We start from the raw sequence: 72,089 nt of genomic DNA, 5'->3' as shown, positions 1-72,089 counted from the left end.
TTTAGCAGAGAGTTCAATTAGAATTGCAAGAAATGACTACCTCAAGTATTATTCCATCTGAGCTGCTGTGTAACCTTGTTTGACTTTAATTATTTTTCAACACTTTGGCTAAGAGATAACAAAATTAATTATACCTTTTTTACAGTGATGGAGCAAAAGTATTTTGGAGTTTAAGTTCTTGGTGAGGAATGGGCTGTGATTGTTCTAGCATGATCTGTAAAAGGTTTTTGCCACAAAGTGCTTTATAGTTGCTATTCAAGCAACATTTGGTGACTGGACTTTTCTTGGCTGATTTTTGCAGGTGGTGTGGGGACTGCTGCAACGCAACTGTGTAAAATAGTTAAAGATGTGACTATTTTTGGAACTGCTTCGGCAGCTAAACATGAAGTCATCAAAGAACAGGGTGTGACTCATCCAATCGACTACTCTACCTTGGACTATGCTGATGAAGTTAGAAAGATTTCCCCAAATGGTAATTGCATGAAAAGAGAAGCAAAACTAATTTCAATCGCAAGAAAGTAACAATTAAAGTTGAAGGATGTCCACACCAGTCATGTCTGTTTTTCAACAATAACTATAATTTGTGTATCCTCACCAGAAGGGCCATTAAAGTAACTATTGGGCAGCACAATAGCTATAAGTCTTGCAGCAAAGTGGTTTACCTCTACATCTCCATAGCACATTCCCCATTTACTTTATTTAAAATTCCAGTTAGCATCATTCCATTGATTTTTATATTTGCATGATTTAAATTATGCTTCAGATGTTGACTAGCATTTTATCATGAAAGTGCTGAAGTTTTCACTGTTCTATACTTGTGTTTTTCTTTCCAGGTGTTGACATTGTTTTGGATCCCCTGGGTGGAAGTGACACAACTAAAGGCTTTAATCTGCTCAAACCAATGGGAAAAATCGTATTATATGGTAAACATTATTGTAATACTGAATTGTTGGAATTGCTCTAATCATTAGTATTGTTATAAGCGTGACATTGTACATGTAGTTAATCATACAACACCAGGTTATAATCCAACAGGTTTATTTGGAAGCACTAGCTTTCTGAGCGCTGCTCCTTCATCAGGTGTTTGTGGAGCAGGACCATAAGATGCAATTGTCTTTCATCTTTTAGAATGGTTTTGGTTCGTTAATATGTAAATCCCAGAACTCCTTTTAAGTCACATTCGAGCTAACTTCAGGTTTTCTAACAAATTGTCATCTCCATTCAGAAAAGGCATTAAAGATGTGAGGTTAAAGTCTGTCCCAATCTAGAGTCAGACTGGCTCTATTTCTAAAGTTGGACTTGCAGAATGGTACATGGATTGACTGTAGGTTATGCATTTTTTTGAACAGAATAAAATATAATTCTGCAAATACAGATTCACCACATACACTCGTGTGCAGGGGGAGAGAGAGCTTGGTAAAGTGAGTGTAATGGGGTATGAGCCTGAGGGTGCATGCGTGGGTGTGAATGTGGGTGTGTGTGCGCATGCATGGGAGAGAGCTTGTATATGTTAGTGTGAGTATGTGGGAGTGTATAGTGCAGTGGGGTTAACTGTAGTGTGACATGGACCCAAGGTCCCAGTTGAGGCCATCCCAAAGTCTGCCTTGGAGGATGGTCACCTGAAGGTTTGTGGCTGAAAATCCCTGACCACTGGTGTGCTCCCCAACTGGGGCACACATTTGCGTTCAGGGATTTTCGGCCTTGGACTTTTGGGTGACCATCCTCCAAGGCAGACTTCTGGACAAGCAACAACACAAAGTGGCCAAGCAGAGGCTAATAGCCAAATTTGGTTCACATGGGGATAGTCTCAACCGGGACCTTGCGTTCATGCCACACTATGGGTGACCCCACTGCACCATACACTCTCTTGCACGTGCACACGCATGCACGCACACTTCCACATACACTCACACTAACACAGATCCTCTCTCCTATGCACAAACCTGTGTTTGCAGAATTTGTATTTTACTTTGCTCAAAAAATGCATAACCTTACAGTCAATCCATGTAAGAGTCTCTAAGTCCAACTTTAGAAATAGAGCCAATCTGACTCAAGATTGGGACACAGACTTTAACCTCACATCTTTAATGCATTGACTGAGCTGAGATGACCTATTTTGTTAGAAAACCTGAAGTTATCTTGAGAATGTGACTTAAAAGGAGTTTCTGGGGTTTAGATATTAATGAACCAAAAGTAGCAAAACTATTCTCAAAGATTTAAAAACTTGATCGAAGTTTGTTTAATATATTTCAGCTGCATGACACTGTAACCTTTTGCTATTAATTGTGTCTTATGGTCCTGCTCCACAACCACCTGATGAAGGAGCAGCGTTTCAAAAGCTAGTGCTTCCAAATAGACCTGTTGGGCTAGAACGTGATATTGTGATTTTTAACTCTGTCCATCCCAGTCCAACACCGGCTCCTCCAAATCACTATACATGTAATAATGGTTTTCTTTTATTTGTTTTCATTGCTGCTAACTAATTGAACTAACCTGGTTTCCCTGAAGCAGATAACAGCAGTAATGGCCTTCTCCTCCCCTGGGAATCACTGCTGTCCACAAAGTAAGGAATTTTAAAACAAAAATGTTGACTTAGTGTCAATGCGTCCAAATCAGGATGGTGAGATTTTGGAGCTAATGCTGACCTGCATAATCAGAGACTTCTTTAATAATTTTGCAGTGTAACTGCCTGTCTTTTGTTGGTGTCGTTTTGCTTGCTTTCACCCGTTGAGCTAAGTGTGTTATGTGGGCCAGGTATCCCATATGGGAAAATTGGAGTTGGAGGCCCTATTTGTTAGCATATCAAACTTCACCTAAGTGTGCACACCACAGGCTCAACCAACATGCTTTAGAATGGTTGTATCATTCTTTGCACTCCAGGTTATTCAGCAAATGATCTCCAGTTCTTGAGTTTTACAATAAGGAACTGATTCGGTTATGGCGAGTGCCTTGCCTTTTGCGAATACCTGAAGGACATGCTCTTACAGCTTGCTTACTTAATATCACTCTGGCGTTGAACTTAATGTACTGCATTGCTCATTTTGTGTGATAAACAGAACTTCTTTTTTTGACTTGACAGCACAATCTGACCACACTTGATACTTCCCCCTTTATGCTGATATTTTTGCAAATGTTCTGATGAGTGAAAAATGAAAGGCTTTGACAGAATGCCACTTTCAATAAAATTCAAGTCTGTACTACCATGTGATTTAATTCCTGGGATAATTTGGATTTTTAATGTCAATGCAGCATCTTTTGTCACGGTCACTTTTTTGCCAAATTTGGCAAGTTCTGATTCCATAGGTACAATGACAGGAATTCAAACCTTGTGTCATCAATTCAATATAGTAACCATGACGATACTGTACATCTAGGAGTTGATGATTTGAATCAAGCTTCCAGAATAAAAATGATAAAAAGCTCTGCAGTAGTTCACGAGATGGTTTTCTCTTGCATGAAATTGCATGTAGATTGTTGAATTACAAGACAAACCTCTATTATCCAACTGACACGGGCAGAGAGTATTTTTGTTCAGATAATCCAAAATTTGGATAATCTAGGTTGTCCTGTAATTATTTCTGCACCTAAATATGGGATTGGTATTCTTAACATTTCTCTCTCGTAAATTCACTAAATTATTAATGTCTATCTCTCTCCTACAGCCTGACCAGGTTTTGATATTTTATACCTTCACCCTGTTTAGAATATTTTTCTGTCTACCCCACTAAATTATACAACCCCCATCTTCCCAAATCCAGTAACCATTGATTCCCAGTCCTTTCCGCTGTAATCCTGTTTTTGAGGCTTGAAAATTGTCTCCCCTCGAGGTGGAGAAAGAGACTGAGGGTGGGTCTGTCAGAAGAGGAACACAGCTTTTATAACTCTCAGGCAGAGTTTTACTGTTGCTCTGGAGCTCAGGATCCCAATATGTTAGTTTGTGATCCCACTTGGGCTCTTGCCATAATCTGTGTAGCAGAGATGTATATAAAATTCAAATTACATTTGCCTTTTGTGTGGGGCTGCAATTTTTGGTGTTAGTTTTTGATTTTTGTTTTTTTTTTCCCCCATAAAGTATTGTACCCATCTTTTTTTTTTGTACTAGTCTTCTACTGATTGGGGCACTGCTTGTAAATGCTGAATAAGTTGAACCACATTTGAAAATCTAGCTTAAACTTATGACATTATAGGTTTATCTAACCACCTAAATGGAGCAGGTTTATTACTGCCTGGTCTGGAGTCTTTTGATCCTAACTCAATTCAGTTTGTGGATGGAATCCACTGAAAAGCCTGCATTCCCAATATTCTTCGGTGACAGGGACTGGCTTTTGTATAGTAGGAGCAGGATTTCCTTAAAGCCTCCAACTGTGGAGCTTCTAGATACAGCACCAATCATGCCTGTGGTGTATTAAGTATAACGCTTCATTTCAGCAATGATCATAAATGTTAAAGTAGCAAAAATGTTGATTTTTATCACCTTGGGTCAATAGCAGTGATGTAAAGCAATGTTTTGATGTGTAAAGCATTGGAATTTTTTTAATTGCTCATTTGGCTGTTAATTAAGTCTGATACCCAACAGCTCTGTCTTAATGGAAATAGAGAAACTGGTTTTTGGAGAGAACTTCAGAGTTTGGGGTCCTTGACAACTGAAGACACACATCTGCCAACTGTGAAGACATTCATATTGGGAATATTTTTAGAGGCCAGAATTGGCAGAGTGTTAGAAGTTCTGAAGACTGGAGGAGTTCTGAGAATAGGGAGAGGTGAGGCTGTTGACTCCTAATTCTGGATGACTCTTTTTTTTCCAGTTCAAAGGTAGACTGTGACAGATTCTGGGTGACACCAAAGGCCACCTTGTGGTGACACCCCCCCCGCCCCACCCCCATGTTCAGAGATTCATTACATACAAGTGTATTTTATACCTTGTATTAGTCACACCCAAACAGAGGTCTTAACATGACATGACTTTGCTATTATGTTGTTAAAACAGGTATTTCTCAATCTTAAAATGACCAGTGATTGCTACCTGCCTGTCTTCCTGTGACAGATATCGAATTGTTCACAGGAGCTTGTTACTGTTATTCACAATCTTCTGTTAATGGGAAAGGAGGTCGATAATAGGATTTAGTATTGTCCTTATTGTTGGTCTTCACATACCCTAGGTGAATAGGTAAAGAAGTGTGTTAATTGGAACAGGAGGCAGATAATATTTATAACCCAGGGCTGACTGTCTTATTCAGGGGAAACAAATATCTTTGCCTGGGGCTAGGAGCAGAACACATGTACGGCTCCAGATGATTTTGGCAGTTTGGAGGTAGCCAGACACCTGCTGAGATTTCCAGTCTCAGCCTGTCAAAGGACAGGTACACAATCGAACTTCTAGTGAATCTTTCTAATAGGTGATCTGTAAGCTTTGAGTTCCCAGTGCACCAAAACACTAAGCCGGTAAACTAGAATTTACTTTTACATTTGGGGGGGGGGGGGGGTGGTTCTCAAACTTCATCAAGGCTGAGGAATGAAGTGAAAATGTGAATGTTGAGATGGAGGTTTTACTTGACTGGGAACACTGTAGGCCAGTGGGCGCAGGTAAGATTTATGAATTGGACTCCATGCAGTTTTGCAACGCAAGAACTTTGATCAGAATTTTAAAAATGCATAAATACGGTTGACCATAGGTACATTTGAATAGTCCAGTCTAGTGTAATGGAGGCACAATGAGGGTTTTGAGAGCAGATGAGCAGAAACGAGGGTTTTGTTACGAAGATCAATTTAGGTCATTGTGGTGACATGCATGAATGGAAGACCACTAAGATGGTATCAGTTGAGTGGGGGTCAAACCTTTAGTAAGATCAGAGCATGAAGTGAGTCTTGGTGCCAAGATGAGCTTGGTGAAATGAGGGAGATTTGGGACAGGGTTTGATTTGGAGAAAGTTGGGCCTATTCTTTCTCCATTCCTCCACAATATCTCTCAATTAGTACAAAGTTAAAAATCACAACACCAGGTTATAGTCCAACAGGTTTAATTGGAAGCACACTAGCTTTCAGAGTGACACTCCTTCATGTGATCGTGGAGGGCTCGATCGTAACACAGAATTTATAGCAAAAATTTGCAGTGTGATGTAACTGAAATTATACCTCAAAATTGATTTTTATTGGACTATAACCTGGTGTTGTGATTTTTAACTTTGTACACCCCAGTCCAACACCAGCATCTCCAAATCATCGCAATTAGTACTTTGTATTTTGTACAGAGGAGCTTAAGTGATACTCCAAGCTGCCCAAAACATATGCAGACTAAATGGCACCATCTTGCTTTTCCACTCTGTACCCCCAAGCGGAGTATGGTGGTATTATTCACTGAATAATAAATACTTTTATGGCATTAGTTGTACTTTGTACAGTATGGGTTTCTCATCATGAAGTGTGTAGCCAAACAACACTCAATTTGTGCAGATCTGGACTCCACAGACATTGGATAATTGGCAAGTTACATGGCCTAATAAACCAGTAGCTAGAAAAGAGATTTTTGCTGAACAGGTCAAAGATGAGAGATTTATTTAATCGTTTCATAATACTACTATGCTACAGTCTTTTCTTTTTGTTAAATATGACTTTATTATAGCCATCACAGCTATTTTCTTTGGAGATTTGCCAAACTTCCTCCTAATGGCTTGCTTCACAAGTTGAGAGTTCTCTGTAGTTTTGTGGCAGGATGCCTTTTGGTAATGCAACTCCTATCAGAATGGAAGCCTTCAACTTTATTTGTGCCTGAACTTGCAATGCTAGATCTACAACTGGAACTTTCAAAGAGCAGGGAAGACTTTGCTTGCAGCAGCATAAACTTGCCCAAAATGTGTACCCTTTGTAGGGCAAAGTGTACTTTTTGCAAAACACATTGAAGCACAGCAAGAAGATCTTCATTAAACAATTGTATGTGCCATGAGTTACTTATACAATGGAGCTAATTTGTATTTTGGTAGATTTTCTAGGTTAAAATGTAAACCGACTCTTTAAGAGGGGGTTTATGGTGATGTACTGGTTTTGAGGTTAATTTTGGGCTTGAAACTTAAAATTGAGAAGTCTGTGTTACATGATAACCAAAAACTTCTGGTCATCTTTCTTTATTCTATCCTCCTAGTTACCTAGTTTAAGATGTACTGTTATTGTGTGCTAACTATGCATAACTTCTTTAAGTCAGTTCATTTAGCCCTTTTTGTTTAGTGGTTTAACACTGATCTCTGTTTCACAGCTGACATTAGATTGGAATGTGACTTGCTTTCACTGGCTCAATTTTTGGGCCCCAGTTTCCTGGACCATTCTCTAGATGCTGTATCATAACTCTTGAACCCTAAGCAGTTTAACACTTGTTGCATGATCATCAAGTCTGATATTCTCCAAATTTGGCTGAAAACCAAGTTGTGTACGAACAGCTCATTTTTGTAGATGTCTTTGAAAATTTTTGTTCATGACCATTTGATCTTTGACATCTGATCAGAATTTAATTTGATTTATTATTGTTGCATATACTGAAATACAGTGAAAAGTGGTGTTTTGCATGCTGTACAGGCAGATCATTGTAGAACAGTGTTACAGTTACAGAAAAGGTGCAAAGAGAGATCAACATAGACTTTTGAATGGACCTCAAATGTTAAACGGTGGGGAAGAAGCTGTCCCTGAATCAATTTGTACATGCATTTAAACTTCTGCCTGACAGAGGGTATAACCGGGGTGGGAGGGATCTTTAATTATGTTGGTTGCTGGTGTTGAAGGCAGTGAGAAATATAGATGGAGTCAATGGATGGAAGGTTTGTTTGCTTGCTGGACTGTGCTGTGATTGTAACTCTCAGTTTTCTTGCAGTCTTGGAAGAGCAGTTGCCATACTCTGCTGTGATACATTTAGATGACATGCTTTCTATGATGTATTTATAAACATTGGCATGTCTTTGGTCATGTCAAATTTTCTTAGTTTCCTGAGGAAGTAGAGGCACTGCTGTGCTTTCACTATGGGTGGGTCATGACAGATTGGTCGTCATGAGAATGTCTATCGGATATAAGCAGGTAGGGAAAGAGTTAAGTTCTGAATTTTGTGAAATAAGGTTTAGCTGAGCATGACTCAGATCAGATCACTTGCAGTTAACAATGGGGTGCTGGAGGAAAGGGTAATGGGTTAACAAGGTAGAAAAGCAGTCGTTATGTCAAGCCATTAACAATATTGCAAGCATTCAGTATGTGAGGTCACTTTTTAACAAGGTGAAAAGTACTACACTGTCTCTAAGCGTTTTGCTTCAACTGGGGGGAGGGGGGGAGAAAAGGGAGAGAAACAGTGATTAAAATCTCCCAGGAGCTTGACACTCTTGACCAACTCCATCTCCACACCATTGACGCAAACAGTGGCACAGTGGTTAGCACTGCTGCCTCAGTGCCAGAGACCCTTGTTCAATCCTGGCCTCCGGCAACTCTGTGTGGAGTTTGCACATTCCCCCTGTGTCTGCGTGGGTTTCCTCCCACAGTCCAAAAATGTGCAGGTTAGATGAATTGACCATGCTAAATTGCCCGTAGTGTTAGGTGAAGGGTTAAATGTAGGGGAATGGAGTCTGGGTGGGTTGCTCTTCGGATGGACGGTGTGGACTTGTTGAGTCGAAGGGCCTGTTTCCACACTAAGTAAGTAATCTAATCCAATCAGTTATTCATTGGGTAACAGCAGATAGCTTAATCTTTACTATTGATGCCTGCTGATTGGGTGACCATGGTAATCAATATGTATGTTGCCTTATCTGGATGCTGCTCCCTGTAAAATGACTATATAGTTCATTTGAGAAACTGCTGTTCCAGAGAAGACCATGAACTTGTGTCCCTGTGCACATGAGCGATCATTGTCTGTCTGTCTGTCTCTCAGGATCGTTGTCCTTTGACCATGCTGCTACACATTCAGTCTCTTTCCTGTACTGTCCTGTTGTTTACGGTCATGTCGTTTAGCAAACTTGTAAATGGAGTTGGGGCAGAATTTGGCCACGCAGTCATGTGTATAAAGGAGCACAGAAAGGGATTAAGGACGCAGTCTTGTAGGGCACTGATGTTGAATAATATAATGGAGGTGTTGTCACCTTTCCTTATTGATTTTTGGTCTATGGGTCAGGAAGTTGAGGATCCAGTTAGAGGGGAGCTGAGATCTCGGTCATGGAGTTAGATTACTATGTTTGGAATTGTGGTATAGAAGGTGGAGCTGAAGTCAATAATTCGAAGTCTGGTGCAAGTGTCCTTGTTCAGATGTTCCAGGGAGGAGTATAGGGCCAGGGAAATGGTGCCTCCCATGGGTTTGTTGTGCCAGTAGGTAAATTGTAAAGTATCCTGGTAATCTGGGAGTCTGGAATTGATGCGAACTATGACTAACCCCTTGAAGCACTTTGTAATAATGGAGGTCAGGGGCACCAGGCGGTAGTCATTGAGGTACACTGCATGATCTTTCTTTGACATCAGAATGATGGTGGTTGTCTTCAATCAGGTGGGGAATTTGGATCATAGTAAGGAGAGGTTAAAGATGTTAGCAAATACTCCTGCCAGCTGGCCCATGTGGGATCTGAGTGCACAGCCAGGGACTCTCTCCAGGCCAATCGCTTCCCTTGGGTTTACTCTCAAACTCTAGTCTTGACTTCTGCAGTGGTGACTGTGGCTGTTGGGACAGGTGACATCATTTCACTGAACTTCTGCCCAAAGCGAGTGTGCAGTGTATTGAGCTCATCCGATAGGAATATATTGTTGCCTGCGATTGTTTGACTTCACTGTATAGCCCATTTATGTCCTGCAAGCCTTGCCACAAACAACCAGTGTCTGTGTGGTTAGTTGGGGTCTCAAACTAAGCAGGCTGCCTTTTGCTGCCTCCTGGCTTTGCAGAGGGCATACCTGGATTTCCTGACCCGGTGTTGTGACTTTAGGTTATGATTGCCTGACTTGAATGCCTCTGCCTCTGACCTGGACAGCATTAGGAAGTTGAGCTCCCTCTAATTGCTTCGCTGTATGTCACTTGGTAAATTTCACATGTGACAAGCTCAAAACACTAATTGCTTTTGATTAAAACATTTACAGCTTGCATTTTTATTTCGCCAGTTGAGTTTCTTTCCATTATTGATGTATTCCACTGGATGATCATCTCTGGAATTGAAATAAACATTTTCTACTGAAAGATTGCATTGATCTTTGTCCAAATCAGCTGATTTGAATCCAAGGTTATTCTTGTGTAGGATGTAAATAAAAGCAACTTTTAAATTTTATGTAAAAAGTCACTTTAAAGTTGATGGAAAGCAATGATCAATGTTATATTCAACTTGACACTCTTTTTAAACGTCTTCTGTGCCAGACGGTGATTGAAGGTGAGTTGGCTTGGTGTTAACCTTTCATTTTAGGACGCTCTAATTTAACCTGACGACTGGAAGGAGGATCTCATTCATGTAGATTTTGCAAATTGAATGAAGTTGGAACAATTTTTTTTCCTGCAGTTGACTGGCATGAATTGACATCACACAAATAACCAATGTTGGCATTTTGGTTGGTCATCTCACTCCAATGTCCTTTAAAGATGAGAGACCTAAATATGAATTCTGTCTGGATATATACCAAGGAAGTATAATTACAATATTACAATGGGGCACAGATTTGTTTTAGTCCACCTTACAGATATATCTTACTTTATTATTGGTACTTGGCAGAAGATCGTGGCTTTTTTTTTCGCTTCTATGGTTTATTGTGGGTACGTAGTTCTGAAAGTTCTTTAATAAATGGAAGCACTAATTACTCGTGCTTTCCACTTCCAGTGAATGTTGGTGATTTCATTACCTCTTATTTATTTTGCTTTTCTCAGTCACCCTGGTTATTAGTGCGGATAGGAATTTCTAGTCAATTGTGTGCATTGACCTTTTATCAAGTCTGCTTAATAGTTGAGAAACACACAAGCCATTTGACTGCATTAAGTGGTGGTGGGAGGGTAGTGGTAGGGGTGTGGGTGGGATGTGCAGAGAGAAAAGAGTATATCAGCCTAATCTTAGCTGAGTACAGAGAGCTCGTTGTGTTTAATCCTGACCAAATCAGGAATAAAGATTCCTGACCCCACATAATAGATCCTTCATTCCTATGATAAAACCACACAAAAGTTAAACACTAAATAAAAGTGTATTTATATGATGGTGAAATGCAAAGTTGGTGACCCCAATTTACTTCATTTTAGCAGTTCCTGCAGGGTTCGGATTCTGTGCTGCGTGTCCTTATGACATGCCATGACGCATGTCTGAAGTCAATGTTTATTCCATTTCTTCTTGAAAGCTATTCAGAAATCAATTTGACCTTGCAGCCCTGGCACTTTAATGGGAATACATTGAATGTTTAAAAAATTGCAAGCAAATGAATCTAGTTTTGTAAAGAGCACCGTTTGTTCTATCCTCATAAATATGAGGAGAATGGCATGGCAGAGGAGGAGCAGAACAAGGTCTCTGACTTGTCCCACATGCCAGAAAGCTTGCTAATTTTGTGGGGACAGTACACTTACTAGTACTGGAAAAGTAGTTTTATACTGCATTTAAATACACACAAATATTTACAAATCCAGTTTGAGAGTTTCTAACTGCACTGCCACAAATGTTACTCACTGCCTATGACTGAAGTTGCATGACCTGGTCAATCCACCCCTTCACATGGAATGCTATGCTGCCTAAGTCCTGACTTTGCTACACTTTGGCCATTTCTAACCTGGAATGGGTCCAATGACAGCAAAATTTACTGAGACAGGTTTTTTGGTTTCATATGCTTGTTTCCTTCAGTTATTTGAGTGTTCTAATTGATATTTTCTTAATTAGGTGCAGCAAATCTTCTGACTGGACCAAAACGGAATCCATTAGCCATAGCAAAGTTGTGGTGGAATAAGTTCACCATTAATAGCTTGCAGCTGTTGCATTCCAACAAAGCTGTGTGCGGCTATCATCTGGGTTACCTGCAGATTGACCAGATTCAGGATGCTGTCACCAAGCTGCTTTCTCTGTACAAAGAAGGGAAAATCAAACCTCGAATAGACTCTGTGTGGTCATTTGAACAGGTAAGAAACTTCGTCAACAAACTTGGAGTTTGCCTTTGGTAACTCTCATCTCTCCCACATTTGCATTGTTACTGGTTTGTAAATAATGTTGGCGTCCACTTTTCTTTTTTTTTTTTGTTTTCTACGTGCTGGGATAGTTGCCTCTGAGCTTAATAGCAGTCAACTCAAACAGACTCCGTATTGACAGCTTGATCATTGTGAAAAATGTCTGCAATTTAGTCAAACCTGTCATTTTCAATTTATTAACTTTCTTTTTCTTATTTCAGTGTCTCTGTCCCTGACCCCTCTCCCTGGCTCTATTTTAAATAACCTTGTTAATTTTTTTGGTGAAAAGAATTGCTTGGATTAAGAAAGTTCCTCAAGATACTTGGAGTCAGAGGTGTACAGCACGGAAACAGATCCTTCGATCCAACAAGCCGAGATATCCAAAATTAATCTAGTCCCATTTTCCAGCACTTGGCCCCTATCCCTCTCAACCCTTCCCATTCATATACCCATCCAGATGCCTTTTTAAATGTTGCAATTGTACCAGCCTCACCACTTCCTCTGGCAACTCATTCCATACACGTACCACCCTCTGCCTGAAAAAGTTGCCTCTTAGGTCCCTTTTTAAATCTCTCCCTAAACCTATGCCCTCTAGTTCTGGACTCGTCCACCCCAGGGAAAAGATCTTGTCTATTTACTCTATCTTGTAGTATAATGTTTCCACCTGGGACCATGTGCAAAGCACTGCAAATGACTTTGGCATCCCCCAAGCGGAAGATGCGAGAAGTAGTTAATATTTCTTTATTCAGCAATGAGGGCATCGCTGGCCTGGAAGCATTTATTTCTACTTGAGCATCATCCAGAGACAACACTTGAACTTGGCTTGGCTGTATTATCCATAATATGAAGCCTGAAAAAAGATCCAAGTTTTATGAATTAAGAATGCCATTTCGAGTAAGAGCAGGTTGCATTTCAATCCTAATACCAGAAGGAGGGCATTCTGTCCATATCTTTTTCATTACCTGTTTGATTGTCTCTTCTCTGCTGTTAGCCATAGCTGTGTAAATCTTTTCTTTTGCCATTTAACCAGTTTTTCTTTGAATCTATTTCCACTGTCCTTTTTAGCTACAGCATTCCAAATCCCAACATGCCCTTTTCTGTCACTGGGCACCATTTCTCCTTTTTGTAAACTTTTTTTGTCAAAAACTTAATTTTAGATCAGCAAAACTCCTCAAATATCAATTCCAATGTCCTCAGTCTCTCCATTCATCTGAAGCCCCTCATCCATAATTCTGTTCTAGTAAATCTTCGTTTTTCTTGACTGCAGGTCATTCTAAGATATTTTAAGTGTCACATTTTTGAACTGTGTGGTCATTGTTGAGTGTGCTCAAGCATGGTCTGGGTTTGAGTCAGTCAGAGTCATAGAGATGTACAGCACGGGAGCAGACCCTTCGGTCCAACTTGTCCATGCCGACCAGATGACCCAACCCTATAGTCCCACCTGCCAGCACCCAGCTCCTATCCCTCAACCCTTCCCATTCATATACCCATCCAGGTGCCTTTTTAAATGTTGCAATTGTACCAGCCTCCACCACTTGCTCTGATAGCTCATTCCAAACACCTACCACCCTCTGCATGAAAACGTTGCCCCTCTTTATATCTTTTATTTCTATCCCCTCTCACCCTAAACCTATGCCCTCTAGTTCTGGACTCCCCCAACCCAGGGAAGAGACTTTGTCTATTTATCCTATCCATGTCCCTCATGATTTTATAAACCTCTATAAGGTCACACCTCAACCTCCAATGCTCCAGGGAAAACTGTCCTAGCCTATTCAACCTCTCTGTTTTTTTGGTTCAAATCCTCCGACCCTGGCAATATCCTTGTAAATCTTTTCTGAACCCTTTCGAGTTTCACAACATCTTTCTGATAGGAAGGAGACCAGAGTTGCACGCAATATTCTGATAGTGGCCTAACCAATGTCCTGTACAGCTGCAACATGACCTCCCAACTCTTGTACTCTATACTCTGACCAATAAAGGCAAGCATACAAAATATTGTCATCTTTTGTAGAGAAAAGCTTTGACAAGGAGAAGTGACAACCTTGAAATATAGGAGGGAGGAGGAGGATGTTCCTTGAGCCTGTTCTGCCATTCAAGTGGATCATGTCTGAGCAGCTATCTTAATGCCATTTTCTCTGCATATTCCCTATCTCCTTTTTTTATCAATAATATCCAGAAATCTGTTTTCTGCCTTTAAAGCTGCTCCATTATTGTGCCCTCTGTGTAGAGAATATCAAAGACGCACCAGTCTTTGAATGAAGAAATTCCTCCTGTTTTCAATCTTAAAGGACCTGCCTCTTTTTTTGTATTGGGACAGTCTCTTGGTTTGAGAGAATAAATTAAGGGATTGACTTAAAGATTTGACATTGAAGGCACGTGATAGATGGAAGGTTTATGGAAGCAACTTCTATACGTTTGTTTCCTTGTACTTCTACATATCCATGCTCGCGCTCTCGTGCACACTCTTGCATACTCTCTCGCCAACCCTTTCCTCACCACTTATTCTAAAACTTTTTTCATTACAATTTTAATATAATAAACCAATATTATTTTGTAAGCAAAGTAATCCAAAATTTGTCAAGGTTCACCTTTAGAAACTGCATTGCCAGAAAGGAACTTTTTTTTTTGGAGCAGCATTGACCTTTTCCCTGCTATTAACTTGGTTACCATGTGTTCAGATAACTGTATGGTGTTTACAACATGCTGACTACTCATGTTGTAAACCATTGGGTGCAAAGTGCTTTGGGAAGTCCTAGGAGAATTAACCCTTTGTTTTGTTTGTTTAGAACCAGAGTTAGGCTGCTGTTCCTCCTCAACCATCTTTGTAAAAGCAGCCAGTGGTCTGTGAATCCAAATGTATCTGGCTACAAGCTTACATTTTTTTATTATAAATTCCTGAAATCGAATCTTTTTGAAACTTGGATAATAAAGCCAGCAGATCTGTTGGCTTGAGGTTCTTAGTCCTGGAGGCCAAATTTAATAAATGCTGCTTGTCTGGAGTGCCTGCTAGTGAAATGCACTATTGGTTTTCTTGATGCAGCCCAGATGTGTCCCCAATTCAGGCATTGGTTTGTGCTGTTAGTTCCAGATGGGGTAGCAGTGGGTCACGATTGTGTTGGCATTTTGTCATAAGTCTAAGGAAATTTAAATATAGCCACAGTTACTGCAGTGGGTGGCACTTTGGCTCAGTAGTTAGCACACTTGCCTCACAGCATCAGCAACTGGGTTTGATTCCAACTTTGGACGACTGTCTGTCTGTGTGGAGTTTACACTTTCTTTCAGTATCTGTATGGGTTTCCTCCCAGGTGTTCTGGTTTCCTCTCAGTCCAAAGATGGGCAGGCAAGGTGGATTGGCTATCCCTAATCTTCCTGTAGTGTCCCAAGATGGATTCCATATGGATAATGTGGGGCTACCGGGGTAGGGTGGGGGGGTTGCTGGGTCTGGGTGGAATGCTGTTTGGAGGGTTGGTGTAAATTCAATAGGCCGAATGGCCTCTTTCTGTGATTCTAAAGCTTGTGATCCTGTGACTCCGCTGCATTGCAAGTAAGGGATGCTTATTCAATTCCTTTTTTTTTAAAAGGGTCAAAACTACTTCTGGTAAAGCTTTCCATAACCGTATAATACAGCAGCTTGTTAATGTCTTCTTCCCTGCTAACCCCCAACCCAAACCCCACCCCACTTTTTTTTTTTATATCCCTCTTTGATTTGTCAGTGATTCTCCAGCAAGACAGGAAAACATTGTTTCTAAATGTTAAAACCTTTATTTTCAAGATCAGCACCTTTTTTTATTGAGGGTGTGTGTTTGAGTGAGTGCCTTTCTTGTGTCATTTAATGTAAACCCTAAAATCTGAATCTGAGATCAGAAGCCCAAAGTTCCAGGACTCGCTACACAGTAATTTTTATCTTTAGATGAACTGTTGGCTTTGCATTTTAATAGGCGAAGGTTTCCAAGATTTGGTATGTGAACAGTCTTTCAGCTGAGATTTTTAAACCAAAGATTCTCCTCTTTCCATCAGAGGAAGGCCATGATGATTTTCAACCTCCTTCCCCATCTCAAGTGAGTGTTATTTTGAGGGGGGGGGGAAACTGGGTTTCCTGGTTGATTTTATCCCTCAAGTGACATTACTGAAACAGATTATCTTGTCATTAATCTCAGTGCACAAGCTGGCTGCCATGTTAACAACAGACTCCATTGACTATGCAGGGCACTATGTCCTGGGGTTGTGAAAGGTGCTATATTTCTATGCAGTACACACTTGACAGGACATCAGTCCTATTGTACTATAATTTAATGCTTTGAATGCCAGTATGGATTTGTTAACTTGGCAACTAATGTGTACACTGCAACTGGAGCATGACTGATCATAAGAGCTTTATTGACTATTTAACCAGGTCACTGCAAAACTAACAGATTTGGTCCAATAGGAAATTGTAACTTGCCCCCTGAATTGGGAGTATGCAGTAGCATCAGTTAACCACTTATCCTACTAGACTTTATCTTTTTCATGAACCCTAGACCAAACAGCTAATAACTATACCTGTAAATATTGTGCAGTATTTGACTTCCTACAGCACTAATTTTATACATGCAACTTGAAAATATTGCAATCTGCAGTAATAAAACCCGAATGAAACCAAATAGTCTAATAGGCTTCTTTGCTGAAAAGCTGTGTATTGGTCTTTCTGTGCTTTTGCGGCTTGCCATGTATTGCAGAAAGGATCACATTGGGAAAATTAACAAAGGCTGCCAAAGCAGGAGGTCTTGCATATGAAACTCAAATACTCTTAAATTTTAAGAAGCAGCTACTTAACATAATTGTAAAAGAGTAATTGGAATCCAGCAGTTCATTTGGCAGGTTTATGGCTACAACCTCCAGGAGTCTGTGAAACATTGTGCGGCAGTGATACATCTGGGTCGGGGTAGAATTTTTAATTGACTTCCAGAGTTCTTAATGTTAAAGGCAAAAGAACCCTCTGGTGCTGTTGTGATAGTGACTTCTTTTAAGTTGCGTGCAACACATCTGTTGGAGCAAAGGAGGATAAGAAATTAAATTTAAAGATCACTTTTGGGGTCTGGGTGGTGGTTACAGGAAAGTAGAATAGGTCTGATAGGGAAATTGCATGCCATATGATTTTGCATGTTATTGTCGTCGAAGTTAGGTGACATTTCTTTGTGCAAACCTGCTGGGAGGGTTGAGTGTTTTGCTGCACAGTGGTTGAGGCAGAGACTGTTAACTTTTAAAGTGGAAGAGAGAACAGGACACTTAGATTTGGATTAACGTCAACGAGTTGGGGCAATAATTCTATGACTAAAGCTTTTTCAAGGTAACATTTTGAGCATGGAAAGCAATAAAATAGTCAGTTGCAAATAGTAAATGTAGAGATGCCAAATTTGATGGTGTATTATGCAAACTGTTTGTGCCCTAATTATCACTCTTAAAGCTAGAATCTAATTAATTGGATAAGTTTTTTGGGGATTTAACTCTTTATGGGGCACTTGTTCTTAAGAGCTGAAACTTACAGCAATATTGGGCTTTTTTTTTTTTTGAGCCATCAAAATATTTGAGGAATAAATTAAATCTGACCAGTCTGAATCAACTTGAATTGAATGTTGTTACTCCCGGATCTATTGGGTCATCTGATCTTTAGTCCATCTTCCATCATCTTGTCATATGACTCTAGTTTTGTGGGTGGTGTTCATGTAGTGAAATGGAAGAGTCAAATTCAGATGGCACGTAACACTCAGTGTGGCCAGTCATTCCCACCAGCGGACTATCAAATCCACTAGAATGATGCCAGTGATGAATTGAAATTGACAGCTAACTCCAGATTAGCTGAACCAGTATAAACTCCTCCTGTTACTGTGTGGAATGACACTGCACCAGCATGAAATCATGAAGTTCTGGGCAAGACTTCATAGTGATGGAAGCAACCATTTGCCCAATGATTCCACCTTGAAATGGTGCAAGATGCTTGGTGTGGAGCAGCAAGGTGAAGCCAAACAAACCAATGACTTCGCTCGCTTATGTGAAGCTGGCCTTGATAGAATTCCAGCAGAGACACCCATGGAAACCTGCATGGAGGTGCAGGATACCAGTGCACTCTGCACTGGAACTGACAGGCAATTGTAGGCAGTGTCCTTCAGCCAAGGCAGCTGATGACCCTGCAGAGTCTACTGAATGCCTGCTCACCTGTTCTCCCTCACAAAAGCTGTGGAGGGGTTTCTGAATTTTGCAATAACATCAGAAATGTTTGTGCTGCATTGACTGTATCTTTCTTGCCTGACCACTAAACCGAAATGGGTTAGGGCAATTGTAAGGTGCGAGCAAATTGCATAACACCTTGTTTTTGCATGTTTATTGCATTACTTTTTAAAATTTGGCTTTTTTTTTCAATGAAGGGCATTTTGTAAGCAAACAAAGATCCATAGGGGCTATCCTCAAAGCTTTCCTTGAATGTGAATTTCTAAGCGGATGACCTGGGACTTGATTCTCAGGAATGTTAGTATTCTTAATAATAATCTTATTATTCATAATCTTTAACCTGGCATCCTTTTAGTTCATAGTCAGTGTGGTGCTCCTTTAGTTCATGCAGAGCACTGCCTGGAGTTTCCACTTGGCTGTGTATTTTTCATGTCAAAGGGCACTTGAGTCAATTGCGCACATCTTTTAACAACCAATTGAAAAAGAATGTAGGTTTGTTCTCCAGTCTGATTTATGCTTGTACCTATTGGATTGGTTGCTGATTCTGTGCAAATAGATGCATATTTCAAAGTCAGGAACCTGGAGATATAAACTTCCTCACTGGCTTGACCTGGTCAGTTTTAAGTTACGTTTTGATGTATTGGTTTGACGTATTGGTTACAACTGAAGTGTAAGAAAAACAAAATGGTAACTAAAGATATAAATCAATTACAAGATATAAGTGTAAACCTTCAATTTTACAGCTGGTGATAATGATGTAAGATGAAACCCTCTTGAATTCTGCACAAAATAGAGGACAGTGAAATTTCTTAAGAGTTCATGCTGTAGTCTCCCACTGTAAATGCAGCCAAATCTTCTGCTCAGTTTTGACCCCCTATGTACAGTGGGATTTCTCTGAACCATAAAACTTCCTACAGTGTGGGTGCAAGCCATTTGGCCCATCAAGACCACACCAACCTTCTGAAGAGCAGTGCACCCAGACTCCCATCCATACCCTGTCCCTGTATTTCCCCTGGCTAATCCACCTACCTGCAATGGGCCAATCCATCTAAACTGCATGTGTTTGGACCACAGGGGGAAACAGACAGGGAGAACATCTTTTGGCTTTGTGGAGGTTGCACAGATGCCTGAGACTGGAATTGAACAGAGCTCTCTGGTGCTGAGACAGCAGTGCTAACCACTGAGCCACTTATGCCATGTGGTTGGGATTGTTTGGAAAAAGTCCAAACAGTTGTTGGTTCAGAATTCGAGGGCTTGGCCATCAGGCATTGTTGTCGTTGTGGCATTCTGACTGTTTAGCTGCAAGGGGTAATGTTTAGATTCTATTCCTGCTCTGTAAAGAAAGCAGTCCCAGAATGGCATTATATATTTGTCATTTACCAATTGTACTGAAAGATGGATCTCATTCAGTTTTAGTGGCAGCAGAATCTCACTTTATGGAGCTCCATTTTCAGTTTCGTTGACAGACCTTTAAATCAAAATCTAAATTTTGAAGCTCTGATATCCTTGGACCTTTGGAGGTTAGGATAGCTATGACTGAGTGATTTCAATGAATTAAGTGAATCAAGTGAAAACCTGAGATAGCAAATCGGTCTTTTTTTGTTAGTTTTTAAAATTATTTTGAAATCCCACTACCTCACTGGGCATGCTGTCCCTACTTGAAGTTGTATTTTCACTTATTTTTTTGAGCAGCATTGAGGGGACCTGATGAGCAAAGAACAATCAGGAGGGGCTAGCAGCCAGCTGAGGTGTTTCCCCAAAATCGAGACTGATATAAAATTCAGGAATTACTGCTGCTTCCCAATCATGAGCCTGAAGACTTGCATAGGTTTGTTAATCAAACAGGTTTTTTATTTTAAAAAAAATAGATTTATTGACCAATTACTGCAATCTGGAAATGCTTAGCTATGCACCTCAGATTGAGGTTACAGTGACTAGGATGACCATGGGATAGGCTTGATTCCTTTCTTTCATGCAGTTCAGTTCTTCAGTTGTGCCACTCATTTTGGTAGCACTTTCTTTGTTGTCTGCTTAATGTTTGAAAACAAAGTGCTAGAAAAATGAACAAATCTGGTAGCATCTGAAGAGAAACTGAATTAAGGTTTTGACTCCAGTATGACTGTTTGTTCGTTCAGAGCAAATTAACAGTTATGTCAAGGCTTGTTTTAGTTTTTCGCCATGAGTTCTTTGCTGAATCTGATCGAACTGCTTTTATTAATTACCTACCCTGCCCCTATGCTGTCATCCTCACTCCATTCCAACCCCATCTTGCCTCATTGAACCGTTTCCAAAACAACTAGCCATTGCCAGGATATGCTGGAGAAACCTGCCATTCTTGTTAAAACGCTGTAGTATGCCCAGACAAGCCCTGCACTGTCCCAAGCTGTCCTGCACTGTCCCGGATGTCTGCCCCAGCATAAAACCATAGAGGAAATGTAGGCCATTCAGCCCATCAAATCTACTCTGCCATGCAGTGAGATCATAGCTGATCTGAATCCTCCTTCCAGTTGCCAGTCCTGTCCTTCTAACCCTTGTTTCTATTGCTGTCTCTCAGACTTGAGTGTACTTAACAACCCAGTCTTGATAGTAAAGAATTCCAGAGATTTGTTCCCCTCTTTTGATGGAGGAAATTATTCATCACCTCCATCCTAACTGGATACCCTCTTACTCTGAGATTGAGTTCTTCGGCCCTAAATTCTTTCGAAAGGAAAAGTGACCTCTGCATCTATCATGTCCAACTCCTGAAAATCCTTTTGTTTTAATAAGGTTTCTTCTTCTAAACTCCAATGAATACAGGACCAACCTACTAAACTGGTAAGTCAATTCCTGCGTGGCCAGGATCAGCTGAGTGAACCTTCTCTGGGCTCCTTCTTAATACCATTGTTTTTTTATTTCCTTCCTTTGATAAGGGGAGCAAAACCCATCTGTACCCCAGTTACAGTCTAAGTAATACACTGTATATGTTCAGCAAGACTTCCTTGTTGTTATACTGCACTTTGAAATGAAGGGCAACGTTCCTCTGCCAGCAATAAGACTAGCTGGCTGGAGTCACAGCCTGCTCCAGTCCATCAGCTGTGTGCATGCCCTCGCAGTATCACTTCAATTATTGTTGCCGGTGAAGTGCAGAAACCTGCTGTAAGTAGATTGCAAATGCGCCATGATGTTTCTTTATAGGCTGACCTACATCAGTGGGCACGGACTGTGGATGTGGGGTGCATGTGATCAGTGCACAAGGAGCATGCCCTACAATATTGTTGTTGGACACCGGCATGGAGACCGGTTGGAGCATGTATGCTTCAGTTGTCAGGCACCCACTGATTTCCATGTCGAGCCCTCAACTTTTAACTTGTTTGGTGCATGTGATAAAATTAGGCAGCTTACTATTGATGAGGTAAGTAGCATGACTGATGTTTAGTGAGCTATATTTCTTAATTGGCAATTTAATTGAAACCTGCTTCCCCACAAGGATGAAAAATTCAAGGTGTTGTCCTTGACACAGGTCTCGCCGAACTTTGATTTTACAAATGTACAGTAGTTGTGCTGTATCCTGAATTTTGCACATGATCCATTTCTGCTATGAATAAAGCAGAGACTGTCAGAACTGATCCTGTCTTTCTGTTGATGGTTGCTCCTGATTTGGTTGATGTTGATAAACTGTGATATTACGGACTAGATATTGGCATGTGCAAGTTTGCTCTTTATTATGGGTGTGAAGTTGGTGAAGAAGTGGATGACAAATGTACAAAAAACGGTTTTTAAAAGTTGCAAATTGTGTGGCTTAATTTTTACATGGTGTCCCTCGATTTAAATGTGCTTGAGTTGGCATACCTGGAGTGGGTGCCTGCCATTCAGAGCACAAATAGTTTGTGGCCTTGATGTGAAGGGAACTTGGCACTTGAGCAGCAGACTAAAATACAAAGTCTGTATTTATGCTGCTTTGAGAGGGGAGGTATTCTATTTTCAGTGATAGAGCATTTCAGTTTGTAGCAAATGCAGGAATGTTCTAGCTGGAGTGTCAAACCCAATGGTGCTGAAAGTTAAATGAGAGGAACAGTTTGCTAGCAGTGGTGGTGTTGCGTCCTGTCACCTCAGGTGCTGGGAAAAGAACTGCATACCTGACTCCCTGGGCTTCACTGACCAGACAGTTTGGCTGTGTTTTTGTTTGAGCTTGGCAAATGTTTAAACTGCGACAAAAGTCAAATTAAAGTCATTGGGCTGGTGCAGCTCCCATTTAAATTGAATTCCTCATTCTATGTAAAATGCAAGCTTTTGTGTTTAACATTGTGGTTCTCACATTTAACTGTTTATTTCTGCTCTGCAATAGCTCGTTTACATCTGCAATGTTGGACAAGTTTGAAAAATCTAACAGTTGAGTAGGATCGATGGTGTTTGAAAAGTAATTCAATAACCCTTGTCCCTTTTTTTGTTTTACATTCTGTGTACAATTATTAAGATTTGAACTTTCCAGCCTCATTCCCTTTATTTAACTTGTTTTCTAACAAGGTTAAAGCATTCCAGTTTTAATTGTGAACTGGTTTAACTTGGTATGAATTGGATACTCTTTAGCGTGTTGTGTTTTTTTTTTAGCCATTCTCATTTTTGGTTTCTTAGAAACAAAATCCATTTCTCCTCTGTACCTAGTGCTTCAGGTGATTCTGCTTTTCTCCTTTCTAGCTTTAATTAGCATTGTCGTATTTATTGAATAAGTCAGTGTTAACAATAATTGGGATCTATCGTTGCCATCTCATCGTGCTTGCTTAGTTTCATCTGCCTCACATTACTAGTACAATAGAAGATGGTTCTGATTGTTGGAGGTTATTCCTGGGATATCACAGAAATTCCTCAGTAGCATCCTAGTCCCAACCATCTTCAGCTGCTTCACTTCCCTCTACCATCAAAAGTGGCGATGTGTAATCATCAAACAAATGTTGAGCGGATCCCATGACTCTTCAGATACTGAAGCAGTCCGTGTACATGTCCAGCAATAGTTGGACAACAGTCTGGCTTGGCGTGATAAATAGGTCAGGCAGTGACCATCTCCATTAGAGAATCAAACAAATTCCCCTTGACTTTGAATGATATGATTGCTTAAACCCCACAATCGCACGCTGAATAGTCTGCCTACAAGAGCAGGTCAAAGGCTGGGAAATCTGTGGCAAGTACCTAACTTCCAGATCAAATCCTTCTTTCTCTTGCACGAATTTGAGGTCCCCGTGTGGCAATAGCTTCCAAATCTGAAGTCCTGCATGATGCTGTGCATGAGGACTCAGCAGAAAGCCCTTCCTGAAGAAGGGCTAATGCCCGAAACGTCGATTCTCCTGTTCCCTAGATGCTGCCTGACCTGCGCTTTTCCAGCAACACATTTCCATCCATGAGGACTCAGCAGCCCCACAGTGTGAAGGCAACATTGCTCCTCACTTGGCAAAGTCCATCCACTGTCTTTACAGGAAATAAGCCAGGAGTGTGATGGAAAACTCTGCACTTGCTTTGAGTGAAGCTCAACACCATCCCACTTCCGGATGAACATGTCTGCCACCTTCAACGTTCAGTCCGTCCACCACTGGAAAATTCCAAAATGCACTCATCAAACTTCTTGGCTGTTTTTTTTTTTCTTAACCCATAGTCTCCAGCACCTAGTGCAACAAGGGCACCTATAAGTTGCCCTCAAAGCTGCAATGTTTTAACTTGGAGCTGTATCTCTGTTCCTTCACTATCACTGGGTCAAAATCCTGAGATTCTTTCCTAATAACACATGGACAGCAGTGGTTCAAGAAGGTAACTCACCACTACCTTCAATTAGGGATGGCCTTTAAGCAAATAATAATATAAATGCCTCCTGAACAAATAAATATGCTGCATCAAATGGAAATATTGATTGATTGTATCTCTTTTTAATGCAAATTGTCCTTGAACTTAAATTCAACTTTCCACAGCAAAGTTACTTTAATGACTTCTCCACTTTATACCACTGTTTGAACTCTTGGTTTCTGCTTTACTTATTGGTGAACAAGCAAATTTTATTGTTTACTGTAACTGTTCTGTTCTTGCAGCTATTTAAAATAGGTAGGGATTCAGGTTTGCTAACTAATGCTGATTTGGTATGTGAGGTGAAGATAAGATTAAAGAACTTTATTTGACATAAACAGTTTTTTTTTGAGAAGGAGAAACCAAGCAAAGGGCATGTCTGAAAGGTAGATGAGTTCAGTCAAATATGGATATGACTTCACAGTATTCAAAAGGCTTACCGATTTTAGGGTCTGTTTCTGTGTTGTATGACTTTTCGGTCCAACCAGTCCATGCCGAGCAGAATCTCAAACTAAGCTAGTCCCACCTACCTGCTCCTGGCCCATATCCCTCCAACACCCTGACCGCCCCTTGGGTCCCTTACCCCCCAGGTGTGGTGGCAATGGGGGGAAAAAGAGAAGCCTTCTCTAACATCTGCGGTGTCCCACCTTTGGCCTGACCCACGACCTCCCTCAGGGGGGGAGGGACTTGCAGGATTCTGATCCCGAAGGAACGGCAGGTACATTTGAGTTGGGGAGGGGGAGCGGAGCATGCCGGGGTGTGGCTTTCCCACGTACCTGCTGTCCCTCTGTCCTTCCAGGTAGGGGCGGAGGCGGTCGCCAGGTTTGGAAGGCACTCGTCTGAGGAGCTTTGCCAATGACGAGGCTCAGTGGTCAGTGCTGCTGCCTCACTGCACCAGGGATCAGAGTTCAATTCCAGCCTCGGCAACTGTCTGTGTGGAGTTTGCACATTCTCCCTATGTCTGCGTGGGTTTCCTTCAGGTACTCCAGTTTCTTCCTGCAGTCCCAAGGTGTGTACATGAGGGTGGGTTGGCCATGGGAAATTGTCCCGTAGTGTTCAGGGATTTGTAGGTTAGGTGCATTAGTCAGGGGAAGTGGGTCTGGGTGGGTTATTCTTGGAAGGGTCAGTGTGGATTTTTTGGGTAAAAGGGCCTGTTTCCCCACTGTAGGGAATCTGTGTCCACACTGACCCTTTGAAGAGTAACCCACCCAGGTCCATTCCCCTGGCTTCTGACTAATGCACCTCACCTGCACATCCCTGAACACTATGGGACAATTTTGCATGGCCAATCCACCCAAACCTACACATCCCTGGGCACTATGGGACAATCCATTTACCTTCCCAAATATCTTTTAAATGTTGTACCCACATCCACGACTTTTCCTCAGGAAGTTCTTCCCCACACACCACCCTCTTTTTTTTTTTAAATCTATATAAAAAAGCCCCTCGTGTCTTTTTTTATTAAATTTCTCTCCTCTCTCCTTTTTAATCATGTACCCCTTAGTCTTGGAATCCCCCATCCTAGGGAAAGGGCAACGACCATTAAATCTATCTATACCCCTCATTATTTTATAAACTTCCATAAGGTTGCCCCTCAACTTCCTAGGCTCCAGTGAAAAATGTCCTATCCAGCCTGCCTTTAACTCCAACGTTCCATACCAAGCAACATCCTGTTAAATCTCTTCTGAATCCTGTCCAGCTTAATAATATCCTTCCAATAACTGGATGAATGCTTGACTGTTTTTGGTTCCCTGATATAGTGCAGTGAAACAATTTCACTTCATCTATCTCTGATATCATTTCAATAGTTTAATATAAACTAGATTCCAGTTTATTCCATTTGCACAGCAGTTTCAGCAGTATTGAAAATGAAACATAACTGCCCCTAATCATTGCTGAAACGACTATGTCTGTTTGCAGTTTAGTGCTTTGGTTTAATACCAAACGGTGTCCTATTTCCTTCAAGTGCAAACTAAGCTCTTTTGAAAAGTGTTCAGGACTCTGGATTAATGAGTACTTCATAAACAGAAACAGACTTTGAGAAGGTTTGTCATCCTTTCTTGCGCTGCCAAAAGTTCAAATTAAACAGCTGGAGCTGTCTGTGTGCGGAAACGCAAAACATTTTCTCTGGCCATCACCGTATGCACCTCCAAAAAGGTATTGTTAAGCCTTTGCAGAACCCGATGCAAATCTGTTCAATAGCCACTGGCCTTTGGCGCTTATACGGTAATTACAAAATGTTTGTATAGTCTAATCAGTAATGAATTTATCAACACAGTGCCACAACACCTATCCCCAGAAAATAACAAGTAATGGCATTTGACTTGAATTGTAAATTGGACGAAAGTGCTCCCACCACTTCATTCCTAAATTCTGCTTTCTTGGGGTGTTGTCAATAAATCTTGAGCTTCTGGTTTCAGCAACATTGTTTTGTGTAGGGTGCCATCAGGTGGTGGCTGCATGCCTACAGCTTAAAATCGGGGGGTAACTTGGGTGGGCACTGTTTTGTGCTATGGCAAGCTCAAATTTTTCAGATGTGGTATTTCTATTGCTTTATTGAGTCTGAGTGTTTCGGTGCATGGCGTGACTCAACCAAGGGAAAAAGTAGTACTCCTCTCTCTAAATTTCCACTCTAGTCTGTACTTTTACAGTATATGGTTTGAAAATATTCATTTATTTGGAACATGTATTGGATTTTTGGACAATTTAGCAACTGAAAAAAAGTATGAATTGGGTCCAGGCTGTTTCCCTTCATGTGGAAAAAATGTTTGGATGACATTTGTGGGATGCAGTTGTTGCAACAATTGTAGTACACAGTTTTATGCTGATATTAAAGTGTCATAACCAGTCGGGTTATAAGTGTGGATGATGTTGGTGAGTAATATTTTCGGTCACGAGTATCTAGTTTCACAAGGAAAGGATTTTTTTCTTGTTTTTAAGAGTTGCAAAGTAAAATTGCACAGAGCTAATCCATTGGGCCTATTCAAAATGTTTTCTTTTAATTTGCTCACGCCCAATGAATTAGAGACTGGCAAGGTTTGATGTGCTCATCCTAAAAATTGCTTAACACTCCACTTTTATTTAAAAATGTTTCTTTGTAAATTTGGAAGAATTTGAATGATGCATGCAAGTGTCTGACCAATGTCATAGTTGTCGTTCCACTGATCATTTTGATTTAAGTCTGATCAGGGTTTTAGTCCCAACACAATTTTTAAAATGTTCCTTTTAAAGTCCCTTTTTTTTTGTAAAATAACAACAGCTTTCAGCTGAAATGGAGTAGTCAGCACTCTTTCCAAAGTGTACCCATTCTCCACACCACTTAATTGCTCCAAATGTGTGAAGGGTTCATGCAAATGAAAAGCAATCCTGGTATTTAGAGTTGAATTACTAAGCAGATGGCTGTGTGATAATTGCCACTTGGCAACTTGTGACTTTTAACACTTGATCCACCAGAAAGTCTGCCAAAATGTTGGCATTTGAGGTTGATTTTTTGTGTGCAGAAAGCACTTTTGTAATCTCTTGTGTTAAGAGTAAGCTTGCTTAGCCAGTCTTGTTTTGGATTGTCTGGTTTAATATTGTCTTTACTTTTAAACTGATCATATGGCTGCTTTCCTTTAAGATTGACTGACTATTTTGGTGATTAAAAAATATAAATTTCTTTTCCTCTGCAGATTGGAGACGCTATGAGGCAAATGCAGGAACGCAGAAACATTGGGAAAGTTATTCTGGTCCCAGAAGCAAAGAAGGCTGAAAATTAGTCTGACTCTATTTCCAATAGAAGGCAGGGAATAACATTTGTAAATTTAGCTCAAAGTGCTAACCTTTTATGACCTGAAGATGGACAGATGACTAATTTAAGCTTGAAGCAGGGAAGCAAATCTTGACTGATCCTGTAATCAGGTGCATTTTAGTTCTGGTTTGCTGCTTACAAGTTACCATCCTGTTAATGGGCCTATCACACAACCTTTATCCTCTTTGTTTTCTCTCCCTCAATCTCCAATAGTACAACACTTTTTTAAAAAAAAATTGAACATCTACAGCTGACAGCCTGACACAGTTCTGCGTTGGCACCCCTTTTTCTCAAATGACTCAAAACTACTGTGATTATAATCCATCCATGTAGATCAAAGATTCAAAATGTTGAACAATTGTGTTGAATCTTCCAAACTGAGTCACAAATTGACCTTGTTGTGGGCAGCACGGAATTGTAAAATTATTGTGAAACTTGATTGGCTTTCACTGTACATCTACACCACTGATGCCTGACTTTCAGGAACTGCTGAATGTGTGATCTGTGCAGTAAATGCACCTCCCCTTTTTGATTCAATTATTTGTCCACCCTATTGAATTCCATCTGTCCATGTAGAAAACCTTAAAGGGTTAGTACTAAATGGTTCACATTAGAGATAAGAGCTGTTTGATCAATTTGAACCTGTGGAGTGTGTTAGCTGTATGTGGGTTTTAAGGACTCCTTTTATTTCAACTATCAGTTCTAGCTGGGGCTATACACCGATCCAGGCTACTTAATTGGCAATGGTCCAGACCAGTAAATAACAAATTGTCACCCAAAAACATCACCAAGTGACATTTAGTTTTCATACAGTAACCACTAACTACTTCATTGGATTCTGATCCTACTCCATGTTTGATAATTATGACTCTTGATTTGGAACTGTTTGAGCCTTTTGATATACTGTACCACTTAATTTACAGTGCCACTCAATTTCTTCCAATAACCAGCTGAAACTAGTCTCTTGTTTCTATTATTGACCTTTTTTTTTTTAAAAAAAAAATGTTCTGGCTAGAATGATCAAAACCTGGAGTAGCTGCATATTCCCAGTTATAACTTAGCCAAAGGCAATGATTTATTTCTCTGCTGTTCAGTCTTGTAATTCATGATCGGTGACTCTTTTGTCCGAGGTCTCTCTTTGTCCCATGTACTTCTGCCTTCAACCTTTTGTACCTCTGACTCAAATGGGCAATGCTGGTTAGAGCTGATATGTCCCAAGGTGCACATCAGATATGTACAAGTCCAACCACAGTAACCATGTTTCCGTGCTCTCACTTTAACATGGTTTGTGTCTGTTTACAGCAGATCGAACTGCCATTCCCTGGATGATGAAAATTAATAGATGCCTCTAGCTTTAGTGACAGTACAGGGTGTATTGGTAAATGTTTAGGGCAAGCAGAGCTAAGTATTTAATGTGCTAAACTGAATCCAAATTCCAGAAATATAATGAATTCTGTTGACCGAATCTTGGACCGTTGCCTCCAACTCTTTAGGATCTATCCTGGAATAGCCAAATCCTGTTTGTGCGTGCACTGCGGGTTTTTTTTTTTGCATGGGAAAATCCACAGTAAAGCAAACTAAATCTGAATAGTTTATTAATGCTACATGTATCCAGAACTGACCTTTTGAAATCCTAAAAGAAAATTGACCAGAGGCAATTAGTGACTCAGTCAATAAATTACTGAGACCAATGCAAGTTGCACTCTTTTTGCTCTGTTTACATTACAAAAGAGCATAAAGTTATTTTATATAGGGCCAGCTGCTTGACCTCTTGCTAAATGTGTACTCTTGTCTATATGAACACATATATAGGAGTACATAATTGCAATAAGGATCTAACTGTGGCACCATCCCAACTGCCTCTTGTGCTTAAGGAATGAATCCACAAGTAATAACTTCAACCTGCACAATAGCCAAATTCTTGTCTTTACTTTTGGGTCTGTGCCAAGATAGCATCTGGATTTTTATAAATTCCATCTCCACCTCCTGTACAGTATGAGACTTCAGACTGGGTGTCACTAAGATTTGTCAATAAGGCTGACTCCACCTTTTTCTGCACAGGGCACTTGACTGATTTCTTTTTAACATCCAGGTCTGAATTTGGTGCTGTTTGGTAAGATAAAATGCCAAGTATTCTTTACTAAATTAAGTTTCACGGCCATTTATAATGTCTTCTATGTCAGAGGTAATCTCTGCCTATCGAGTATTCAAATACCTGCCAAACCAGAATGCAAATCCAGTGCCTTGTGAAAACTCTTAACTAGTTTTGTTCTATTCTCACTGGATAAATCAATAAAAGAACTATCTGTCTGCAGATTCCAAGATGAACTCTTTAAAATGCATTTTCAACAGCTAGTGAAATATAATTTCAGTATTATGATCTTTAATGGCCAATTTAGTTCTATCCATTTTTTAAATTTGAAGCCACATTTTGTTTGAAACTCCTCTCAAAATGTTTTTGCCCCAGGAGGTTTTATTCTTGATGTTATTACCTTTTTAAAAAAAAAGTTGGATTCTGGATCTGCAACTCTTCAAAGAATGAAGTCAAATTTGCTTTCCCAAATTCCCATGGCACATTTTAGGCTCTTTCCAAGTGGCTAAACCAAAAGAGTTGAGTTAAGCAAGTTAACAGAAGATAAGATAAATTATGTTCCAATATTAGGTTTTCCTGTAAACTGTCACATGGTTTGAGATCTCTAACGTTTGTGTCCATCATAAACCTTGCCCTCGTCTGTACAATCTTAACCACTTGCTGTTTACAATTATTTTATCAAAATTGCCACAGTCTTCAATGTGTACTAAAGACCAGAGAGAAGCCTCTTTCTGCATCGAATTGTTTCCCAGCGGTTGATGAAAGATTGGTTAGTCTCAGCTACCTCATCCTTTGTACCTATTGTACATTATAATGTGGTCAGCAACCTAGTGGTGAACAAGCTCTTACCCACCTCCCAGATCAAGAATAGCTTTGACAGAGTAAAAGCACGAAATTGCCCTAATCCTGCGGTGTCATGTTTGTGGATTCTGATGAAGAATGGGTTAAAATCTGATGGAAGAAGTAAAACAATTGGGAGTTAGTAATTGGAAGCAGAAGGTAACTGTAAGAAAATGGACTCCTCATTAAAAATGTCCTACTAATGTTTAGAGGAATCATTTGTGACTGCAAATTTTAATTGGTTAACCTCTGTTATGCTGTACCCTTTATCACATGTGGCCTTACTACTCTAGCCCTCTTCTTGTGCTATAAGTTTGTATCTTAAGAAATCGGAGTAAAAGGAGTTCAGACACGTTGCTGAGATTTTTTTTAAACGTGGTGTGAAATGGGAGGTATCTTGTTTACCAAATAAAATCTACAACCTTTGCAGAAATAACTGGGGACCAAAGAATATTTGAGCATTTGGAATCTTTGCAAATTGCCCAAGTGGACAGATGAGGTTTTCATTATTTTTATACAGGGAAATCAACTCCTAAATGTCTTGTGTTAAACTGGAGAGGGCATGTACATTTTCTTTTGTTAACCAATGGACTACTTGGAACACATTGGCAATCTATTGAATTGAGTTAAGTTAAGAATAACATCTCACTTGTGACTGAGGCAAATAGGCAGTCACTCGTGATCAGATTTGTTTGTTTATTTCACTGGCCATTTTGCTTTAACTTTCTGTTCAATCAGCTATTTCACTCCAATAGCCAAGTCCATGCAAGATTCTTCAATTCCTTCCCATTTTCTGCTTTTATTTAAGACCAGGCTCTCTGTAGGTCAAGCAATTTGTGGATCTTGTTGCACTGCAACTGAATTAACTGAAGAAGGGGTGGTGTTCAATATTGCAATCCATTTCTTTATTTTATTGCTACTCACCAAATTCCACTGATCCACTTAGCCAAATAGGCTCAAAGTTAGTTCCAGGTTTGTGCTGAGCCAACTCAACTATAGATTTAGAATCAGCTTATCGTCCTGCTGAAACATGGCAGTACACTCTGGAAAGGCAATGGGCCATGACGCTGCACCCAAACTTAATTTTTCCCCCTTCATTTCTTTTCCTCAAAGCAATTTTCATGAATTATAGACAAAGGGAACTGAAAAAAAAAACTTGATATTCCACTCATCTGTCCACTGAAGTAGTTTGAAACTTTGTGTACACAATGCCTTATTCAAAGCTGAGCCTGAGCAACAGCTCAAATGTCTTGAAGCTTACTAAAAATGTGCCAATTTCTTGAGGAAAACTAGGGGACCGGTTGATTCTGAATGTGATTTGAATGACGTGATGGAATTTGAGAGATCCATTTCTGTGGTTAAGCTTGATGTCCGTTAAAGGAAGGGACTAATGTTCCGAATAAAACTTTGTCCATTGTCAGGATTTAAAAGGGCCAAATCTGCCTTCATGTGGCTTATTATGTAACCCTGCGACCTTTGATTTACAGTTGCAAGTCCCTTTTTGATTAGGGTCTGGATGTATATACCTGGCTGCTTGGCATTCCAATTCCAATAACACCTAAACTGCAAAGACACATCAACACTGTAAAGTCACTATAGTGATCTGAACACTCTGCTTGATTAGGGAATCGAGTTGTATCTGGTTCTTGATACCATTTCAGATATGCATTTGCATGATTCTTCAGTGTGCATGTATATGGAGGTAATTTGTATGTGAAGCAGAATTTCTGATTTTTGTACTGATTTGATGCATCAGAGTGGCTTACTCAGCAACTTGGCAATACAGTTCTGATTAGTGTGCAACTGAAGGCATGTATAGTCCTGAATGGACAAATTTTAATGTGAAAGCTGTGGCCTTCTGCTTAACTTGTCTAAGTGAACTCCTTTTGTTGACCATGATGTGGAGGTGTTGGATTGGGTTGGACAGGATCAAACATCACATGACACCAGGCTATAATCCAACAGTTTTATTTGAAAACACTAACTTTTGGAGCCTCGCTCCTCCTCCAGGTGCTAGCACCTCTACAATGCAAACATCATGTATACATCCTGTTTATTTCTTCATTTAAACTAGATCCTCCACTTTTTCTCAGCATAGAGCTTGTTTCATTATTCACTACCTTTTTCCAAGCTGGTAACTACTAGTATATCTAACAGATTATGGCTTCATTAATGAGTTTATATGACTGTGTGTCTATGATCCCTTCATACAGTTTTACCAGTGTAACTGCAACTCTCTCTCCTATTTTTGTGCACACTTAGAAGGTATTTTTGCCCCATGGAATTCAATCATTTTTGTTTTTCTTTATCTAGGACAATCAGAAGTCCAGGTGCTGAATCAAGATGTTATACAATACTGCCTAGTACGCTATGCTGTAAATTGGAATAGGAAAAAGTCCATAAAGTTCTGACTTTTTGTACATTCTAATTCTGATTTGGTTTCTAAAGCCTAGCACTTAAGAAGATTAAAGTGGATTAGCATTTATGACAAATGTTTAACACCAAGAATAATGTATTTGAATCTGCTCAGTTAGTCGTAATGGGGGATTTTATTGCTGTGCATTAAAATAATGTTAGCTGGCCAACTCAAGTCTCAAAAGGAACTTGCAACTGGAAATTCACTGAAGGCACAAACTGTCCTTTTCTCAAATAGGTCAACGTTAACTGCGCTCGATTTTATTCAGTGTTTTAATCTCGTACTAAAAGCTGCTTTTTGTATGTGTGTGAAACAACAGTTAAAACTGTGCAGTTGCTGTTTAGATGGATCCTATGAAATGTAATGCTGTTTAATGCCAGGTGTTACCATATGCCTTAAATGTTTAATAAAATGCATACCTAAAATCCAAAAGTTTGATTCTGGAAGCATTGCTCTTAAAAGCATTTGGTACCTGATCTGTGTCAAGGTTAGTATGTTAGCATATCTTTAAAAGATGTTGGAAATATCATCACTGTGTATTTTAGTGTGACCTGAGGGTATCAAACACTCAGACTCTGTCTTATCTGGGGCCACTTGAAGCATGACAAAGGGATGGAAATGTATTGGCTGGCTTAGTATTAAGGTTATTTAGTAACACTGAAGTGTCTGTGAATCAAATGTTTGCATTTCAGCCAGCTGTAATAAACATTGTTGGATTTTTCAGTACCAGGCTAGCCACATTTAGATCCCTGTTATAAGGGGACATGGGCATTGCTCCATTGGGTAAAATGCCTTTATTGGAGGCAAAAGGTGTAACCATACCAGATCAAAATACTGGGGATTCTGGAAACCTGAAGTGAAACCAAATAACGGAATTGCTCCGTGGTAACATTTGTGGAGAGCACAGCCGTTCCAGGTTTCTGACCTTTTACCGACAGAGCTGCAGAACACTTTGAATGAAAGGCCATTCATATGAAACATTTAACTGTTTCTCCCCACAAATACCTGCCCTGACTTTTGAGTACATCCAACATTCCCTTTATTTCAGTGGTTTTTCCTGCATTAAATACCATCTGGATCTTATTGTAAAAGCAATGCGCAGCAATCATTCTCTTGTGTTACCGTGGTTAATAAACTAATTTGGGAATATTTTGCTCAGTATTTAAGTTGTTGAATGAGAAAATATTCATTCATAAATGAAAAATAACAGTGGCGCACACAATCTGCTTTTAAAAAATCATCCCCAAACTGATGGGTAATGTCTTCTGGTCAATGTACAAACCTTGTTTTAGAGGTTAAACTGAGAGCTCTTCAACCCCTTGGCTTTTTTTGAGTGTCACAATACCTTAAGTAACCCTGTGCTTAATTTAACACTTTTTTTATCCCCCATCCAATTGTAAGTGCAGGTGAAATCTTTGCAAAATCTTTCAAAATGCTTTGTGATGATTAAGCACTTCCGCAAGAAAACCTGGGGGTCTGGTCCCCAGGGTGGGAGCTTGAACACGAACCGATGAAGGAATACTCCTAATGAGTCGAGTCTGACTTAGACCAATTTTGTATTCTTTCAATCTGTTCCTTAACATTTCATACAGCATTGATACAGGCCCTTTGGCCCATCACATCTGAGAATCAACAAATGCCAAGCTAAATTAATTCAATCTACCTGCAATGGTTCATAGTCTACAATGCCCTGACGTTTTAAGAGCTTGTCCAGACACTACTAAAATGTGGCGAGAGAACCTACCTACACCCTCCTCTCAGGCAGCAGATTCCATAGATTTATCACCCTCTGGGTGAAAAAGATTTACCTTTAAATTTATACTCTCTAGCCTTTAGACATGTCTGCTATAGGGCATAGCTTTGTATACCTCAATCAGATTCTCTTCTCCACAACCCCATCCCCAAGTCCCCTATGCAGCAGGGAAAACAAACCAATCTATCCTCATCCCTGGCAACGTGCTGCTGAATCTCCTCAGCTACCTCTCCAATGCAGTTGCATCCTAGTGTAGTGACCAGACCTGCACCATATTCTCTGTGGCCTAACCGATGCTCTAAAATTGCAACAAGACTTCCCTACTCCTATATTCTATGCACCGACTAAGACCAGCATCCTGTATACTGCCTTCACCACCCTATCTACCTTTGCTGACAGCTTCAGGGATCTGTGAGTATGTACACTGTAAGGTTCCTTTTATTCTTCTACTGCCTAGCATTCATTTGCATAAAGTCTTCACGACGGTACTATGGCTTTAAGAGGTGTATTTCGTCCTTATTTTTGTGAAGAAAGGTTGAGACAGAGGCGCCAAGCAGTGTGCTCCAAGCCAATAAACAGCTTGTAAGGCCTTGGGATTTTAATAAAAGTTGGAACAATAGAAGCCGCCTGAATGAGTGGAGTCAAGCTCCTACTGTTGCCACCAGAATTTATAGTTTTAACTTTCTGCGGTTGCAGGAGTTTTGAAGATGGATATGGAAGTTTTTATTCTTCTCCCTGTCTTGTATGCCATTCTAGCTGCAGCAAAAGACCCCCAGCTTTAAGCTGCAACAATCTATTTTTACTGAATTTGCCTTTGCCAAGGGTGTGTTTATGGGATGTTACTATATTTGAACAGTTAATTAGTAGATAATGTATATTATTTTAAGCATTTTGATGGAGGTAAGTCAATTTTCCTTTTATTTTGTCTGTATTTTAACTAGTTTTATTTTTGTGTTTTGCTTAACGTCCAGTAGTTTAGCCAATCAAATTGCATCTGGAACTCAATGTCTTGCACTTACCTTTCAAAATAAGAAAAGACTAGGGTCTAGACTACCTTTAATATATTTTGAAAACACTTCCCATATTAGGCCTCCAAAAATGCAACACCCCACTCCTCAGAGCCATTGTAAGTTTCAGCAATGTGAAAAATATAATGTTGGGTTTTGGGGTAGTAATGACAGCACAATGGCATTTATCGATTTAATTAATTACAATTTTTGAAACTAACAACTTCTGCAATCCACTGGTGCAATGAAACACTGAAATCCAACAGTTGCTGTCAATTAATCTACAGTACTTCTCCCAAGGTTGTGGTGACTTCAGATGGGCAATCCATTAGAAATCATTTGAACTGACGATTTTGCTCCTTTTCTTATGCTATTAATCTCTCTACTTAATTGTTTCTTGCTGTATGAGGTGTAACTGGGTTTTAATGAGGGTTGTACAACAGAATTACTACAGAAAACCTCTCTGGATCCACAAAGCTAATTTTATTTGTGGGATGTAAAATTTCTCAATTTCACATTTGAGTGTATATGTTTAATGTCAGTTTTTACACACACTGATGTTTCCTTCACTTATTCCTGGTTTAATATAATTTTTGTTTCTTGTTCTGGACTAAGACCACTGCTGGAGGTCCTCTTAAGTTGGAAACCGCTTCAGATGAATGATCAAAAGAAATCCTTCTATTGCACAGCTTACTAATCTTGACAGGCAAACACCATTGCTTTGCTGATTGCAGACTGATTTAAATGATTATGTTCCAAAATGATTCTTTGGTCACAACATTGGTTTCCATGTCACATGTATCATCAGGTTGACTGCTTGCTTAAATATTTCTCTTGGTGTAGCATCCAAACTTACTGTCTAATTTGTACCTTTGTGCATTAAAAAAAAATTTTTCACTGAATAAAGGCCAGCATTTATTGCCCATCCTTCACTGTCCAAAGGGCAGCTAAGAATCGACCACATTTCCGTTGGTCTGGGGTTGCCTGCGGGCCAGAGCTGGTGGTGAGGGCAGATTTCCATCCTAAAGAACATCAGTGAACGAGTTGAGTTTTTCCCACAATTGACAATGATTTCATGGTCACTGTTAGATTCTTGATTCATAATTTCATACACGTACGATAGAATATTGCTAATATTAAAAGTATTTACAGTCCAGATTTTGCAGTAAAATCTGTCATTGCAAATGTGTAAACTACAAATTACTGGGATTGACACTGAAGCTAATTCTTGAATCCAAAAAATGAGACTCCTTAACAATTTCAGCAAAAAAAGTGTGACGCAAATACATTTTTTGTTGTTGCAGATTTCCTCCACGTGAGTTGAGACTTGCTTTCTTTAATATCTTATTTATCTTGACCTTTTTGGTTTTAAAAAATAATTGAAATAAGCATATAATAAAATATGTACATTAAAGCTGCTTCCACTGATTTGACATTATAATTCAGACTTCATTTGAATACCATGGCTCTCCAAAGCTGCCAAAATATTCTTGAAATAATTGGAGTCTGGATAACCTTGCCTGTAAAACAAGAATAAATTTTTTTATTTTTCAGGAATTTTAATCCATATTTCCTCTGCAAATGACACATTAGTTTTGGTTTGTGGCTGAACATACTTTTGTATGTAATTTTGAAAAGCAGCATCATCAATCAATACCTTATTATGTTCTAACATGCTAATGAAGTTCAATCCAATTCAATTGAGCTATTAATTCAATGTCTTATCCCCTCAAAGCCATAAATTGCTGAGTAACAAGACTTTTAAAGATCATAATGTCAGAGGTTGATTGCTGCTCTTGCATTAGCCAGGATTTTCATGTTTCTGACTTTATCTCTCTCTTTCCCCCCCCCCCCCCCCCCCCCCCAACAACTTTCCTCAATCCAATCAGTCATTGCCTAAACTGAGATTTCTAACTACCTGTTTTAGAATTGGGCTTTTAACAGTTAGTTTGCTTTCGTGTTAGGGTTCAATTCACATCCAATATTCCCAGAAGTGTCCATGTTGAAACTCTGCTGTACTCTAGTACTTACACATCTCACCTTCAGCTTTGGCATTCAGTTTTGTGATGAAGGGCTTTTACCCGAAACATCGATTTTACTGCTCCTCGGATGCTGCCTGAACTGCTGTGCTTTTCCAGCACCATTCTAATCTAGACTCTCTGGTTTCCAGCATCTGCAGTCATTGTTTTTACCTCTTTATTCAGTTTTGAGTTTGTTTAGGAATATATGAAATGTTTTTACAGCCATTTAGCTTGAATTTTTAACTTTCTAAACTTAGAGTTTCAGATCCAACTGTGATCACACAACTCCAAGCGGTTTAGTATGCTTAGCAATTTTTTGTTCAGTTTGTTATGAAGGTGTAGGTGTGTACTGTAACTTTTTGAGTGGAAGCTAGCACAGTCCTAGAAAAGCACAGTATGCTGAGAAATTTTAAAAGTGTAATATTTGGTGGTGAAACAAACTAGCTGGAGCTGAGTAGCCAAGGTACAATGGCCAAATTCAAATTTGGCCGATCAGTTTCAATTATGCCCCAAGATACCAAAATCCAATCACATTTTAATATTTTGACACCAAACCAATGAGACTGTCTGTCTGATGTTTTGGGATATATAAAATCGGATATTTTGAACAGTTGAGAACTGCAAAGAGCAGCCAAGCACCAACTGACTTACTATCAGAATAGCTCTCTGAAAGGTACCTTCCCGTAAGAAATTTATCCAGCAGCAGAACAAAGAAAAGACGACTCAGGACAATCTACAGTCTAAGAGGAGAATTGACACAGCTGGCTGGTTTTGAAATATGATTTTTTTTTTGTAAATCTTGGTGTTTTTGTCAGACCAGTATTGTAGAGTAGGAGGTAAAAGACGTTTTAAGAGAAATGAGTTGTAAATAGTTGTCTAAATGTTCTCTTTGGGACTTTAATTATTTTTTTCTTTTTGTTCTTTTAATAGTGATATTTGCGACAGTTCTTTGCCACTCAATTTAACAGATTACGGCAATAGGTGAGCTTTTGTGTGTCTGGTTTAAATTAGCAGTAGGGCTTAACCATCTTGTTACAAGATCCAAATGCACACTCTAAATTTCTCTCATTATCATCTGGTCTCCCTATTTGAGATGTCCCTTTTTTTATTGTTCGTTCTTGGGATTCATTGGCTGACCCAGAATTTGCCCATCCCTAATTGACCAAAGCCAGTTCAGAGTCAATGACCTTGTTTGATCTAGAGTCACATGTGGGCCAGACAGGTCTGTGAGAGAGTTGTCCTGAGTTGGGGTAGGTCGAGTTGCAGGGAATGTAGGTACCGGCGCATGGCTGCAAGCGTGGAGTGGAGGATCCGGAGGGAGGTCCGTTGCTGGAGGCTGCGGATTTGTTGCAGGTACTGGTAGTCCTGGTTGGGTCCAAATTGTGTTGGTCGGAAGGTGATCTGGAGTCCATGGGGGATCAGTCGGTTCCGTAGGCAGGTGCTGAGAAAGGAGACATGGCTGTGGTAACGAGTCTGCTTCAGAATGTGGCTGAAGAGCTTCTGTGCAGAGGAGATGACCTGGGGTGTGCAGTGAGAGAGGGACGGCACAGGCCCTTCTTCAAGAATGAGCCTGAAGAAGGGCCTGTGCCCGAAACGTCGAATCTCCTGTTCTCTGGATGCTGCCTGACCTGCTGCGCTGTTCCAGCAATAAAGTTTCAACTTTGATCTCCAGCATCTGCAGACTTCATTTTCTCCTCACATGTGGGCCAGAGCAGGTAAAGACAGCAGATTCTCCTTCTCTGTAAAGGACATGAGTGAACATAAGTTCAAGGACAAGGGTACAACATAAACCAATTTCTGCAGTTTTGTGGGGCCTTCCAATGTTCTGGTCAGGGTGGAACAGGGCCCATGATTTCTGCCTCTGGCCCTGAGTGAATGTCATAAAAAGAGTTCATTCAGCAGTAATTATATGATCACCATGAGGTTAGTTTTTTTTAATCCAATAAGAATTTAGAATACAATTCACCATCTGCTATGATGAGATTCAAATCAATTTCCCCAGAACATTAGCCAGACTCATCCAGTCACATTACCAATGTGCCATTACCACCTCCCAGTTCCATATTCTCATCACCTCATCCGGCACTATCGGTTAAGTTCATTTATTTTTTATTCTTGCGTATCAGGCACTGCAAACTTCAGCAACTGATACTGTCACCCCTTGGGCAGATTCTGTCTGGTCTGGGAGACAGTAAGGACTGCAGATGGTGGAAGTCAAAGTTGATAATGTGGAACTGGAAGAGCACAGCATGTCAGGCAGAATTGGAGGAGCAGGAAAGTCAGCGTTTCGGGTCAGGAAATCTAACTTCTGTGCCTCAGTTCCATCCCCTTATGACCCCCTCCCATCACAATGGGCTATAAGCTCAAACACCAGTGCTGAGTGCCTCCTTTGCTTTTGTGTGTGTCTTTGAGTCATACTCTTCCTGCTCTGTTCCCCATTTCTGATGTTTTCTGCTGCCTTATTTCCTCTGGCCTGTTACTCTTTTTCACTTGGAACTGCTGTATGGCAACATCAAATTTGGCCTTTCCATCCTAACCAAGATTTTAAAAAAATATTTCTTCCCCAAATCTAGAAACTCCACAATTGCATTCCAGGGATGACCGGTTTGTCCTCAGTCTTGTGTTCTTCTGAAACCAAACTCTTGCTGCACTTGCAGTGTTCTAGTCTCTGATCCAGCCTGGTCATTACTATTGAACCGACTGAAATCATGATCACTATTGCTTTTTATGTTGAGCAGTAGATCCTGGTAACAGTTGTTATTGGCAGGTGTACAATTCCACCTTTGAATTTTATTTTAGAAGTGGTGCCATTACCACCCTCTTGCACTGGAATTTTTCCCATTGTGTTACTTCAACCCACCTCCTAAACACATGCCTTCCCTTCCCATACAGAATACTGAATGGCCTGGACAGAGTGGATGTTGGGAACATGTTTCCATTGGTAGGAGAAACTAGGACCTGAGGGCACACAGCCTTAGAGTAAAAGGAAAATCTTTTAGAACAGAGACTAGGAGAAACGTCTTCAGCCAGAGAGTGATCAGTCTATGGAATTCACTGCTGCAGAAGGCTGTGGAGGCCAGGTCACTGAGTATATTTTAATAGGTTCTTAAGTTTCTCAACCCTATTCTGTTTTCTCCCCATAACCCTTGATACTCATCAGACATGACTGAATAGTGAAGCAGAAATTAGGTCTTATGGTCTTCCATTCCTTTCCCTTTGTTCACTCAGCCCCTGTTTCACAGGTTTGTAACAGTTTCAAACCTGTTTCATTGCAAACCATTTCATTCCTGGCAATTATTGATCTAAACTGCTAATACTTCTCCTCTTCCCAGCTGCAGTCTGACCGACTGTTTGCAGTGTTTTCTGTTTTATATAGTACCTCAGCCCCCACCCACCAACATGGTCCTCTGATGCTGCCTGACCTGTTGTTTTTCCAGCTCCGTTGTTTAAACTGACAGGCCACTGACTGCAGAATAAATTTGTATCTGAAACCCTTCACGCTCAATGAAGCAGCTCTGTTTGATTATTATTCACAGTTTGAAAACAGGGAGAAAGTGAGGGCTGCAGATACTGGAGATCAGAGTCGCGGAATGTGGTGCTGTAAAAACATAGGTCAGACAGCATCCGAGGAACAGGAGCGTTGACTTTGAGCATAAACTCTTCATCAGGAATGGGCCCCTGCCTGGCAGTGCTTTTCCAGCAGTATACTCTGACAGTTTAAAAGCAGCAATTGAAAGGAATGGAGTTATTTGTAGGACAAATGTTTGTGTTAGAATCTCATTTCAGATGCAGAACAAGCCTTCAGTTTAGCACCTCTTCCAAAATCAAGGTTCTTCCTCTATTGCAGCAGTCCCTCTACAATATTGAACTCCAGGCTCAGACCAGGGCATGAACTTACAATGATAAAATGCAGCAACTTCCACTATCATTACTGTGTATGTGTAATGTGAAATAGTCCAATTCAAACTGATTAGGAATCTGGATTAACACAAAAAAACGTGTAGGGTTGCCCAGTCAAAATGCCACTAGCTTGCAATTGTAAGTTCTGAAGAAGGGTCACTGGACTTGAAATGTTAACTCTGCTTGCTCTCCAAAGACAGTCAGATCTACTGAGTTTCTCCAGCAATTTCTGTTTTTGTTTCAGATCTTCAGCATCTGCATTTCCTTGTTTGAATTTATTACAGACTGAATGCAGTTTTATAAGCAACTAAAATACAGCGTCAGTACTTGTTTTGATGTTTGTTTGGCAACTGGTTTAAGTTTACACCATTTCAAATTTTAAAATTGTATTTGTAGGGGCCATACATAACTGAATGAAATAAGATTGGGAACATATTTCAACACCAGAGTTTTGATTTTTTTTTTAACAAAGTATAGTTCTCTCCAGTGTCTGATTTTTCTTTAAGTTTTTTTTTCTGAATAGACCTTTTTTTTTAAAATTGCAGTTTGAGGATAGTTGAAGTTAATCTGAAGGTATTAATACATTAAGGGTGATGCAGAGAGAATGATGTAGCAGCTGGTGGCTAAATATCAGTCTTCAGTGGCAAAGATAAAATAAGAAACAACAATCAAACTGTGTTTAAAAGAATGGGAGAGAAACTTACTGAGACACTCCTCCAGTTGTCTTCGTTTTGTGAGGGATATCATTCCATGTCACCCGAGCCAATCCTGAGGGAACGGATACGATTTTGAAGGTCAGGCCTCTAGCAAAGGCTTCCTTTAACAACTTTAAGATCTTTCTGCCTTTAGCATTATCTGGCAAAAAGGCCTGAAAGGAACCACCTTCAAAAGGTTGTCCTGGGTTTGGATCGCATTCCTTTAAAAGAGGCAACGAATGAGTACTCAAAGCAGATTTTATGTTTGATGCAGTTCAGCTGAATGATCACGGCTTGAAATATTAACTCTTGCACTGGCTACAGATGTTTTGGATCTGCTGAATGTTCCTAGCTTTTTCTCTCTTTTATGACAGATCACCAACACTGCAGTATTTTGCTTTTGAGGCTGATTTTTATAAGCAATAATTTAACCATCGATGTCCTGGAATTACAAGTGTCTAGAAACTTAACTGGACCAGTATAATTAATATAGCTACCTGAGCAGCTCAGAGGTTGTAGGTTCAATGGTCAATAATTCACCCATGTCTCCCCAAACCCTGTCCACTATTTAAAAGGCAAAAGTCAAGACTGTGATGGAATTGTGCAGCTCCAACAATGAGAAGGTTAATACTATCTAAGACAAAGTAGCCAGTGTGGCCCACACCCCATTCATCATCTTAAATACTCACTCCCTCCATCAATGCTACATGATAGCGACAATGTGTACATAGTGCTAAGCCTCAGTTAACAACAACTTCCAAGCCTGTAACTTCTGCCTCCAAGAGAACCAAGGGTAGTAGATGTAGGTACACAGATGTTCTCGGTATCCAACTAGCTGTGTGTGTAATCATGACCTCACTGAGCATGGTCAGTACCTTGCCTGCTGTGAACATTCAAAGAGATATGCTGTTTGGTGACAGGCATTTGCCCCTGTGGGAGGGTCGAAGACCAGACGGCATAATCTCCGATTGAGGGGTTACACATTTAACACCATGATGAGGAGGAATTTCTTTTCTGAGGGCTGTGAATCTGTGCAATTCTTTACTGCAGAAAATGGTTGAGCCTGGATGGTGATTATGTATATTCAAGGCTGAGACTGACATTTTAAATCCAGAATTATGGAGAAAAGGCAGAAAAGTGGAATTGTGGATTAACACAGCGGCCATGATATTGAATGGCAAAGCAGATGGGTTGAATGGCCTCTCTCTGCGCCTATGTCATATTATGCTCTTAGCTTGCCTAAATGATCTTGAAGGTTAACTGAATGGACAAGACATATATGTTGAAAAATGCAAGTTTTCTATTTGCTCATGGGATGTATCACTGACTATTTATTATCCATTCCTAATTGCTCAAATGGCAGTTAAGAGATGACGGCCTAGTTATTATAAAACTATTAATCCAGAGACCCAGGTAATGTTCTGGGTTTGAATCCTGCCTCGGCAAATTAATAATAGAATCCCTACACTACAGAAGTGATCTGCAATAAGTCTCCAAAGAGCATCCCACTCAGACCTGCCACATTCCCATAAACTCACATGGGGCTTTTAACCATGGTCAGTCCATCTAGCCTGTACATCTTTGGGCTTTGAGAAGAAACCCACACAGACAATGGGACAATGTGCAAACTCTGCACAGTTATCCAAGGTTGCAATCAAAGCCAGGTCTCTGGCACTGTGAAGCAGCAGTGTCAACCACTGTGCCGTGCTGATAGCATTTGAATTCAATAAAAATCTGGAATTAAGAATCTAATGATGACCATGAATCCATTGTCAACTGTTGGAAAAACTCATCAGCTATTTGGTTGATTCCTGTCTTCTTGGCAATTTGGGATGGGCAATATATGCTGGCCTAGCTAAGGACATCCTCATCCCATGAATGGATAAAAAAAGTCTCCGAATCCCTACAGTGTGGAAGCACGCCCTTCGGCCTAGTGAGTCCACACCAACCTTCTGAAGCGCATCCCACCCTGCCCTATCCCTGTAACCTTGCATTTCCCATGGTTAAGACCATAAGACATTGAGTGGAAGTAAGGTCATTCGGCCCATCGTGTCCACTCCACCATTTAATTATGGCTGATGGGCATTTCAACTCCACTTACCAGCACTCTCCCCGTAGCCCTTAATTCCTTGCGGGATCAAGAATTTACCAATCTCTGCCTTGAAGACATTTAACATCCCGGCCTCCACTGTGCTCCATGGCAATGAATTCCACAGGCCCACCATGCTCTGGCTGAAGAAATGTCGCCTCATTTCTGTTCTAAATTGACCCCCTCTAATTTTTAGGCTGTGCGCACGGGTCCTAGTCTCCCTACCTAATGGAAACAAATTCCCAGTGTCCACCCTTTCTAAGCTGTGCATTATCTTGTAAGTTTCTATTAGATTTCCCCTCAACCTTCTAAACTCTAATGAATACAATCCCAGGATCTTCAGCTGTTCATCATATGTTAGGCCTTCCATCCCTTGGATCATCCGTGTGAATCTCCACTGGACACGCTCCAGTGCCAGTATGTCCTTCCTGAGTTGTGGGGCCCAAAATTGGACACACTATTCTAAATGGAGCCTAACTAGAGCTTTATAAAGTCTCAGAAGTAACTTAGCCTGCACAACTATGGGCAATTCAGCATGGCCAAATTACCTAACCTATTCACCTTCGGACTGTGAGAGGAGGTCAGAGCACTCAGAGGAAATGTACACCGACAGTCGTCCAAGGGTGGAACTGAATCTGGATCCCTGGCACTGAGGCAGAAGTGCTAACCATTGAACCAACATGCCACTCCATTGTCAACCACATTGCTGTGCATCTGGAGTCACCTGTAAGTCAGACCAGTTAAGGATGTGGGATTTCTTTCCCTAAAGCACATTAGTGAACCAGATTAGTTTTTTTTAATGACAACTAACTGACCTAGTTTTCTCATTCCAGGTTTTTATTGAATTCATATTTCATCATCTGCCAGACTAGGATTCAAATCCATGACCTCAGAATGTTAGCCTGGTGCTGGGGATTACAGTCCAGTGACATTACCATTAAACCATCGCCTCCTTTTTATTTCGAGAAGTAGAAATGCAGAGGATTTGTTAAATGGGGAGAGATTAGGAAATGTTAATTTCCAAAGGGACCTGACTGACCTTGTTCATAAGTCATCAAGAGCTAACATACAGATGCAGCAAGCAATTAGGATTGATGTTGGTTTGTTGCATTTCTTAGAAGGAGATTTGAGCATAGGACTAAAGATATCTTTTCTTTAAATACATTTTCACTTTAGTTTTGACTACCAGCAGCTTAAGACAAACTGGAAGCAAACTTTGACCTAAACAATAAAGACCCACCTATTACCATAACAAGTGATTTAATTCTTCAGACTACTCACCCTTTGAATACCACTAGGAATGTCATAGGTTATTTTCAAGGTCAGGTCTCTAATAAATCCAGGTAAAGAAATGTTCAGATATGCCAATTCCATGGTCCCCAGACACTGGTTTTCATTTTTAATTGAAGGTACGGTTTGGTGACATACTGGATAAGATGATTCAGAGATTCTGTAACATTCCTTACACAAACCATGATTACAGGCCAGCCTTACGTGGCAACCAGTTTTCTTACAGGCAGAGCAAGATGTGGCTGATTTGTTTAGTTCTTGTGCATCCAGTCCAATGGCTGGACTTCTGAGTTGAATCTGCTGAGAATTTCTCGACATCCTTTCCTGTGATGTTGTCATGCTGTTGTTATCTTGCTGCTGTGTGGACGCATCTTGCATTCGGACTCCTGAATCTGTAGCCGCTTCACAGGTATTTGATCCATCCCTATTTTGTTGCAGCACTGACGTACTACTGTAAGAAAATACTGGTAATGACTGTATGCCACTCTCCAGTCTATTGCAATGCAAGCCATCTCTATTGTGCCAATGGCTTTCCTTCACCAGCTTGTTGGCTGTAATCTGGAACTTATCAGGTAGCATCTTCTTTGCCTTGATTCCCTCTCCCTCTCCAATCTGCTTGCTCACCTTCTGGCTTTTAGAATTACCCACATCATGAAGAAATGAAAAACTACTGTATTCTTCAAAAAGCTTTGGTGATTTCTTCTGATCTGGAATTGGATTGTGTTCCTGCCTTGAATTTGACCCAGTGCCATTGTGCTCAATTGAATGCTTCTTCAGACTCTCCTCCTCCTCTTCCACACCTGGCTGGGAATTATAGTTCTTGCTCGGATTTCCAGCTACCTTCCTGTGACCCAAAGTTTCAATAAGTTCTCGATCTGACTCTAACGAAGAATACTCTTCCTTTGGTTTCTCACCTTTTTTCAAGCTGGTCTCATCCATGTGGTACACTGGAGTCCTACGACCATGATGACTCTGACCCAATAATAAAGCATGTTCTGTAAATTTGCTGGGAACCTTTCCCTCTGTGTCTTTGAATGTCTCTGTATCAATGAACGAGTATGGATTAGAAGCTGCAAAGGAGACATCTGTCGAGGAGAATGGATCTTTTAACTTGAGTTTAAAAGTTTCTATAACTTTCATGCATTGTTCATATGGGGCAATAATTTTGAAACCTGTCTGTCCTCTAATGAATTTTACTTTTGCAAAGTTATTTTTCAGACTGCTATACCACTGATCTACTGCTTTCTGATTGCTCTGCTCAATTCCAAGATCTGCATATGAAAGAAACTGTTGAATCAAATTCTTCATTCCCGATGTGTAAAGTGACAAAATTTCCTGCTTGACAGCAATGATATTCGCTTTTTTAACTCCAGTAATGTGCACCGTTGTTATATCTCCCTGGGTCTGCTCATTTATCACAACGTCAGCTTTACTGCTGATACTTCTAATGAAAGAAGCATGAATGTCTTTCAGGTAAGACCACACACCCGACTCCATTGGGATCTCTTCAGTGATATGTTCTTGTTCGACAGGTTTGCTTTTGACTATGCCCTGGAAATTGTTGCTCATGTCTCTGGAATGCCTCAATTTTACTAATTCTGAAGAGCTACTGGTCCTTCTCAGTAATGGTTTGGATGAATGAACATCTGAACCTTTGGAAGTCAAAGAGTGGAGTGTCTGCATGTTGCCTAGCAGGTCTCCCTGATGGAAGAGGGTGCCAGCTGATGTTTCAAAATGATATGGCTTGATAGGACCACAGGTTTTGTTACTCTTGGAGTACTGGAAAAACTTGTCCCCTTTATTTGTACCAACGATGGAAGAGCTTTCATGTCCCTTGGACAGATAGTTATCACCTGCTTTGTCAGGACTCTTAAGATCCTTGGACTGAACACTTAATACTGATAAGTCTTTGACCATCTTAGTAACAGAATCTTCCCCTGTTCTTTTATGTTCAATAAACTCTCCTGTTGGACTTGTTAATGTTTGGTCAGCAGAAGTAAACATCTGATTGTCACTAATGCGGTGCTTCAGTTTTTGCCAAGTTTCTGAAGTCGAGTGATGCTTGTTATCATGTTGACTAATCTCAATACTGTGGCTTGTCAGTAAGTTATCAGTTGAACATGTCTGCTCAGGTTCTAGAGTGAGGTCATCTTCAGCTAGTCTGCTCCCTGTCTTCAAAGGACCAATGTTTTCCCTTATACCATTGAAGGTTGGAGCCAATTTATGATCTTTTCTGACGTCTGCCTTTCGGATTCCCGCTTGCACAAACACATCATTACCATCGAATTCCTGCAGAGACGGTGGTATACTGCTGACACTAGTCTGATCACTTTCTGAATCTCTCCTCGAAGCTGGATGCTTACTGTTTTGAGATTTTGCTGAAAATTCTTCCTTGCAGTCTTGTAAGTACTTCTTAGCCAGGGAGCAATCATCTGACGTGCCTATTAGGTACAAATAGTTTTCATTTTCACTTAAATTTATTTTAGGGAATTGTACCTGGAGGCTTGCACAGATGGTCTGAAGGAGAGACACATTTGAAGTTATATCATTTTTGTAAATCTGTTCCTTACGAAGCTTAAACTCAAAGCTCTGATAGAGTTTAGAAAGGTCTTGATGTGCTTGGAACACTGATAGCTTGCTGTCCGAACAGTCAGAAGTCTCTTGCAAAATCAAGGTGGTGATGTCTTCACTGGTAACATCCAACACCTTTACATGGTACTGACAAAGAATATTTTCATAGCTGTCTTTATAAAATTTCTGAATATATTTGTAAATATCAGAATCCATCATTAAAATGTAATCTTCAATATTCCCTGTATGTTGCTCTCTGCCTTGTTGAAAGTTGACGTCTCTTTTAACATTGTCATTGTCAGAGTCTTGTACACCATTTTTAGATTGTAATTCTAGAATCGCCTCCTGGACACTGGGGTCTATACTTAATTTCCTAGCAAGTTTTCTGATACTGTCTGAATGACCCATGGCACTGTTTTCTGAGTGATCATATTGGAGTTGCTCAGCTTCATGAAAGCCACTGTTGGTTTGGTTGGGTTTTAAACTGAGCAAATGATGAATTTCTCCACTTAGTTCCTGTATTTGAGAAAAGTTTCCAGCAACATTGCACTTATCTGCCTTCTGATCAAAACTAAACTGGACGTTACTATGTTTCTTCTGCAAATATTTCATTAATCTTTTTCCACCGAGAAGTTTTCCATAATCTATTGTCATAGAAATATGACAGATGATCTGCAAGAACATTAAAAAAAGAGAAACATTTATTGCATTCTATGACATGCAATTAGGCCCGAAGAAATGACTCTGCGTACAGGCATGCTAAAGTATATAGTAACAATGGCCCTTTCTTTGGTCAAATGTTATTTCAAAGGAGTATGTCCTTCTTGTCCACTCTAAATAAAGGTGGATATTTCAGAATAGAATTAAAGGAATATGAAAATTTACACAGCATTAAAAATGGGAGGTAACACTAATAATATTTACCACATACAGATAGTGATGGTATGTTTTTGCATAATTTGACCTCAAATTATGTCAAGTGTAAAAGTGTTAGGTGTGGGGGGGATAATTGTCATCTACATCGTTCCCAAGCACAGTTTGCTTTGTTTGCGTGTGTCTTAATTCTCCCACATCTTCACAACACAGTCCATATTGCCTGCTTGATTAATGCAGCCATATACAAGGGACCAGTAAGTGGAACTTGCACTGTGGGGTGAGAAATTGAAGTTGTCTATTATTACACATATAATGTTCATTTCACTTGCTAATTAGTCTGTGTAATGTATTACATGCCATGCCGAAAAGAGGAATCGACTTCTATTCCAAGCATATGGTAAGGGTTTGGAGAGATATGGACCAAGTACTGGCAAATGGGACTAGATTAGATCGGGATATCTATTTGGCATGGATGATTTAGACCGAAGGGTCTGTTTCTGTGTTATACATCTCTATGACTCTATATGCAGAAGAATGAGCTATGGGCACAAAAAATGGTACTGCCTCATACTGTACACCCGGCCAACTTGTACGCTATGATCGATGGAATGTAGTATTATTAGAAATATGAAGTGTGCAATATATTGCTGGATAGACATGAATATTTGTAATAAAATTCAACGAATGCCTACTAGTCAATCTCCTGTGGCACACTGTCCAATTTCCTTGTGGTCTTCAGGGGCAAGATGTGCTGACGTAATTCTGCCCTTGTTTTAATGTCCTATATTCTATAACCAAGGAACTGGTGGGGAGGGTGCGCAGATGAAATTTTTGATTGATTAGATGTAGATATAAAATGGCACCCTGTGATTTCATTTTATTTGAGTAGTTGACTGAATTTAGCAAATAAATAATTATAGCCAAATGTCCTCCTTCATGTAGCATCCTCATTGGCTGAAGTTTGCTAACCATAGCTCAACCCTTAATATCACAAAGAGAAAAGGCAGGTCCCAAGAACTACACAACCGCGCAACCACTTCAAACCATAAGATATATGAGCAGAATCAGGCCATTCAGCTCACTCAGTCTGCTCCACCATTCGATCATGGCTGTTATATTTCTCAACCCCATTCTCCTGCCCAGTTCCTGTAACCTTTGATTCCGTTCTAATCAAGGACCCAATTATCTCTTCAATACACTCAATGACATGGCCCCCAAAGCTTTCTGTTGCAATGAATTCCACAGATTCACCACCCTTTGGCTGACAAAAATTCCTCCTCACCTCAGTTCTAAAGGGTTGTCCCTTCAGTCTGAGGCTGGGATTGAAAGTGCACTGCTGGTATTAAGGTGCACCACATCCTAGCTAACTGAGCCAAACGATACATCTATCTACTGGATTAGTGGTGCTGGAAGAGCACAGCAGTTCAGGCAGCTTCCAAGGAGCAGCGAAATCGACATTTCGGACAAAAGCCCTTCATCAGGAATAAACGTTTACATTGGAAAATGCCTATGACCACACTGTTGTACTTGCGGTGTGGAAGAAGGTTATAATTAGTATGACAAATTTTCAATGGCAGCTTGTATTGTAAATGTGGACACTATAATCTATAATCAAGGAACTGATGGGAAGGATGCGCAGATGAAGGTTTGATTGATTAGATGTCGATATAAAATGGCACTCTTTGTGATTTCATTTTATTTGAGCACAGTTGACTGAATTTAGCAAGTAGTCCCAATACAAGATAATTTACAACTAGTATCACAATTCAGAACTATTTCCCAACAAATTATACAGAAAGACTCTGCTTCATTTCAAAAGCCACTATGTCACAGAAATCAGAAAATATTACGTAGAGAGTATCCTGCTTCTCGTAAACATTTGAGTATATTTGATATTTATCAAATTGTTGCAATAAAAGTGTCACATTAACTGAATATATTTATAAAGCCTCTGCTGAACATGTAGCATTGTGCAGCCTGTAATATATAGTTCAGAGAATTGACCTTTATGACAGACACAAGATCTAAATGTTTACTTGACACAACATCACTGACCAGCATCAGGAGGCAACACGTTCCTAAAATATGTAAAATAAATGCTAAATTTTGAGAATATTCAAGTAATTCGTCAGTTACCTGATCAACTTTGATCTCAGAACAAGCTGATTCTACTTTTAATTTGTAATGCTTCCCAGCAATTCCAAGAACATGATTTCCCACATTGAGAACCCGTTGAGCCACTGAGAAGGAACAGAGAAGTTTGGTTATCGTTAATACTACAAGCCTATACATGTGCTGAAATTAGCGGTTATTATCAACCACAAAATAGGACTCTTCAAGAAAGTATTGTGTCTCTCATCAAAGGATCTTCCTTTCTTAAACAGTCAGAGACTCACCACATCCCTCCCTCCAAAACCACCAATATTTCAGGAGCAAAGGCGACCCCTAGAATTCTGTGCTTTGCTGCAAACTCCCCTCCTTCCAGTCTCACAGTGTTCAGAGCTAATTGCTTTCCTGATCAGGCATTCACCTGCCTCTGCTGTTTCCCTTTATCCCACTGAGTCATGACTCCTATGAGACTTTGCCACAATCTGTGCCTCTGTATAGATTCTGACCTGGCCATCGTATGTGTCCTTTCCAAGCTTATGCCAATCACATCTCCTGCATCCTAGATGCTGTTGCAACTGAAAACACCTGACCACTCCGCTTCCTTTTGTAACCATGCTAGGAGCAAAGAACACATTTTTTAAGTCATTTCAAGTGCACGTGAAGTAAGGAATAAAACCAAGTGAAGATGAACGCTCATGCTACGTATTGAATATTTTCAGAAGCAGTTTAATGACCCACTGTATCCCAGGCAGATCAGATATGGGTCATTCTGCTATAACACACGTTTTGTTAACACCTATTCGCTGAAACACAATTGACAAAATGGGGGCACTGTTTCTAAAGCATGAACATTTAAAACATGGGTTAGCTGTAACACAATTACATCGCCAACACTTTAAGTGATGTTTCTAAAGCATGATTTCTCTATAATGTGGGATGGCACAAGAATGGAACTATCACGTTATCGAAGAACTACCAATATGATTTTCTTGTTGATTTCATCAAGACAGTCACACTAGTTTGCTTCTAGGCTATAAAACATTTTTAAAATTAACCTCCCAATTGAATATTTGTGATATAAAAGTAATCCTTGATAATGTAAAAAGCCTTCTCTCCACAGCTACATTTTCTCCCTTTAAAAATCAGATTCGGGAAGATCCAAGATGGTGGCAACCCAGTAGGTCTGAGTCTGTAGTGCTTTGCCCAAGACTCGGGCAAAATGGGGCGCCCACCCTCACCTCACCTTTTAAATCATTCAGGATAGCTTTTGCCCAGCATACTTCGTCATTTCACATCAAACTTGAACAGTTTGGTGCCTTTTTAAAAATGACTAAGGGCAAAAACTCCCGCAGCACGCAACAGGCAGGGACCCCTCCCACAGCAGCAGGAATGTCGACGGCCAGCTCGGGGGGACTTACCTGCAGAGGTGAACCTGATCTCCGAGATCGTCAAACTCCAGGAGAAGACTGACGCATTTATCGAAGAGACCCAGTCCAGGTGGGAGTTGATCTCACGGTCATGCTGCAGAAGCATCTGGCGCTGCGAGGCAGCAGTGCTAACCACTGTGCCACCGTGCCGCCCACCGTGCCGCCCACTGATCTCCGAGATTGTCAAACTCCAGGAGAAGATTGACGCATTTATCGAAGAGACCCAGTCCAGGTGGGAGTTGATCTCACGGTCATGCTGCAGAAGCATGACCGAGAGATTGAAAAACTCGAGCAGCGCGTCGGAAGGGTGGAGCAATGGGCCGCGGCCTGGGACTGCTGCCGAGTCGTCCAGGCTCTGGAGTGGCGAGTCCGGACCCTGGAGGAGCACATCGACGGCCTAGAGTTGGAAAAATATTTGGTTGCTTGGCCTTCCTGAACGGGAAGAGGAAGGCCAGCTTGTGGATTTCTTGGAGTGATGTCTCCCATAATTATTGAAGTTGGAGTCGGGAACTGGGCTGGGTGCGGCTGGAGCGGGCCCACCGGGTTGCTGTGCACAGGCCCGGGTCGCTGTGCATAGGCCCTGGTCGGAACAAAGCCCCCGGCCTGGTTCTAGTTTGACTTCAATGTTATAAAGCAAAACAAATGCTCCTAAAGTCCTCCAGAGTGCTGGGGAAGGATCCCCAGGCCATGATGTACAAAGGTTCCAAGATAATACTATTTCAGGACTTCTCTCCAGTCGTGGTTCACAAGAGGAGGGCATTCGATGAGGTGAAGAAGCGTCTGAGAGACTTAAATATTAAATACTCCATGTGATATCCGGCAACGCTGCGCTTCAGCCGTGGAGGATCCGTTTATAACTTTGGATCACCGGAGAAAGTAAAAGAATTCTTGGACTCTCTCAAATAGACTGCGGGACTTGAACTGTATGGATAACAACTTTATTTTGCCCCCCACTTTGTTTACTCTTCTTACTTGCTGGGATTGTAATTTTGTAACTTTATATATTTCTATTTTGTATTGTTTTTATTAAACGTATCCAGGTGTTGGTGTGGGGGGAGGGGTGGGTCACTCATGTTTAACTCCTGTTTTATAAGACACTTGAATTTATTTACTCCATTTTGTAATGCCTGGGCCGAGGGCAGGGCCCTAGCTGGGAAAGGTTATGGTGGGGTTATTGGTAGGTATTTATGCTCCCTGGGAGCAAGGGGGAAAGTCTCCTTTCAAATATGTTTTGCATTATTTTTATTTAGGAGCAGTTCTTAATTGTGTTGATTTAAATGTTTTAAAGAGTTTTTTTTATTTGTGAATTTTCTATGGTCTGTATTCAATGTCTTTTGGGTGGGGTTCTTCCTCCTGGGGGGTCTCAGGCCTTGCCTGGACAATCTTGGCTAGCCATTCGCTTAGGTGGTGCACCTGGAATGTCAAGGGGAGTCATTCGCCAAAAGGAAAAAGATATTATCAAGTCTTAAAAAAGAAAGGGTTAATGTCCCTTACAGGAGACTCATCTACTTGATAAAGAACACTCAAAGCTACAACAGGGTGAGTTTAGTCAGGCGTTCTTTTCATCTTTCAGCTCAAAAAGTACGGGAGTAACCATTCTTATTCGGAAGAATCTTCCTTTCCAAATGTTAAGCCAGATAAAAGATGAGTCTGGACGGTATATATTGATCAAAGCCCTAATACATGGAGAGGAATACAGAATTTTGAATCTTTATTGCCCCCTGGCACATCCTTTTAAATTTGTAACAGAAGCGTTCTCTAAGTTAATGGCTTTCGGGTTCCGCCATACAATTATAGGGGGAGATTTTAATTGTATTATTGACTGAGAGACGGATAGGATACCAAGGAGCACTACGGGTATATCTCTGCGAACTAGACAACTGGCGAATCCGTACAAGGAGATAGGACTAGTAGATGTGTGGAAGTGTCTTCATTCCCAGGGTAGAGACTTTATTTTCTACTCTAACCCACACAAGTGCCATACCAGAATTGATATGTGTTTTGACCCCTCAACCATTTGAATTCGATACTGTCTTGTAAAATAGGTAATGTAACAATTTCTGATTATACCGCAGTATATATGGAAGTCAAGACTAGGGATGATGGGATAGGCCCCCGCCATTGGCGTATGGATCCTTTCTTATTGAAGGATAGCAAATTTATAAAGTATTTTTCGCAGAAATTCAAAACCTTCTGGGATATTAACTCAGGTACAGCCAGTAACCCATCGATGATGTGGAAGACCACAGGCATATACGCAAGGCTTGGTCATCTCATACTCTGCGACCCCAAAAAGACAAAAGGGAGAGCAACAGTGCCTGCTCGAGGCTCACTTGAAAGCAGCTGAAATTGCGTATGTTGACAGGCCCTCCATTACTAAACTACAGCGGATCACAGCCCTTACGGCAGCCTAGAATACTGCACTTACCCAAACAGCAAAAAGGGAAATATTATTTGCAAAGCAAAGATTATTTGAATATGGCGACAAGCTTGGCAGATATCTAGCGTACCTTGCCAGAAAGAAAAAGGCTCCCCAGGCCATTACGTCCATCAGGGAAAGTGCTGGTACCCTGACCTGTGATCGTAAAAAGATCAATACAGCCTTTAGAAAGTTCTGTTTGAATTGTATAAGTTGCAGGATTGTGAGGATAGGACTGGGAAGGTGGAGTCCTTCTTTAAAAATTTGGCCCTTCCGGGCCTAACCTCGGAGCAGGTGTCGATCTTGAATGCCCCCTTGACAACCCAGGAAGTACAGGACGCGGTTAGGCAGCTTCAGAGTGACAAAGCGCCTGGGCCAGACAGATTCCAGGTTGAGTTCTATAAAGAATTTATAGGGGAACTGGCCGGGCCACTCATAAATATGTACAATTACTCACACAGTCAGGGCTGTCTCCCGCCTTCGTTGAGAGAAGCAAATATTTCTCTCATTCTTAAGAAGGGAAAGGCCCCAGAGGATTGCTCTTCATATAGACCCATATCCTTGTTAAATGTGGATTTTAAAATTCTTTTAAAAATGTTAGCATTAAGACTGGAGAGAGTTTTACCATTCATTATAAAAGAGGACCAGACGGGGTTTATAAAGGGTCACAGGTTAACTAATAACATTAGAAGGGTCTTAAATATGATATAAGCCTGTCAACAGGGAACAAAAGTGGGTTTCGTTGTCTCCCTAAATACAGAGAAGGCATTTGATTGGGTAGAATGGCCATATCTTTCTTTATACGCTGAAAAGGTTCGGTGTTGGAGAGGTCTTTACTAAATGGGTTTCAGTATTATATAATGATCCCAAAGCAGCGGCGATCACCAATGGTTTAAATTCAGATAGCTTTAGCGTTGGCAGGGGCTGTCATCAGGTATGTCCTCTTTCACCATTACTAAATATTGCTAGTGATTGAACCACTAGAGGAAGCTATACGAACTGACCCTAATATAATGGCTTCGAGGGTTGGATCGGGCAAGCACAAAATCACTCTCTATGCGGATAATGTCCACCTTTTCTGAAGTGAACCTTTGACATCCATGCCCCACTTAATTCAAGTGATCAATCTATTCGGTATGTTCTCTAGTTACAAAACCAATTTTATGAAATCGGAGGCCATGCTGGTGGGAGGTCTTACCAGTATATCCAATTTACCGGACGGATCTTGCTTTCCCTTTCGGTGGTCACTAGAAGGTTTTCTGTACTTAGGTATTTTTATCACTGCAGTATGTGGTCAGCTGTATAAAGCCAATTACGTACACTTATTAGAGAAAATAAGGCAGGACCTTCAACGCGAGGGACATCTCCCAATATTCTGGATTAGTGGTGCTGGAAGAGCACAGCAGTTCAGGCAGCATCCAAGGAGCAGCGAAATCGACGTTTCGGGCAAAAGCCCTTCATCAGGAATAAAGGCAGAGAGCCTGAAGCGTGGAGAGATAAGCTAGAGGGGGGTGGGGGTGGGGGTGGGGAGAAAGTAGCATAGAGTACAATAGGTGAGTGGGGGAGGGGATGAAGGTGATAGGTCAGGGAGGAGAGGGTGGAGTGGATAGGTGGAAAAGGAGATAGGCAGGTAGGGCAAGTCCGGACAAGTCATGGGGACAGTGCTGAGCTGGAAGTTTGGAACTAGGGTGAGGTGGGGGAAGGGGAAATTAGGAAACTGTTGAAGTCCACATTGATGCCCTGGGCTTGCAGTGTTCCAAGGCGGAAGATGAGGCGTTCTTCCTCCAGGCGTCTGGTGGTGAGGGAGCGGCGGTGAGGGAGGCCCAGAACCTCCATGTCCTTGGCAGAGTGGGAGGGGGAGTTGAAATGTTGGGCCACGGGGCGGTGTGGTTGATTGATGCGGGTGTCCCGGAGATGTTCCCCAAAGCGCTCTGCTAGGAGGCGCCCAGTCTCCCCAATGTAGAGGAGACCGCATCAGGAGCAAAGGATACAATAAATGATATGTGTAGGTAAAACTTTGATGGATGTGGAAGGCTCCTTTACGGCCTTGGATAGAGGTGAGGGAGAAGGTGTGGGCGTAGGTTTTACAGTTCCTGTGATGGCAGGGGAAGGTGCCAGGATGGGAGGGTGGGTTATAGGGGAGCGTGGATCTGACCAGGTAGTCATGGAGGAAACGGTCTTTGCGGAAGGCGGAAAGGGGTCTGGAGAGAAATATATCCCTGGAGTTGGGGTCTTTTTGGAGGTGGCGGAAATGTTGGCGGATGATTTGGTTTATGTGAAGGTTGGTAGAGTGGAAGGTGAGCACCAGGGCGTTCTGTCCTTGTTACGGTTGGAGGGGTGGGATCTGAAGGCAGAGGTGCGGGATGTGGACGAGATGCGTTGGAGGGCCTCTTTAACCATGTGGGAAGGGAAATTGCGGTCTCGAAAGAAGGAGGCCATCTGGTGTGTTCTGTGGTGGGCCATCTCCCAATATCCTGGCTAGGCAGAGTAGCCTTAGTTAAGATAAATATCCTACCTCGTCTCTATATTCAATGAGAATACCCCCCTTGATACTGCCAAGACAGGTGTTGCGTAAGCTTTATGGCTGGCTCGGCTCTTTTATTTGGAATCATAGATGGCCCCTTGTCAAATTAGAAAAGCTGCAGCTCCCACAAACAAGAGGAGGACTGGACTTTCCAGATTTCAGGTGGTACCAATTGAGCTCCTTATTATCTTATGTAGCTGATTGGGTCTCTGGTTAGATATTGAGACCTCCCAAACAAAATGTCCCCTCATCAATCTTTTATTTATGGACAAGATGAGAATTATTACGGACTGGGCGGCACGGTGGCCCAGTGGTTAGCACTGCTGCCTCACAGCGCCTGTAGACCCGGGTTCAATTCCCGACTCAGGCGACTGACTGTGTGGAGTTTGCACATTCTCCCCGTGTCTGCGTGGGTTTCCTCCGGGTGCTCCGGTTTCCTCCCACAGTCCAAAGATGTGCGGGTCAGGTGAATTGGCCATGCTAAATTGCCCGTAGTGTTAGGTTAAAGGGGTGGATGTAGGGGTATGGGTGGGTTGCGCTTCGGCGGGTCGGTGTGGACTTGTTGGGCCGAAGGGCCTGTTTCCACACTGTAAGTAATCTGTAAGTAATCTGTAATCTACTATTGTAAAAACCCTATTGTACTAAATACAATTAAAGCCTGGAGGACAGTGCGACAAGATGAGGGGATCCTGCAAAAAACCTCCCCTTATACCCCCATAGTGGGAGCATCAGGATTTCAGCCAGGGTTGACGGATGCTACATTTAAAACTTGGGAGTCCAGAGGTAATCTCCTGCTTTGGAGAGCTGTTTGATCGGGAGGTTATGATGTTCTTTGAGCAGCTGCACCAGAAGTGGGCGGCATGGTGGCACAGTGGTTAGCACTGCTGCCTCACAGCGCCAGAGACCCAGATTCAGTTCCCGCCTCAGGCGACTGACTGTGTGGAGTTTGCACATTCTCCCCGTGTCTGCGTGGGTTTCCTCCGGGTGCTCCGGTTTCCTCCCACAGTCCAAAGATGTGCAGTTCAGGTGAACTGGCCATGCTAAATTGTCCGTAGTGTTAGGTGAAGGGGTAAATGTAGGGGTATGGGTGGGTTGCGCTTCGGCGGGTCGGTGTGGACTTGTTGGGCCGAAGGGCCTGTTTCCACACTGTAATCTAATATCTAATATCTAATCAAGTTTGGACTGCCTAACAAGGACTTCTTTCAGTATTTTCAAATGCGAGACTTTATACAAAAGAAGGCCACATTAATAGTCAATCCTTACAAATCGGATAGGGAAAGGAGAGTGCTATGACCGATGGGGCGGCCCTCGGTCAGTACTCTTATCATTCACTATACAATAAGATCTCGAAGGACATGGAATGATTACATAAAATCTGGAATCAAGAATTCGAGATGGAAATCTCTTTAGAAATGTTGGAGGATGTCTGGGAAAATGCCAGAAAGATCTCTATTTGTAATAGAGATCAGGCTATTCAATTAAAGCTACTTCACAGGGCTCATATGGCACCTGAATGACTCACAAAATTAAAGGCAGGAGCATCCCCAATGTATCCTAAATTTAAAATAGAAGTTGGCACTCTCACGCATTGTCTATGGATATGCCATAAGATCCGTAGATATTGGGATAGAGCAGCGAATACCTTGACAGAGACTTTGGGTATGGTGATTGGATCGGATCCAACATCCCTACCTTTGGACTCTCCAAATTTTCCCTCCCTGGATGTATACCGGAGGAAATTATTTACTATCCTCTCCTTTTGTGCGAGGAAAAATATTTTAGTGAATTGGGTATCTGAAAGTCCCCCAGGACTTTCAAACTGGCACAGGATAGTCATGGAATATATCCCCCTTGACTTCCTCACAAATATGGTGCACCAAAAAACAGAAATATTTTATAAAACATGGCAGCCCCTTTTGAGCTATATTGACATAGATATTTCAGCCATATTTTCCAGGGCTTTTGTTCAGCCGTAGTAATGGTTCTGGCTGGTTCAGGGGCCCCCGGAAGGAGGAATCTCGTATAAATACGGGTTCTAGTATGACTTGATGTAAATCTATTTTGAGCATGTACTTAGTTATTTAATTATTTTATTGTTTACTGTTAGTAATGTATGATATCCTATTTTACGTTTTAGTTGTTTGTAGAATAGATTAGTAGTTAGTCAGATTTTTTCTTTTATTTATTTAATTTTATATTCATGCTGTTATCATATTGTAAAGTGGAATATACTTGTTTATATTATTTTTGTAATTTTGTAAAAAAATCTTTAAAATTTTCTTTTTTCAATAAAAATACCTATAAAAGAACCAGATTCATCTTCTTGCTTAAACAAATATACCCACGAGCTCTCTTCCCTTGCAATGTGTGCCCCTTCACCTTACTTCCCTGTGAATCTATGGCCCGATCATTAATCGCTAATTCCACTCCTAATGTGTCCTAAATGTAAAAAAGAAGTTGGCACTCTCACGCATTGTCTATGGACGTGCCTTAAGATCTGTAGGTATTGGGATAGAGTAGCGAATGTCAATCTGTCCCACAATTCCACATTTGAATTGTTCCACTACCACAATAACAGAAGAAAGTCAAAACGCAATGGCATTATCTGTCTTCCTTGACCTTTCACTGACACTGACACACATAAGAAAGAGCCAAGGTTAAGTTCCTAAGGCACTCTGGAGGGAATGGCAAAATCCTGGAATTCCTCTCTTAACAGCACCGTGAGTCTTCCTACACTTCAAAGACTGTAGCCCTTCAAGATGGCAGCTCAACACCATCTCTAGGGCAATTGGAGATGGACAATAAATGCCAGCCAGTCAGTGATGCCTACGTCCCAGGAAGGAATAGAGAACATGGTAAATCAGATATGATCTGACCCAGGGCACAGAAGGTCTAACCTGCTTTTGTGAACTTGGAACATATATTGAATATCCATATTACAAACATTCAGCTCGGACTATTTTTATTTCCTACTTATCGTGCACTGTGAAATTCTTATCCAAAATCTCTCTTGTTATCCATTCAGTGGTACTGCCCTCACCTGGTCCCATTCTTACCTGCTTGATCATAATCATACTGTCCCCAGCAATGACTTATCTTCCCAACCCCCTGCCATTACCTCCAGAGTGCCTTAGGAACCTAATCTTGGCTCTTGCTTATGCGTCATTCATGCCGCTGCCCAGTTACATCGCATAAAACTAATCTCACAATTCAATATTTGTAACATAAAAGTTAATCCTAGTTCTCATTGTCTGTTTAATTGATGCCATTATAACCAGCCTTTATTATTTTCAAACCACCCAGTGTTCTGGGCTGTTTGTCATTATGCCAGCCTTGTACTTTGCTTTTATAAGGGGGTTATTGATAAAATTACTAGATGGAATATTGATGGTTACATGTGTTAGGATTCACATCATAATGTAAAGAGAGTGAAAGATACTCTAAATTACTAACATAAAGTTGCTCTTTAAGTCATTTTTAGCCTCTGATAAAGGTCATACTTGCCAAGTAAACTGTGCCGTATAACTGACTGGGTGTGACTCCACATGACCTTTAGAGACTCAGGCTTTGTGCCCCTGGCCTGCTCTATCATGTCTCAGATTTTCCCCCAGTATCCTGCTTCGGTGGCAACCTCCCACATAGAGCCCTAGGTATGTACAGCATGGAAACAGACCTTCAGTCCAATTCATCCACACCAACCACATATCCTAAATAACTCTACTCCCATTTGCCAGTATTTGGCCCATATCCCTCTAAACTCTTCCATTTTACATACCCAATTAGATTCTCTACAGTGTGGAAACAGGCCCTTCGGCCCAACAAGTCTACACCGACCCTCCAAAGAGTCACCCACCCAGACCCATTTCCCTCTGACAATGCACCTAACACTATGGGCAATTTAACATGGCCAATTCACCTGGACTGTGGGAGGAAACCCACGCAGACACAGGGAGAATATGCAAACTCCACACAGACAGTCACCCGAGGCTGGAATTGAACCTGGGACCCTGGTGCTGTGAGGCAGCAGTGCTAACCACTGAGCTACCGTGCCGCCCGATCTAGATGTCTTGTAATTGAACCGGCCCACAGAAGATCGTGAGGACTGCAGATGCTGGAGAGGTCTGAATTGATAAAGTGTGGCGCTGGAGAAAGCACCGCAGGTAAGACAACATCTGAGCAGCGAGAGAGTCGACGTTTCGGGCATTACTCTTTATCAGGATTGGGGAGGAGTAAAGGGGGCTGAGAAATAAATGGGGTACTGTTACTGTGGGAAAAGAAGGTGGGATGGCGATAGGTCGGCGAAAGTAGGAGGTGATTGTGATAAGTCAGTGCGAAGTGTGGAGTGGATAGTTGGGAAGGAAGATGGACAGGTAGGTCAGGTCAAGAGGGTGGATCTGAGTCAGAGGTTTGGATCTGGGATGAGGCGGGATTTGGGAAGATTTGGAAACTGGTGAATTCAATGTTCATGCCGTGTGGTTGTAAGCTCCTGAAGCAGAAGATGAGGTGTTCCTCCTCCAGTTTGCGGGTGGCCTTGTTTAGGCTGTAGAGGAGGCCCACAACAGGCATGTCATTGGGGGAATGGAAAGGGGGAGTTGAAATGGATGGCCACAGCAAGGTGAGGTTGGTTGAGGCATACACACCAGAGATGTTCCCTGAACTGTTCTGCAAGTTTGTGCTTGGTCTCTCCCATGTAGAGGAGACCACATCGGGAGCAACGGATGTTGTAAATGAAGTTCAAGGATATGCAAGTAAATCTCTGCTGGATTTGGAATAATCCTTTGGGGCTTTGGACAGAGGTGAGGGGAGACGTGTGGACGCAGGTTTTGCACTTCTTGTGGTGGCAGGGGAAGGTGCCGGGTGTGGAGAGCGGAGTTAGTGGGGAGTGTGGATCTAATGAGGGAGTAGCAGTTGGAATGGTCTCTACGGAATGCAGATAAGGGTGGGGAGGGAAATATATTTTTGGTGGTGGGGTCTGACTGTAGGCGGTGAAAATGGTGGAGAATGATACACTCGATTTGGAGATTTGTGGGGTGGAATGTGACGACTGGCGATTTCTATCCTTGTTGTGGTTGGGGAGAGTGGGGTTCGAAGGCAGAGGGGTGGGAAATGGAAGAGATGCGATTGAGGGCATTGTTGATAACAGGGGATGGGAAATTATGGTCCTGTTAGTAGGAAGACATCTGGGAATCATGGAGTGGAATCACTCATCCTGGGAACTGATAATGGCGGAGGCAGAGGAATTGTGTTTTTACAGGAGTGGGAGTGGGTAGGAGGAGGTGTAGTCAAGGTAGCTGTGGGAGTTGGTGGGTTTGAAATAAATGTCAGTGTTAGGTCGGTCACCAGAGATGGAGACAGAGAGGTTGAGGAAGTGGAGGGAGATGTCGTGAACTGTTCAGGTGAATTTGTAGTCGGAGTTGAAGGTGTTGGTGTAGTGGATGAACTGTTCACGTTCCTAGTGTACCAGCCTCCACCACTTCCTCTGGCAGCTCATTCCATTTACGCACCATCCTCTACGTGAAAACATTCCCCTAAGGTCCCATTTAAATCTTTCCCCTCTCACCTTAAACCTATGCCCTCTGCTTTTGAACTTCCCAACCCTAGAAAAAGACCTTGTCTATTCACCCTATCCACGCCCCTCATGATTTTATAAACCTCTATAAGGTCACCCTTCAGCCTCCAATGCTCCAGGGAAAATAGCCTCAACCTATTCAGCCTCTCCCTATATTTAAAACTTTCCAACCCTGGCAACACCCTTGCAAATCTTTTCTGAACACTTCCAAGTTTCACAACACCTTTCGTATACCAGGGAGACCAAAACTGCATGCAGTAATCCAAAAGTGGCCTAACCAATGTCCTGTATTGTCACAACATGACCTTCCAACTCCTATACTCAATGTACTGACCAATAAAGGCAAGCATACCAAATGTCTTCTTCACATCTTTTAGACTTTCCCTGTCAGTAGTGCAAGATGTTGGAAAAGTCTGAGTCAGCACCAACCCCATTACCTAGAATCAACATGTTATTCAATAATAGTGTCCTTATTGTGATTTGAAGTTCTGAAAAATATTTTCATGAGATCATTGGGCATCAGTGGTTAGGCCATTACTGTCTATTTCTATCTGCTGTTGAGAAAGTGGTGAATTTGCACCTTAATTTGAATTGTCTGATCATTAAATTGAAACTGATGATAAAAATCTGGTTTATTAAAATTGCTCAGATAGCTTAGATTAGTGCCCTTGGGTCCTAGTCTCTCCTACAGGTGGGAACATTTTCTCCATGTCTACTCTATCCAGGCGTTTCCGTGTTCTGAAAATTTCAATGAGAACCCATTCATCCTTCTAAACTCCATAAAGTACAGACCCAGAGTCCTCAACCACTCCTCATATGACAAGTCTTTTATTTGCGGGATCATACTCGTAAAACCTCCTTTGGACCCCCCACCCCACCCCCAAAGCCTGCACGTCCTTCCTTCGATATGAGGCCCAAAACTGCTGACAATATGTCAAATATAGTCTAACCAGAACTTTATACAGCCTCAGCAGTACACCTCTCTTCTTGGATTCTAGCCCTCTTGAAATGAATGTTGACATTGCTTTTAGCTTCCTAACTGAACCTGCAGGGTGGTATGACCACGATCAGCAACACACGCAAAATGTTTCTCTTGTGGATGACAATCTATATATTCAGGTTTAGCTCACTATGGTTTTGTTCCTGTCACTAATCGCTCTTTTCTGGAATGTGCTGCTTTACCTTCTGCATCTTCAAAGACAATGAGAGCAGACGTTGCCGATTCTGATGGGAAGACGATATCGATGATCTCGCCTCCTCCATTCTTGGACCGTAAAAAATGTATCATGAGTTTATCTTCAAGAGTCCGTTTTGAGAAACCCGTGGGTAGATCAGATACTTGAATGGTTCTATTCATTGTAAACTGCAAAGAAAACATTTTGTTAAAACCTAACATGAACTCCGCGATTCTCTGCATTACAACAGTGGGTACATTTTGCAAGAACAGCAAACTTTGTTTTAACCAGCACCTTATGAACCTACACTTGATAAACCAGCAACAATTATTTCCCTGAAATACCAGCTGTTTGCTGTATTATTATGATCTTCGCAATGTCCATGTAGTTGGGAATGTGAGTGAGAAGGTACTCTACCAGTAAGGTTTATTTAAGGCAAAGTTACTTTATTATTTAAGTGACTTGTTCTGTAAATAATGTATGATAGTGACCCCCCCCCCCACACCGTATTATGTTTCTATTACTTACTGTGCTTTTTTTTACATTACAAATCCCTCAGCTTTTCTTCATAAGACCTTCCCTCCATCTCAGGCAACATCCTAGTAAATCACCTCTGAACCCTTTCCAAAGCTTCCACATCCTTCCTATAATGCGGTGACCAGAACTGTACACAATACTCCATGTGCGGCCGCACCAGAGTTTTGTACAGCTGCAGCATGATCTCGTGGTTCCAAAACTCAATTCCTCTACTATTGTCGTCCCGTTTCCTCCCCACTCAGTCAAAGCAAAATGCTCAGACACAGTATATTTTTACCTCCTTCATCTTTATTCCAGGCCTTGGAGGGAGAGAGAACGCTCCCCCATGTGCACAGGGACAGGAGTTCATGGTCTACTCTGGAAGAGCAGTTTCTCAATGGTATATGCGGTCATTTTAAAGGAAGGAGTATCCAGATAAGGCAACATACATATTGATTGGGTGACCATTACAATCAGCGAGTGTCAATAGTAAAGATTAAGCCATCTGCTGTTACACAATGAATAAGTGGCTTCACATAACGAATTCTTTTCACCTTGTTAAACTGACCTTACATACTGAATGCCTCCAATATTGTTAAGTGGCTCTACATAATGAATGCTTTTCCACCTTATTAACTCATTATCCTTGCCTCCAGCCCCCCATTGTTAACTGCAAGTTCTTATCTGATCCGAGTCATGCTCAGCTGAACCTCTGGTTTCACAAAACTTGAACTTAACTCTTACCCTGCCTGCTTATACCCTATACACATTTTCACTACCAATAAAAGCTAAAACACTGTATGCACTTTTAATAACCCTATCAACCTGGGTGGCAACTTTCAGGGATCTATGTACTTGGACACCGAGATCTACACTGCCAAGAATCTTAACATTAGCCCAGTACTCTGCATTCCTGTCATTCCTTACAAAGTGAATGACCTCACACTTTTCCACATTAAACTCCATTTCCACCTCTCAGCCCAGCTCTGCAGCTTATCTACGTCCCCCTTTAACCTGCAGCATCCTTCAGCATTATCCACAACTCTGCCGACCCGTGTTTTCTGCAAATTTACTAACCCATCCTTCTACGCCCTTACCTAGGTCATTTGTAAAAATGACAATTAACAGTGGCCCCAAAACGGATCCTTGCGGTACACCACTAGTAAATGAACTCCAGGATGAACATTTCCCATCAACCACCACCCTCGGTTTTCTTTCAGCTAGCCAATTTCTGATTCAGACCACTAAATCACCCTCAATCCCATGCCTCCATATTTTGTGCAATAGCTGACTGTGGAGAATCTTTTCAAATGCCTTATTGAAATCCATATACACCACATCAAGCACTTTTCCCTCATCCACCAGTTTGGTTACCTTCTCAAAGAACTCAGTAAGGTTTGTGACATACTACCTCCCCATTCACAATACTGTGTTGACTATCCCTAACCAACTCATTCCTTTCTAGATGATTATAAATCCTATCTCTTATAACCTTTTCCAACACTTTACACACAACCAAAGTAAGGCTCCCTGGTCTATAATTACCAGGGTTGTCTCTACTCCCCTTCTGGAACAAGGGGACAACATTTGCTATCCTCCAGTCTTCTGGCACTATTCCTGTAGACAGTGACGACATTAAGATCAAAGCCCAAGGCTCTGCAATCTCCTCCCTGGCTTCCCAGAGAATCCTAGGATAAATCCCACCTGGCCCAGGGGCCTTACCTATTTTCACACTTTCCAAATCGCTAACACCTCCTCCTCGTGAACCTGAATCCCGTCTAGTCTAGTAGCTTGTATCTCACTTTTCTCCTCGATGTCATTGTCTTTTTCCAGTGTGAATACTGACAAAGAATATTCATTTAGCGCTTCCCCTATCTCCTCTGCTTCCGCACACAACTTCCCACAACTATCCTTGATTGGATATCTTTCTCTAGTCATTCTTTTATTCCTGATATACCTATAGAAAGCTTTAGGGTTTTCCTTGATCCTATCTGCCAACGACTTCTTATGTTCTCTCCTGGCTCTTCTTAACTCTCTCTTTAGGTCTTTCCTGGCTAACTTGTAACTCTCACGAACCCTAACTGAGCCATCACATCTCATCCTAACATAAGCGTTCTTCTTCCTCTTGACAAGAGATTCAACTTCTTTAGTAAACCACGGCTCCCTTGCTCGACCACTTCCTCCCTGCCAGACAGGTACAAACTTATCAAGGACACACAATAGCTTTCCTTGAATAAGCTCCATGTTTCAATTGTGCCCATCCCCTGCAGTTTCCTTCTTCATCCTATGCATCCTAAATCTTGCCTAATTGCATAATAATTGCCTTTCCCCTAGCTATAACTCTTGCCCTGCGGTATATACCTATCTCATTCCATCGCTAAAGTAAACATAATCAAATTGTGGTCACTATCACCAAAGTGCTCACCTACCTCCAAATCTAACACCTGGCTGAGTTCATTACCCAGTACCAAATCAAATGTGGCCTTGCCCCTTGTTGGCTTGTCAACATACTGTGTCAGGAAACCATCCTGCAAACATTGGACAAAAACTGACCCAACTAAAGTACTTCAACTATAGTAGTTCCAGTCAGTAATTGGAAAGTTAAAATCCCTCATAAGAACTACCCCGTTACTCTTGCTCGTCTCCAGAATTATCTTTTGCTATCCTTTCCTCTACATCTCTGGAACTATTTGGAGGCCTATAGAAAACTCCCAACAGAGTGTCCTCTCCTCTCCTCTCCTGTTTCTAAGCTCAGCCCATACTACTTCAGTAGACGAGTCCTCAAAAGTCCTTTCTGCAACTGTAATACTGTCCTTGGCTAACAATGCCACACCTCCTCCTCTTTTACCATCTTCTCTGGTCCTATGAAACATCTAAATCCCGAAATGTAGTACATCAATGCTGCATCATTAAATGTGCTGCATCAATGGAAAATTTCTGTCTTTTGCGCAACACAGATTATGAGTTTTATCAAGTAGGAGATGGTCAGTGGGTTGGCTCTGATATTTATGTAATTGTCATGATGATGAAACTAATTAGTGTTACTTTTGGGAAGAGGTTTACAGGATCAGAATGTTCTTTATTTATCAGTTGATTTACACTGAGGAACACTACATACTATTCACCTCCTAACCACTGCCAGTATGATATTACGTATTAAATGATCATAAAAATTAAGAGTTTAATATGACTAATTGAAGCACAGGGTCCTTTGGAATATAACTACATAAGAGATGGCAAGTCTCCGGTATTCAGAATGCAGAGAAGGTTTACCAGGATGTTACTACAGATGAGGGTCTTCAGTTATGAGGTAAATTTGGAAAAGTTAGTAAAGTTCTTCTTGAGATAGGAAAGGTTAAGAGGTAACAAAAAAGACTTGCAGAATAAGAGATTTTGATTAAGTAGAAAAAAAATTATTCTCTCTGATGAGTGAGTCAATAGACAGGAATTAAAACTTTAAAATCAAAGGTGAAAGATCTAGTGGAGAGATGAGAATAGTTTTCACTCAAGAATTGCATTAATCCAGAATGCGCTGCGTGAAATGAGTATGAAAACTAATTCCATAAATAATTATTAAAGGGATTTGGCCTGTCTGTGAAGATGAGTGTCTTAAAGAGTTACAAGGGCATGTGGGACTAAGCATAACATCTCTTTGGGTAACTGGTCTCCTATGGTGAGAGTTTCTTTGATTGCAAATGTTGCTACAATGGTTAATGGTGGCTACAATGACCCCGACATTACAGGTTCTCCTTCCGGTTCTACACTGGTATTCTGGGATGCGATCAAGCCTATTCTATTTGGCAGAACTTGTTCTGACAGGTCTCTAAACGTAAAATAAAAACAATGATGAAATATATAGCAGGCTGACCAACAGCTGACGACCAACACAGATAAATGAAGGCTCACTACTGCAAACGCCCACCTCTTTTTGATGTGTTCTTTTTCTGGATTATTAATCCAAGCTTTTGGATTGTGTACTGCAACAGAATGTGGACTAAGCTATTGTGTCCATGTCTCTATCTTCCTCTTCAGTAGACATTCTTCCATTGCAAAGTAGTGGGTCCTGAAGTAACCGAACAGTCCGATACTGGATCCACACACCCTGCCTGAGGTGGGGTACACAGTGTCTGAAGAGGCTGCTCAGTAGGATGCTTGAGTTTCTACACATTCCTTCAGCTGTTTGTGCCTGGCCTCCACCTGGGCCTGTCGGAGATGCTCAAAATGATTGGCCGTCCATGAGGAAGCTCAGAGCACAGAGGTTGCTTTGGAAATCTTGGCTGACCAAGCACAGCTGATTGACTGTTGTCAGCATCTCGACACTGGGGTCATTGGTCTGAAAAAGGACAGTGATTTTGGAGTGCCTTTCCTACCAGGGATTTGGAAGATTTTGCAAAGGCGATTTTCAATGGGATTGACCATGTCTCTGACACATGCAGGAGAGGGGGGATAATGCTGTTGCTCTGTACTCCAGCAGCTTGGTGCTGGGCTTGAGGTCTCTGTCATCAGCTGCTCTGTTCCATGTAGAAGAGACAGTGGGGTGGCCAGGTAAGCCAAATATATTTAACCATATTGCTCTCCAGAATTGGTCAAACAGTCCAGATAAGCCAACAGCTATCGCTGATTAGAATACAGGTTAATCATCAATACAAATATCTCACATTACAACATTAAGGGGTGGTATTTTCACTAGTCTATTAATCCAGAGACCCAGATAATGTTCTAGGGAAAGGGGTCAAATTCCAATGGTAGAAGTTGAAATCAAAAGAAAATCTGGAATTAAGGATCTACTTACACCACCAGAGGAAAAACCATCTGGTTCACTAATATTCTGGAAACTGGCCTACACGTGACTCCAGACCTACAGTAATGTGGTTGCCTCGCAACTGCCCTCTGGGCAATTAGGGGTGGGTAATAAATGCTGGTCTGGCCAAGTGATGTCTACAATCATAAAAAAAGCAACATAAAAATCTGCAAGTTAACAGCACCCTTCCGGAGCAGAATGAACTCACCTGCTGGGTTGAACAGGACTTGGGACCAACGTGGACTCAGGACTGGGATCTTCACTCTCCGCTGGCGAGGCCGCACCCGTTTACAGCAGATCCATCTGGAATGGCCGCAGAAAAAAAAGACTACAATCAATCTCACCATACCCGTTTACTGTGCGCCGTTGCTTGTGTAGCCAAACTGAAACTACAGCCCATCCCCCTGCCCCATGGGTGTCTCCACGTCCCCTGTGGAGAAGCCTTTCTCCTGCTGAAGGAAGACCATGGTCGGTTTCCGCCTCTTTCTGCCCCCGGCTGCACCCACTCTGAGGGTGTTCCTAGTTCAAACTTCTGCCGAGGAAAGGCATCAGATGCGCACCTGCTCTGCTGTTTGTGTGTCAGTCCCCTCGGGTCGGCACCCAAAACAAAGAGACCAACCTAAACGCAACTAGAAATGGAACAAACGAAAGTGAAACTCCTTGAGATTCAGTGCCCGCTCTCCCCTCCAACTGATTGCGAGCGCTCCTCCCCAGCTCAACCTGGGAGCCTACAACACACTCCGTCCCGTCGGCTCACTCAATCCACTGCCAGTCTCTGAATTTTCACTCTCTCTTTTCTTTCCTAACTCAAAACAAACATCACAAATAAGCAGGCAGCGTGCCATCCTTCTCCCTGGCATCACAGGGCATTGAGACCCAACCCAGCTCTGTTATCTTGGGAGTCTTGAGAAAGTTAGAATGAGCCCCCAGGAGTCGCCTCTGAGCAACACCTGAGAAAAATAATTGGGGCAAAGATTTTATGATTTCAGTTTTTGAACACGTGTGTCTATGAGTCACAAGGATGGGTGGAGTGAAGACTATAAGGGGCTGAGACTGCAGGTTGGAGAGCATCTTTTAGAGATGGGATATGGGCATCACTGAGTCCTGAAGACCTGAAACGTTGATTTCTCCATCGCCTGATGCTTCCTGGCTTGATGTGTTCTTCCACCCGTCTCCTTGTCTATCTTGGCTTCCAGTATCTGCAGTTTTATTTTGTCTCGACCGCCAGCAACTGGCTGAATGCCACATTGCAGTGGGTCTGGAGTCACTTGGAGCCTGGTAAGGATGGTAGAGTTCCTTTCCTAAAGGACATGAGTGTACATGGGGCTTTTACAATAATCAATGGTAGCTTCATGGTAGCCATTGTCTAGATTAGAGTGGTGCTTGCCCGAAATGTTGATTTTCCTGCTCCTTGGATGCTGCATGACTTGCTGTGCTTTTCCAGCACCACTCTAATCTAGACTCTAGTTTCCAGAATCTGCAGTCCTTTTTCTACCTCATGGTAGCCATTACTGACCGTAATTTTGTTAACTGAACCCCAGTCCCATCCCCTGGGTTATTGGTCCAGTAACATTGCCACCATGTCATTGCATTTACACGAGGATCCCTCTCGGCAGTATATCCAATCAGAATTTGCAATCATTGTTGAGAAGTGGGGAAAACTTTGAAACCAAAAGGAAGGATATTTGACTTAACATTGGGGGTGGGGAACCTGATAGATGACAACGGAGAGGGTGGACCAGGAAAATCTGCTGTTACCTGAGGCTGTATAGGCCAATGTCTGTGATCTGCCACTAGGGAGGGACAAGGCAAGGAGCTGAGCTGTCACTGAACTACAGATGGAACTCTGCATGGTACCTAGTTGATGGACAGATACTATATTTCTAGTCATTTAGGATAGGTTCATTCACTACCAACAACCATCATACTTTATTCTGAGGTAGTTTTCTTTATTCTTAGGTATTTTTCTTTTTGTCCTTCCAACTGTTCCTGGAGTCTGTGGCCATATCCCTCATGCTCTGGCTGCAATGCCATTAACGAACTGGAGTTTACCATTGAAAGTATCTGCAGCGAAAACAG

At 41.4% G+C, this 72,089-nt stretch overlaps 2 protein-coding genes across 4 annotated transcripts in view; one reads left to right on the top strand and one right to left on the bottom strand.

Moving 5' to 3' along the window:
* The window catches only part of vat1 (vesicle amine transport 1), a 49,046-nt gene extending 20,137 nt beyond the window's left edge, over window positions 1-28,909 (top strand). The window contains exons 3-6 of the mRNA XM_043675016.1: window positions 302-472; window positions 834-923; window positions 11,841-12,076; window positions 27,802-28,909. Of these exons, the coding sequence (XP_043530951.1) occupies window positions 302-472; window positions 834-923; window positions 11,841-12,076; window positions 27,802-27,888 (584 nt within the window). The 3' untranslated portion in view covers window positions 27,889-28,909. The remainder of the gene's footprint in view (window positions 1-301; window positions 473-833; window positions 924-11,840; window positions 12,077-27,801) is intronic.
* A 7,298-nt stretch (window positions 28,910-36,207) lies between these two features.
* si:busm1-163l24.3 lies at window positions 36,208-70,967 on the bottom strand. 3 transcript variants are annotated; one of them, XM_043675013.1, is made up of 7 exons: window positions 70,571-70,967; window positions 70,219-70,313; window positions 64,701-64,881; window positions 51,607-51,710; window positions 46,015-49,266; window positions 42,654-42,865; window positions 36,208-37,548 (listed from the first exon to the last, which is right to left on the bottom strand). In XM_043675013.1, the coding sequence occupies exons 3-7, from the start codon at window positions 64,873-64,875 to the stop codon at window positions 37,464-37,466; spliced, it is 3,828 nt and encodes a 1,275-aa protein (XP_043530948.1). In that variant the 5' UTR covers window positions 64,876-64,881; window positions 70,219-70,313; window positions 70,571-70,967; the 3' UTR covers window positions 36,208-37,463. The 3 variants fall into 3 exon arrangements, with proteins under 3 accessions (XP_043530948.1, XP_043530949.1, XP_043530950.1); XM_043675014.1 differs by having other exon boundaries at window positions 70,630-70,967; XM_043675015.1 differs by lacking the exons at window positions 64,701-64,881; window positions 70,219-70,313; window positions 70,571-70,967 and adding exons at window positions 52,998-53,112; window positions 53,275-53,974.
* Window positions 70,968-72,089: the final 1,122 nt, after the last annotated feature.

Source organism: Chiloscyllium plagiosum, chromosome 33 (genome assembly GCF_004010195.1).
Source record: "Chiloscyllium plagiosum isolate BGI_BamShark_2017 chromosome 33, ASM401019v2, whole genome shotgun sequence".
Taxonomy (NCBI): domain Eukaryota; kingdom Metazoa; phylum Chordata; class Chondrichthyes; order Orectolobiformes; family Hemiscylliidae; genus Chiloscyllium; species Chiloscyllium plagiosum.
This window is presented reverse-complemented; position numbering and strand designations above follow the sequence as displayed.

Coding starts and splice junctions, on each gene's coding strand:
- si:busm1-163l24.3 (XM_043675013.1), bottom strand. CDS start 64,875: ATGAATAGAACCATTCAAGTATCTGATCTACCCACGGGTTTCTCAAAA. Junction 49,267..51,606: donor CTGAGATCAAAGTTGATCAG/GTAACTGACGAA, acceptor ATGTTCTTGCAG/ATCATCTGTCATATTTCTAT. Junction 37,549..42,653: donor ACAACTGGAGGAGTGTCTCA/GTAAGTTTCTCT, acceptor CTTGTTTTACAG/GCAAGGTTATCCAGACTCCA.